Source organism: Triplophysa rosa, linkage group LG4 (assembly GCF_024868665.1).
Source record: "Triplophysa rosa linkage group LG4, Trosa_1v2, whole genome shotgun sequence".
Classification (NCBI taxonomy): domain Eukaryota; kingdom Metazoa; phylum Chordata; class Actinopteri; order Cypriniformes; family Nemacheilidae; genus Triplophysa; species Triplophysa rosa.
In genome coordinates, this window is record NC_079893.1 from 10,808,778 (window position 1) to 10,880,866 (window position 72,089).

The 72,089-nt window shown below is 37.7% G+C and overlaps 4 protein-coding genes across 9 annotated transcripts in view; all 4 read right to left on the bottom strand.

Moving 5' to 3' along the window:
- Window positions 1-8,273: 8,273 nt before the first annotated feature.
- On the bottom strand, window positions 8,274-30,039 carry cpe (carboxypeptidase E). Its single transcript, XM_057332390.1, has 9 exons — window positions 29,539-30,039; window positions 16,734-16,930; window positions 15,553-15,720; window positions 15,349-15,466; window positions 11,130-11,312; window positions 10,349-10,488; window positions 10,122-10,221; window positions 9,784-9,902; window positions 8,274-9,688 (listed from the first exon to the last, which is right to left on the bottom strand). The coding sequence occupies exons 1-9, from the start codon at window positions 29,783-29,785 to the stop codon at window positions 9,590-9,592; spliced, it is 1,371 nt and encodes a 456-aa protein (XP_057188373.1). The 5' UTR covers window positions 29,786-30,039; the 3' UTR covers window positions 8,274-9,589.
- An 11,386-nt stretch (window positions 30,040-41,425) lies between these two features.
- On the bottom strand, window positions 41,426-44,783 carry msmo1 (methylsterol monooxygenase 1). Its single transcript, XM_057332233.1, has 6 exons — window positions 44,705-44,783; window positions 43,276-43,558; window positions 42,963-43,111; window positions 42,762-42,888; window positions 42,489-42,643; window positions 41,426-42,062 (listed from the first exon to the last, which is right to left on the bottom strand). The coding sequence occupies exons 2-6, from the start codon at window positions 43,528-43,530 to the stop codon at window positions 41,873-41,875; spliced, it is 876 nt and encodes a 291-aa protein (XP_057188216.1). The 5' UTR covers window positions 43,531-43,558; window positions 44,705-44,783; the 3' UTR covers window positions 41,426-41,872.
- A 2,426-nt stretch (window positions 44,784-47,209) lies between these two features.
- On the bottom strand, window positions 47,210-62,701 carry klhl2 (kelch-like family member 2). The gene is made up of 15 exons (XM_057332634.1): window positions 62,373-62,701; window positions 61,981-62,106; window positions 61,607-61,713; window positions 59,683-59,804; window positions 59,162-59,324; window positions 58,942-59,051; window positions 57,750-57,866; window positions 57,520-57,669; window positions 57,111-57,228; window positions 50,972-51,169; window positions 50,712-50,813; window positions 50,456-50,584; window positions 50,244-50,384; window positions 50,012-50,155; window positions 47,210-48,545 (listed from the first exon to the last, which is right to left on the bottom strand). Exons 1-15 carry the CDS (start codon window positions 62,387-62,389, stop codon window positions 48,517-48,519), a joined length of 1,773 nt encoding a protein of 590 aa, XP_057188617.1. The 5' UTR covers window positions 62,390-62,701; the 3' UTR covers window positions 47,210-48,516.
- Window positions 62,702-63,575: 874 nt separating this feature from the next.
- Window positions 63,576-72,089, bottom strand: part of rapgef2a (Rap guanine nucleotide exchange factor 2a) — a 50,999-nt gene continuing 42,485 nt past the window's right edge. For 3 of the 6 annotated variants that reach the window (XM_057331067.1, XM_057331068.1, XM_057331072.1), the window contains 8 exons: window positions 71,489-71,612; window positions 71,226-71,249; window positions 69,971-70,188; window positions 67,502-67,630; window positions 65,606-65,710; window positions 65,378-65,531; window positions 64,752-65,278; window positions 63,576-64,658 (listed from right to left, as the gene is read on the bottom strand). In XM_057331067.1, the coding sequence (XP_057187050.1) occupies window positions 64,633-64,658; window positions 64,752-65,278; window positions 65,378-65,531; window positions 65,606-65,710; window positions 67,502-67,630; window positions 69,971-70,188; window positions 71,226-71,249; window positions 71,489-71,612 (1,307 nt within the window). In that variant the 3' untranslated portion in view covers window positions 63,576-64,632. The remainder of the gene's footprint in view (window positions 64,659-64,751; window positions 65,279-65,377; window positions 65,532-65,605; window positions 65,711-67,501; window positions 67,631-69,970; window positions 70,189-71,225; window positions 71,250-71,488; window positions 71,613-72,089) is intronic. The other 3 variants (XM_057331071.1, XM_057331070.1, XM_057331069.1) reach the window with 2 other exon arrangements.

Here is a 72,089-nt window from a genome sequence, read left to right on the forward strand (position 1 = left end):
AAAGTAATAACAATCAAAGACCGGGATAAAATTATCAATTATAAATTCAAATATTTTTTTTAATATCTCAGATACACTGTGGATTGTGTTTCTAAATATTTCAGAAGACAGTTTACTGTGGTGTAAATGAAACGCAAATAAAAGAAAAAATGTCAGGCAAACTCTGATGAACAGAAACATGCGTATCGTGCAATAGGACAGTGTGTGTGTGATTGTGTAAGTGGGTGTATGTGATCTGAGCATGTGTGAGTATAGGAAGACATAGACATAAGGAACACACTGTACGTGTAAGTGGGGAGTGAGGGACCGTGCCCTTTGACCCTGTGTATGACCCCAGTTCTGGAGTGTTACGGAGTCCTTCTGTGAGTAAACACACACTCAGCCAACGGGAAGAGAGGATTTCCTCTGTTTAAACACTCGGTGAGTGTGTGTTCCACGAGAGGAGACAGAAGAGCCGTTGGTGTAAGGGATGTGCTGAGATCTGGACGGTTCTCTGGTATTTTGTTAGCATCCTAAGCCTCTCACAGGCTGAATGAATAACATATCCTATAACATCCATCAGGGATATTTTGTAATAGGCCTTTGAGAGTTTGTGGGGGGTAGATCTGTAGACAATGGTAGAGAGTGAGAAAGAAAGAGATCTAAATTGTGTTTGCACTCAGCAAAGTTTTACACGTAAGGAAATGAATAGCATTTTTGAAAAATGTATTTTAAAACATTCCTTTGAATGCACTTGGAACAGCTTAAGACGACATTACTATTCAAATACCTCACTCTTTATCTCAGATAGCCACATTTGGGAACTCAGTGACAGATCAAATGAATCATGGGTCAATGTGATGTCATTTGATGACACTGATAACTGAAAACTCTTAAGTGATGCTACATCCATGCTGCTGGGTAGCCTGGGTAAGACACCTGTCATATTGGCGAGGGGCTCCAAAACAGTAGCCCCTGCATGCTCTGCACTGAACGTGTTGTGCATCTTTTCATATGGTATAGGGCCATGGCTGACTGAATTCAAGGAGGCTAGATAAAAAAACAGAAAGTACTGAGAACACTTTTAAAGGTCCAGTGTATGAAATTTAGCGGCATCTAGCGGTGAGGTTGCGAATTTCAACCAACGGCTCACTCCACCCCTCCCTTTCAAAGCACTACGGTGGCTGACAGTGCTAAGATGTCTTCACATTTTTGCTTCTTTGCAGAAGGAGATAACATATTTACGAAAGGTGCTCTGTAGAGCAGTTTGTACGTTTATGGCTACTGTAGAAACAACATGTCGAATTCCATGCAAGGGGTCCGCGATGTATAGAAATTGCTTATTCAATGCTTCTTTATGTAAGGTCTTTATACACCTCTGAAGATATATTTATGTGTATTACATTGCATTTCTGGCAATAGATCCTCCACAAAATTACACACTGGGCCTTTAAGGTAAGGGTTACTATAAAACAGAACTCAATTAAAGCAATGTAATAATATAAAGAGCATAAAGCAACAAATTTGAAAGAAACTAAACACCTGCAGAAGGAGAGATAGAAAATATTTACTTGCACAAAAATGTAATCTAGAAAATTATATAAGGCACATACTTGAGTAATTTCCGAAGGGAGCTGAGCTTTCAGCTCCGCTTTGACACGGAAATCACCATGCCGTGATTTTCCTTGAGTAAAGAGTGTAAGTGTGTGTCAGGAACTGGTGTCTCTTTGAGTCTGTGTCTCTGGCCGTGTGAGATATGTTTCCTCTCCAGAGTGGAAGTGCATTATGACCAGCTTTAGGGAGTGCAGGTGTGTGTGCGTGCGCGCATGTCTATGTGTGTGTGGACATTTCTGCAAGCAAGCTGGGACTGAATATGCTCTAAACCGAAGGATGAATTTAACATGAAAATGGGAACTCTACATTTTGTAAATAACTTGTATTAGACGTATACACACACTTGCATACATTTTGGCTTTTTTTGCTGCGAACATCCCAAAAAAGCGATCCTTTTGTCATTCATTTTAACCAATTTAGACACTAAATGATAAGATACTGTTTGTATTGTTGAATTGTTGTTTCTATTATTAATAGGGTTGGGTATCGTTTGAATTTGATCGAATCCGATTCCGATTTTGCTTATCGATTTCGATTCTTATCGATTCCCAGTTTCGATTCCACAGTTGAAGTAAAACATTTAGATATCAACCTGTATAGTCATTTAGTCTGCTTATCGAATGGTTTGCAAAAATATATAATTCCATTTATGAGCACTGTTTTGTGTATACTTTATATACACATAGCAACCATGTTTTGTCTGATTTATTACAATTAAATTACCTACATCATGGTTAAACTGTAGTTACTCTAATGAAACTATGGTAAATCTCTGGTTCCTGTGCTTTATCACAGTTAACACAGGCACATCATTTCAAATATTTTAAACCCCAATTATATATGGATATGGATATTTGGAATTTGCATTTCATATGGTGTGTGCATGTGTTTGGGTATAATTGTAAGGGCATAATTTAAAAAAAATGAAATATAGTTTCACAAATATATTGAAACACATAAAAAAAACACGTTTGAAGCAGTTTTCAATATTTGAATCTTACGAAATGCTAGAATATGCATCTTTTCTATATGTTGAAAACACAAATACAATATGTTTTCTACATATACTGTATAATCTTATAGTTGCTCAAGGTCTGTGTGTGTGTGTGCATTGCAACTCACAAGTTCATGTGCCGCCCCCTGCAACTTGCAACCCCTCCATCACCTCACTATCAAGGTGTGGACTGCTCCAGATAAGATAAGAGCTATGCGGACCAAACCACTCCGGCTTTGAGGAGAGGGGAAGATTGGACAGCTAAGGTGGCAGCGCCAACAGGAAACGGCCCCCTTTGAAACAGGAAGAGGATGTGAAGAGTGTTTGTCAAAGGATACTGCGAGGATTGTTACATCAACTAAAGGAGCTTCTGTGTGTTTGGGTGAGTGAGTGAGTGAGTGAGTGAGTGAGTGAGTGTGTATGTGTGCGTGTGTGTGGGAAGGGTAAACCCTACGGTATGGGGACAAAATGTCCCCACAAAGATGGCAATATCCAAAATCCTTGTCCTTGTGGGGACATTTTTTTGTCCCCATGAGGAAACAAGCTTATAAATCATACAGAATTAACTTTTTTGAAAAATCTAAAAGAGCAGGAAGTTTTTTGTGATTGTTAGGTTTAGGGGGTGGGTTAGGGGTAGGGAATATGATATACAGTTTGTACAGTATAAAAACCATTGCGTCTATGGAATGTCCCTGTAAAACATGGAAACCCAACATGTGTGTGTGTGTGTGTGTGTGTGTGTGTGTGTACGTGCGTGCATTACGCCTATGGACTGTCCCCACGGAGATAATAAACCAGACGTGTGCATGTGCGTGTGTGTGTGTGTGTGTGTGTGTGTGGTCTTGGTAAACCCTATAGTGTGGAGACCAAATGTCCCCAAGACTGTAATACTAGTCATTTTTGACCTTGTGGGGACAAGTGAGACGAAATGATGTTTATTTGAAAATGTAAAAATGCAGAAAGGATTATGTGAGGGTTAGTTTTAGGGGGTGAGGGTTAGGGGGTGAGTACACAGTTTGTACAGTATAAAATTCATTATGTCTATGGAAAATCCCCTTAAAACATGGAAATCCAGTATGTGTGTGTGAACATAATGTGTGTTACTAGTGAGGCAGCACGGCTGTAATTCAAGACCTGTTTCAAATCCTCCCTTTCTTTATGTTCTCTTCCTTGTTTCACTATTTCCCTTGTGCTCTTTTGTTCTTCTGGGTGGCCTAACCTTCTCTTCTTTCTCCAAATATCCTTTTATCAGTGGGCTGTGAACACCATCCTAATTTATGTGTGTGTGTGTGTCTGTGTCTACAGTATTTGTGTGTGGACATCAAAAATAGAAAGTCATGTCATGTTTGTGAGTTTGTGTCTGTCTGGATGAACAGGTTTCTTTATGTGTATGCTGTGAGTATGCACAGTTTCTCAAAAGAGAGAAAAAAGGGGGAGATGCTGGAACGGTCATTGAGTCCAGTTTGTGTATTGTTGATTTTTGATGGTAAAACCAATTTCTTTGACCCACGTACGTATTCTTGCAAGTAATTCAAGCACAACTGTATTTTTAAATTGCGTCTATTACCTATGATACCTGGTGTGTAAGTGTGTGTGTGCGAGAGAGAGATTTGCAGTACTTTACAGCCTAACTCCAAATGCTTTGCAAATGTACAGTTTTTCTTTGTCGTCACTTGTATCTCACCTTTTGTAACAGTATAACCTCTTGTTCATTGACTTTTATAACAAAAGTCACATATGAAACACAAAGATAACTCTGTGTGTGTGTTCTCCAGCACCGACCCTGCATTTCTCCGTTGGCTGCAGTGGTGTCTGACAAACACATGCTCTGGGGGGGATTAAGCGGGCTGTTGGAGTTTGAGTTTTATGTATTGGAACATTTGCTTTAGGGAATCATCCAATCACAGGGATGGGCAGTCACCTCCACAGACACCTCACACAGACCTCAGCAGAACCTGCCACAGCCAATCAGAGACAACTTGTGATAGGTCACTGCCCCAGGCGCATACACTACACACCATCATGTTCTCTTGTTTTATTTCACAATTACTTTTAAATTCAAGAATTCTGATAACTGACTATAGACGTTTCAGTGGCAGCAACACAAACAAACATTATGTGGCCCTAACTTAACTTCCGTAGACCTCTGAAAAGAATCTATAAATGTTGAGTAGTGTTAATGTAATTTAACAATCAATATACAATAAAATATTAAGATGAATAACATATAAAATAAATTGTTATATTATAAACGAAACAATTTTAATCTGCATTTATGTGTACACCACATTCTTTATGTTTGAAAAATTACAATAGATATGATTATTTTTGTATTTTAAAACTGCACTGTTGAAAATCCTTATACGTCAATGACCCAAGAACATCAACATTTTGGCCCTCACAACTTACAAGTATAGTACAACGATTTACACACACACACACACACACACACACACATGTCTGGTTTACTATCTCCGTGGGGACAGTCCATAGGCGTAATGTTTTTTATACTGTACAAACTGTATATTTTATCCCCTACCCCTAAACATCATAGAAAACTTTTTGCATTTTTAGATTTTTTTAAAAATATTGTTCTGTACAATTTATACGCTTTTTTGCCCACAGGGACCTCAGTTTTGGTCCGCACGGTGACAAGAGTCCCCATGTGTTGGTGTGCATTCAGTTTTAGGTCCCCACCGGGATATAAAAACATGTCCTTATATTCGGTTTTTTACTTGCTCATACACACATACCCTTGAGTGCATATGTGGCATGTGACCACCTCTGTCTCTTGGCTATGTCTTTTTCCGTGCTGATTTCTCTTTCATGGTTCCTCCCCTTCCAACATTTGTCTCCCTGTGGGTGTATGTGAGTGTGTGTGTCTGTTATGCATTTGGCACTTGTTCTGGACTTCAGCATAGAGACCCACAAGAGTGCTTTGTTAACATTCAGGAGATCCGAATACTTGTGCATTACATGAGCATCAGCCTTTATATATTTAAACCTATTTGTTGTTCTCCTCATTTTTGTAAGTCACTTAGGATAAAAATCATAATGGTAAATGCTACAGACACACTATTCAAGAGAACAGCAATATGCTGTGTTAGTTCATGTTGAGTCTCATTGACATATTGAATATTGAGTATGGAAAATCGATGGATTCTAATGAAACAGACACTGTTATGCAAAGTGACTTAAAGTGCATTAAAACTGTGTTTTATCAATAAGCCCATGCGTTCTTTGGGAATCAAATGCAAAACATTTGTACTACTACCACAATGCTCTGCCAACTGAGTTACATAAACACATGTGGTCATGCTTGTACCTGAGAGTCGAGTAAAGAAGTTGTACGTAGTTTTCCTCCAAACATCTTTCATTCATTAAACATGTTTCAACAGCGCCCTCTGTTGTTATCATGGGAAATGTTCAGCGATATAAAGTGACGCTTTTAAATGACTTGTACATGTACATCACTCCTTTATAGTATTTCATCTTTTTATGTTTTAAAAAGGTTTTTATAATGATAAACAACGGACGACCAGTAAATAAAGCGACCAACATATCCAGGCTACTTATAGAGCGTGTACTCGAGTGCAAAAGTAACCGGGCGTTTGTGAAACTTTCCGCTGCATTTCATTTCACATTGGTGTCAGCTCTCGCGGGAGAGCGCGTGTGTATTTTTAGCTCTAATTAAACACATATCAATGCAACTCTCGGCCCTCTCGAGGTGAAGTAATGAGAGAAGCTTACCTTAGAGAAATAGTATTGCTGTTTTAGGCATTCTGAGATCCCTCTGGGCCAACAGGAGCCCTGCCATATAGTACTTGTCTCCTCACTGATCAATACTATTGATTAGGTTTATGCTAATAGGTAAGGAATGAATAATGGGGAGACTGCTTGGATCTGCTATGCCAGCAACTATAGAGAATAGAGACGAATAACTTGTATACACAACTTTACATAACTGCAGAACTTTGCTAATAGCAATAACTTATAGCCTATGGAAACTTGAAACCACTAAACTTTTCTTTGCAAATCTGCTAAACAGGGAATGAAGATGATGTGATGGATAATGGGATCTCAGATGAGATAGCAAAAGGGTTCCAGTTAAAACCAAAAAGGCAGTCATGCGGTTGGAAATGGGCTGTTCTTTAAAGAACCGTGAAAACAAAATGCTGATCTGCAACTTGTAGAAATTCCAAAGAACTAAACAGCTTGTACTGTATACATACAGCAAAAAAATTCTTGAAAAAGTATTAAAAAAGAACCTTTGTTTTTTGTAAGGGTCAGACGAGTATGCTAGCCTGGTTATTTTCATATGCAAGACGGTTATCGGACGCACACCCCTTGAAAGAAGTTAACTTCCGGTCTGTGTTTGGTTATAATTAGTGCTGTCAATCGATTAAAAAAATTAATCGGATTAATCACACATTTTTTCTGTGATTAATCACGATTAATCGCACACAACAATTATATTTTAAAATATACTTTTACATTTTAATAATTTCACATTTAATCTTCAAATTGATGTAGAAACAACATATTTCTTTAACAGCATCATTTTATGAAAGCTAACATTTTGATATTAGTATTGTAACTGATGTCTCTATTAAATTGATTATTTTAACATTAATTATAGCCATTCAACAGTATAATTGAGAGCTCATGTAGGAAATTGAAGGACACTTTACAGTCTTTAATGCTAAATTATAAATTAAATGCAGAAGAATTCTCATTAAAGCTATAAAATCACATTGATTTCTTCTTTTATTTTGTTCTTTGATTAACATTAGTGACAGGAGTCACAGCAGCACGTTTAAGAACGTGGCCCCTTTAAGAGCTGTCTTAGTACGCAGATCTGACCGTCACCGCACTCCCATTTTCACAACTCTTTGCATTCATTTAAGATTTTATTTTACACTTTGAAGTCTGTGCTTAAGAAAATGCTAGACAAAATGGGCTTTCTGACATAATCTTGTGTGGTTTTATCCATTCAAGCACGAAAGAGAACTTAACACGGATGCGCTGTCTGACAGAGATTCACCGACGCAGCCGTTACTGTACACACCAGACTGGACCTCTCGTTGCGTTTTGCCGCGTCCCACAGTAGAAGCTATCTATCTTCATTGAACGCGTCAAAGCAACTGTTTCAAATCGCGCTTAAGTGGTTTAAAAGCCTGTACACGAATAAGAGCGTGATTACATAATGTAACGCTAGACAAAGGATGTCAAAACAAACGGATGCTGCGTTAATTGCGATAAATATTTTCTCACGCGTTAATTTGAAAAAATTAATCGCATGCGTTAACGCGTTAACGTTGACAGCCCTAGTTATAATATTACGATTTATTTTATATTAATATTTTATTGTGTATTAATTGTATTAAATTAAATTAAAACTACTCGACAGTTATTGATTCTTTGCAGGTCTACCGGAATTTAAGTTTGAGCCGCTGAAACCGTGTACAATTATTTAGCATATTAACCGAGAACATAAGCAAAATATGACTCGGCTGAAGAAGTAAATAAATGAATTGTTCTTATCTAATGCAAAATCTTTGGTGTCTTTTCTATTGCTATGGTTGTTATTTATTTATTCATTTTGATTCAAAATGAGCTTTACAGCCACAACAGGTACATGCATTCAGCGAGTGGCACAACTGAAAGATGAGACGAACCAAAAACATTGACAACAGAAAGGGAATTTTATTGTTTTTTGAATCGAGTCATTCAATTTAACCATCAACACACTCATATACAAGAATTTGCATTGACGTTTCAAATTGGAAATATTTAAGATGACTGAAATGCCATTTTATGACATTAATATTTAAGGTTTAAGCTTTGATTATGACATTGCATGGGCTTGACAGTCAATGAAAATGTCTTGATAGTGGATTATGATCCTAATAGTAATTATGTGTCATTTTATTTGACAGAAATACAATAATTATAAAGATAACGAAGGAATAATATTATATAGAATGTTCAATAAAGTACCGTACAATTGTGCATTTTGGTATAGATTACAAAACCTTCCGATTTATCTCTACATTCTGAATAAACATTTTTGTGCCATTAAATTCTGTTGTTTCGTGATCTAAAATGTAAATCTGCGTTACAAACAGATAATACAAGCTATTATCTATAATATGTTTAAAATTATTAAATTTCCTTTATAGTTTCGTATGACATAATGCAGGAGTTCAGTTGATAACCTTTTTAATTTTCATCTGGATATGATATTCAAAGTTGTAATTATGAAATAGGTTTATCAAAAGCACTCCCTTTAAAAACATCAAGCATAACTTTGTTTAAACTCACAAGACAGTGTTTGAACAGAAAGAGACTTCGTATGATGGGTGTCAGAAGAAATCAGTCACAATCAGAATAAATAGTAATAATCTTTGCTGAAACGTACATTCATCACAACACAGTGCTCTCTGATTGGTTGATGTGATTGGTGACCATAACTACAAAGTAATTGCACGATATCAATGTAAAACACAATGTTACAAAATAGAAACAAATCAGTCAAACAGCGTTCAAAATAATAAAACTCTCGGTGTATTCGTGTTTGTTTTATATGTATGTGTTTTTAACTTTGCATGCCTGAGTGGAACACCGGCAAATGATACACAATGCTTTAAAGTAATCATAACTAGGCTGATATTGTGAACTGCGATGTGCAAGATATCAACTTTACTGTAGGGGAACTTCATGTGGCATTTAATTTAGTGCCAATACTTGTATTCATCAATCTTAACAAGGAAAATCGTTGTTCTGTATATGCAGATAATTTACCAAACAATACATTTAATAGCACAGTTCTTTACCAACACGTATTAAGAGTATTATGGCTGTTTTATAAAGTCCAGATTCAGTGCCTCTAACGTAAAACAATCAAAACAAACAAATCATCAGAATGATGGCCTTTAAGTTGATGAACACATATAAAGACAATAAATATTTTACACCCAGAACGCTGGCAAGGGCCTCTGCTTAGAAGTTGAGGGTCTCTGACATCATCTTCCACCAGTCCATGAGCTCCTCTTTCTCCTCCTCTTTCCTCTCTTCCAGCGACTCCAGCTCAAAGTCCAGCTAGCCGTGAGAGAAATGGAGACATGAGAAGATGTTATGAGGAGAAAGAGAGAGAATAAAGGCTGTGTAGGTGATAAGTTGTTGAATGGGTTTACCCGTGTAGTAGGGCTGTGAGGAACAGCCACCTTCTTGACCACAGTGAGGTATCCAGGAGCAGACGCTGAAACCTTGTAGTTACCAGGAGCCAACAAGCGCCAATAATCGCCATCCTTAGCTGAAGAAACAAGAATGAGAGATATTTAGGTAGGAATTCTTTTTGTGTAATGCATAAAATAGCCACACGAGGGCAGTGCTGCAGATTAAATGTAGCTCATTTTTGAATACTCAAAGTAACTGTAGGAAAGCCACATGCTCTGTGTGTGTGTGTGTGTGTGTGTGTGCGTGCGTGCGTGCGTGCGTGCGTGCGTGCGCGCGCGCGTGCGTGTGTGTGTACCTGTGGTGATGTCATGGTCAATTCCTTCAACAGAGATAGAGGCATTGGAGATGGGGTTGCCTTGGAGATCCCTCACAAATCCAGACACTCCTCTGTGAACCTGTGAAGGACACGAGGGATCAAAAGGACTGAAAATACAGATTCTAATCACGATTCTCCCCAGATAACACACACTCTCTATCAACAATCTGTAACAAAATCTAGGCTTGTGAAAGAATAGGCTGTACCTCATCTATGTAGTTGACAAGTGAGTTGCGATTCTGGTCCCAGTACTGTTTGAGCGTGTCCTCAGGAGGAAACTTATCACAGCTCAGCTCCAGAGTGATCTCGAAGCAATTACTGCTCAAATAGTTGAAGTCCTGCATACCTGAGAGAGAAAGAAAGAGGGATGGGTATAGACTAGGGGTGTGCAACCTTTTTAACACAAAGTGCTATTTTAACAGTGAACTAGTAAAAATCTATTTAGTTTTTACATTTAACACAAATATTTGAAATATAATATTTGAATTATATCTTAATAAATATGTAGGTAAGGTAAATATATATACTAAATATAATGATAAAATACCATAATCTAATATAATTAAAATGTTATAATTAAATAAATAAATACAATTTTAATTAAATATATATTCATTTAATATATACATAATATATACAGACGGAAGCAGTGAAATATTGATACAGATATTCAATAAGAAAATTGCATACAGATATTGATATGTAAATTCTTTTATGTCACAATTCTTTGTCTAAAATGTTATTTTTTGTTACATTACATATTATCAGTGTGGTCTCAGACTGTTCTGCTGTAAATATATTATATATTACTACTATATTTTGATTGTACTGTATTAAAGTAGCATGCCCTCATTTACATGGATGAAGCAACAACAAAGACCAATGTGTGGGATGCTGTGGGGACCACAGCATCGCTGCTTCAAGTACGAATGAGATATTTGGTAGCTAACTGACAGAGGTATTATGATCAAAGTTGTGCATTTGTACCTCCAGGGACACTGTACCAGGCTCCTCCGTTGGTGATGCCCTCTTTGAAGCTAGAGTCATCATCATTCTTGCGGCATGGTGGCCGGTTTGGGTCGGACATCACAGGGTTATAGCTGGAGTAAGCCTTTGCCAAACTCTTAAACACCAGATCATCTGGACTGGCGCTGTACTCGTGAGTAGAGCCTTGTGATGAACGGAGAGATCAATATTATGGCTGACTGTATAGCTTTACTCATTACACAAAACGATATGACTGGACTCACTATACTAAGCTTAGCTATATAGGTATGCTCACTATATCTAACTATACTGTACTCACAATACTAAACTATATGATTATACTCACAATATTAAACCCTGTACTCACAATACTAAACTATGTGGCTATAATCACACCACTTAACTATATGACTCCACCCGCAATACTGAACTATATGACTGTATTCATAATACTAAACTATATGAATGTACTAACTATACACGAGTATGTGGGTACCATATACTCACAAAATACTAAACTTTTGAATGTACTCACAATACTGAACTACACAGGTACTGTATACTCACTATATTAAACTATATGATAGTACTACTCACTGTGCTAAACTACATGGTTTTATTCACAATACTAAGCTATATGACTGTACTTACTATAATAAACTATATGGCTGTACTCACTATACTAAACTATATGTCTGTAATCCAAAATACTATACTATATGACTGTACTAGCTATAGTAAACTATATGGCTCCAATCACTATACTAAACTATATGGCTGTACTAACTATAGTAAACTATATGACTGTACTTACTATAGTATACTATATGACTGTACTCACTACTGTATATTAAACAATATGGCTGTACTCACTATAGTAAACTATATGACTGTACTTACTATAGTATACTATATGACTGTACTCACTACTGTATATTAAACTATATGGCTGTACTCACTATAGTAAACTATATGACTGTACTTACTATAGTATACTATATGGCTGTACTCACTACTGTATGTTAAACTATATGGCTGTACTCACTATAGCAAACAATATGAATGTAGCCTGCTCACTATACGTGGGTTTGTGGGTACACTTACGATACTAATTTCAGTACTGTACTCGCAACACGAAACGATACTGGTATACTCCCTATATTAAACTATACAATTGTACATATTATACTAAAATAAATAAATCTGTATGCACTATATTAAACTATATGAAGAGTTTATTTCCAAAATGAGATAACTCTGTTTTAAAAAAAAATCAAAAATCATGTTTTTTATTGTTCATTCCAATTAGGCTTGTCACGATAGCAACTTTTTGTTTGGCGATTAATTGCATCAGAAATAATTGCGATAGTTGATATTATTGTAATTTTATAAATATTTTATGCCACTGATAAAGTAATGATAATATTATAATGCGAGTACACCCTTTTAAAGAACAAAGACCTTTTAATTGAATATTTGGGCATTGAAATTGGAATGTAAATAATAACTGGAGTGTAAATATTTAAAATAAATAAAACAGACACTTCCAGTCCTTAATTATAATTGGTTGATTTAAGTTACAAGCAGGCCCAGCTCCAGATATGAGATGAAAGGTGGGCCAAGTGATTTTCCAGGTGGGCGGAGGGGGGTAATTAAATATATATTTTTTGCCCCAAACTATTTACTATAAACAAACTATTTACAAAATAACTATTTAGCTTTTTTAAATTATTCTTATGTCTAGTATTTATATTGTATAACATTTTAATTTTTTACATACTTATGTATATATTTACATATTTTTATACATTTACATTTATTTTACATTTTACCATTTAGTAACTTTAGATTTGATGAAAACATAAAAAAGAGCTATGCATATCACTATAAAATTCACAGCATTAACTTTCTGCTCATTTTAGAGAAATCTGTCACAAACCCATCCATGTTCAGTCCATGTGTTATTGCTTTTTCATGAGCTAAAAGTACACGTTTTTTCCTCTCATGAAGCATTGTTTGGCGGAATGGTGTCAAACCCATCACCCATCGGGTAAACCACTAATATTGGATGTAACGGGTGGAATAATTATTCATGTGTCATTTTGGGCTCGGGTGCGGATCGGGAAATAATACGTGTGGGCGGACCGTGGATCCAGTAGCCAAGGCTATTTCGACTCACACCAGCTCATGCGAAGCTGCTTTTACACGGTCCTGTGCTTATTTGTGTTCAACCTCTGTCTGAAGAGCTGGTTTCAAATTGCAGCGTGCTTTGCAGCGTTGAGCATTGTAGCCAATCGCGTGCAACTGATGGACAGCTATAGTGAGGAGGACTCGATGCTCTTATCACTTTTTAAATAAACGTTTAACTCATCATGCTCCCTTTTCTGCATTAAGCTTTATTTAGCCTTGATGGGAGCTTAGCATTTAGCGGCTTTGGTGTAATTTTACAGAAAAAGGTAAGGGAAACAAGGGAAACTTTGTTAATATCACACGAACAATATAGGCTATTTTTAACAAATTTTGCATTTCATAAATCACTAATAAAATATAGAAGACAAGGACTTAATCTCCGCACCTGCGGACAGTGGGGATTGTTCATGAGTGCCGGTGTTGTACCGAAATTCGACTCCCCATGAGATTACGACTCCTCTACTTCTGATTGGTTCATTTACTTAGGATGCTGCTTTGTGATTGGTCCCTATCTCTAAATCCCGCCCCCACACCTGATCCTAACCTTCGTAGGGGAAAACAGGGGAGTCGTAATCTCACGGGGAGTAGGATTTTGATACAACACCGGTTTGGATTTTTCGCTTGCTCGGCCATTTCTCCTCTTCGCCCACTGCCGTGTGCATAATAAACTCTATTAGTATCTCTCCTGCACCTGAGTCCTATTGATTCCGTGACAATTAGCTAACAATATTGAAGTGAATTCACTCTTGGTTGTCTCTCCCAAAACTCTGCCATATTGAGTAACATGTTTAAAAATGCATTAACCAGGAATTCCTAATATTTTGTTACTTGTTGCGTGAGAAAATAAATGGTTTTGTCTACATCATGTAGATATAATGCAGGTGCGGTTCGGGTCGGGTACCGAATTAAATTAGTGCTGCTGTCAGATGTCGGTTCGGGTGTTCTTTTAATTACTGCGGGTGCGGGTTTATCAAACAGGACCCGTGCTGGACTCTGACGCAGAGTCGCTGAGAGAGAGAGTCCAAGTCCGTTCACTGCAATAGAACAGATTATTCACAGCAACGGCGGTTAACGGATCCTCTCTCTCAACGGCTCTGGGTGGAGGCAGGGTGGGCAAAGCTTCCGATAGGGTGGGCTTTGGCCCCCCGTGGAGCCGGGCCTGGTTACAAGCCATTGATATGTGAACTCTGGAGAGGGCAGCACGATTGTTTGTCATAATGTGGCCGTTTAGAATACACTTGCCCAATTGAGCAATGAAAAACAATGTCTCTTAATCTGGAACGACTTTTTGAGTGGTGTTCCATTCGTGAAGTGCCCTTCGAAAATGCTGTTTGCAATTTGTCTAAGGTGTATTCATACATGTGACGTGTCATATTTAACTTAACTGTCTGTAAAACCTCTCTCGAGCTCCAAATGCGACTTTTGTTTTAATCTGTGTTGCTGTTACCTCCGTAAAATAGTAGAGCGTCTTTGACCCCAAGCCGATTAGGCCTACTACAGTATTCCGAACTGGCTTTATTAATCAGGAAAACACAATATAACTCCTCGAGTCTTTTCACCTGCTGCTGTCCGCCCCGTGTGCGACTGTGTGTGCGTGACACACAGACACAGAGCAGCGCTAACAGAGACAGCGTGATCGGATAAAATGTTAATGTCATTAATCTTTATGTAAACAAACGCATATATAAACACAATGGCGATATATTGCATCACCAAAAACTACCGACGTCAAGTTTATATATCGCGCCATAAGTCGATAAATTGACTATCGAGACAGGCCTAATTCCAACAAATATCAATCAAACTGCAGTTGGTTTGTTTTGATTTAAGTCATAATAACTAAAAAACTACAGCTAACTAACACAATAAAACAATAAAAACATAATAAAAAACGAGATTTTTGAAAACAAACTCTTCATATACACAGTACTGACTATACTAAACGAATAATAGAAATCAAGGGGAGGCCCTCAGAAGTATATAGTACAAGTTTAAGTTTGTGTGTATGTGTTTATTGCATGTGTCTCACCACTGCGTGTCTCATCATATGGATAGTTGGCCACAACGTCACCTCCGTGTAGATTGGCTGAGAGGACGAATGGAATGTCCATGATCCAGTGAATGACGGCTTTAGTTTCTGGAGCCAGCTGTAACACATACAGAGGTCAGTTACATTTGCCATCATGCCTGTATTCTGCAGTATTTCAATACGATATTTAAAACACCCTCTCACCTTGGGGTTTTCATCAACAGCTTTTTTCATGTTTTTCAGGAGGTGGTTGTTGGATCCTCCCTCTCTTTCGTTCATGTAGACGATGCGATCAAGGTCTGGAAAGTTCCGGTTTAGATCGATGCCCTGAGCATTACTGCGGCCAACAAACCAGTCCTTCATCTCGCCAGACTGCAAACACATTATGATCATACCATTAGCAGAATAATCATTATTTAAAAAAAAAAAATTCAAGATTTGTTTTAAATTCTTAAAGAGGTAGTGCACCCAAGAATAAATATCCTCATAGTATCATGAGCATCATATTGAAATGCTGGATGTATTAACGATTTAGGTTATGAAATAAGAAGACTGCCCATGAATGTTTAACTAACATCAAAAACTATCAAGTTCCTTCAGCTCGAATGGCAACTCTTGGGCTGTAAAGAGAAGACAGAACACAATCATTGCTTTAACTTACAAATACAAATGAATACAGACAAGCTCAACTCTGACCTCCTGTTGACCTCTCTATCATGATGAAATCATTTTCTAAATCATTCTGTTATTTTGACGTCATAGCTAGGATCTTTAACTCTCTGATTGTATATTACTGTGGGCCGCCTGGTTCCCACTTTTCTCCCCAGTATATCTAACCCTGACTGTGCCCACAATAGCGTAAGCTCTGTTTAAAGTTCCCCAGAGAGAACTTAAAGAAAGGAGTCACTCTTGGAGAAGTGCATGTCACTTGTTACAGAGAGACCTTATGTAAAATATGACAAAAGTGTCTTGAAATGTCAAAGCCCATGCATGTCTGTTCTGCGAGTGCAGGAATCGGAAGGATGTGGTAAACCACAGTAAAGTGTTATAAAATCAGCACCCCTGAATGCATCTACACACGTGTTATTCTAAATGATGAGGAAGACTGCCTTAGCGAGCAAGTACTGTAGAACCATGTCAAGACATTATATTTTACTTGATACATTTTATTTTATAATTCAATTAAATATATTGTTTTGTCCTTTTTCTTATACACTATGAGCTTAGCAATTTTGGCAAACCTGTAAATAATAAAAACTGTAGCTATCAATAAAAGATAAATCGTTGTAATTCTTTCTTACAATAACTTTGGTAAATGGGTTGGCTACTGATTCTGTCTCAATGATTTCTATTGTCAATACTGCATTGGTGTATGTGTGCATTACCTGAGAAGCCGCCTTTTCAAACCCGTCAGGATTCATGGAGGGCATGATGTGAATGCGTGTGGAGTGGATCAGGTCCATGATGGTGTCATTGCCTGCCTGGTACTCATTACACAGATACTGAGCCAGATAGATAAGCAGCTCTCTGCCCACAGCCTCATTGCCATGCATGTTCCCAATGTACTTAAACTCCGGTTCACCTGTCACACAGAAAACAAACACAGTTAATGACAGAACGCTGCACACACGTGTGCGAAAGCTGACACAAACAACAATTTAAAAGATGTTTTGCTGGTTATTAGCCATTCATTTAAAAAGTGAACTGTACTGTTTTTTAGTGTTGTGATTAAAGGGATATTTCACTACCAAATCAAAATTTCCCCATGTTTTACTCACCCTCAAGGCATCCTAACTGAATATGGCTTTCTTCTGGAATAACAATCCAATCAGAGTTATAAAACCACTAATCATTTTGCTTCCAAGCGGTAGAATGGGAGGGAACGGGTGTTGATTTTTTATTTGGTAGTGAAATATCCCTTTAAATGGTTAAAGCCTAACAGAACCTTTTGACATAGACAAAGGAATGAAATGAAAACTCTGTCATCATTGACTCAAGCTCTTGCCATTTCAAACTGTATGCCTTTCTTTCTTCTAAAGAACAAAAAATAATACATTTTGAAGAATGTTGGAGATTTGCATTGGCTTTGTGTCTATACAATAGAAGTGAATGGGTTCCGCTATTGTTCGGTTACCAACATTCTTCAAAATATCTTCTTTTGTGTTCTGCACAAGAAATGCTAATACGTTCGCTGAACTGAAATTTGCAATCAACACTTTATTTTTGTTAAATGACCAAAAACTGTTGTGTGAATGTGCTTTAGGACTGACATTTTTACCCTGAGAACACCTAGCCCGATGTCAAGACCATAACACACACAGACGGGCGCGCACACACACACACACACGGATAATGTTTAATTAAAATTTTAAACATATGGAGGAGTAAACAAAGAGGTCATTTGCAAAAACACATTACTCTTTCATTGTGTTATCATGTTTTTACCGTGTTTTATTGTGTTAGTTAGCTATATTTGTTTTTTTGCTGTTTGATTGATATTATTTGGAATGTACCATAAAAATAATGATCTGTTTTTGCAAATTAACTCTTCAAACAAACACACATTTCAAATATTTTTAAAACACATCTGTAAATGTTCATATGAACAAGCATAGCTCCATAATGTATGTACGATCTCAGGTAACGCCCACAGAGAGTTCCAGAATCCTCTGTTTTTACATAATTCCCCGACCCACTTCAACCCTCCCAACAATTACATACACAATCCTTACTAACACAGGCACTAACATAGGCACATGCACGCACACACAATCCTGTTACATCCCTCAGGTAACAAAAGCACAAATCAACAGAGCTCAGGAAGGTACATTTGCATTTCTTCTTTTGTTAATCTCAGTGGAACAAGCCACAAAGAACAATTCTGCCAACTGTACACATTATTCCAGACTATGTACAAATACAATAGGCACTTAAAAAACAGTACATCCAAAACTGTCCTTATTTATTCAACATTTGAACAAATCAATTAGGAATTTTGTAAAAGAACAATTTGTACAAAAATCAGACTGATCTGGTTTTTAAGTTATTGTTTCAGTGATCACAAACACATCAGCATGGGTATATACAGCAGGATAACAGCTTCTTTTAAGGTAAGAAAAACATAACGCTTCATAGTTATGTGTATAACCTTTAATAGCTGAAGGGAATCTGAAAAGATGTTTACATTGGGCAGAGCGGTTTAGAAAAGCCACACGGCAGTTAAACAAGAACACAAAGGCATACGGCATTGTATACATGCACATTTATTCGCTGCACACAGATTAGAAGCAGATGGAAGCGCTGTTTAATTCAGCAGGGGTCCTTGCAGGCTCTGGCCTTTTTATAGTCGACGGCCGGCTATTTCATTGCCCCCCGAACATCTAAATATTCTACATCTCGCAATTAAAAAGCAAGCGGAGAACGTCCACACGTTGTGTGACTTTAAAAAGAATGTGCGGGACTGTCACATTCACAACCGGCCTTTGAAGCTCCAATTTCTTTCAAATGAAATTACAGCAAAACTCTTTCGCAGATGTTGAAGAAAAGTATTCCCAGGCCGGTCCACAGGAAATGTGCTTCTGAATGCGTTATGTGCGTGTGTGTATGAGTTTGTGGGTGGGTGAGAAAGTGAGGGGGAAACAGAAAATTAAGGTGTTTCATTTGGTTTTTTTAAAGGGATACTTACCCAAAAAGAAAAATTCTGTCATGATTTATTCACCCTCATGTCATTCAAAACCTACGACTCTTTTTTCTGTGGAACACAAAAGAAGATATTTTGAGAAATAACTCAGGGGGTTTGTGTTCATACAGTGGAAGTCAATTGGGGCCAATGTTGTTTGGTTACCAACGTTTTTCAAAATATCTTTTTTTGTGTGTTCTGAAGAAGAAAAATGTCATACAGATTTGAAATGAGGGTGATGATAGATTTTGCATTGTTGTGTAAACTTTCCCTTTTAACTGTTTACAGAAAGCAAAGATATTAAGATGTTATTATTCTTTCTTCAACAAAGATTTCTTTCTTCACCCAAAATATGCATCAAAGAGTATAATTAAGTCAAATTTTTTAATTTAATTAATTTACTTTAATTTGGCCTTTGATTAAAGAATAACCAGTTAACCCGTATTGTGTTCCTGTTTTTGGAATTCATTTTCAATGTTTACTGAAAAATTATTGTGCAATTTTTTTTTTAAGACATTCATATTTATAAGAAAAGATATTTTGTCCCAGCCATTTCATATATTTTCTTTAAAAAAAGTAAAGCACCTTTTTTATGAATGTCAGTTAACAGAGTAATGTTGCTTGTAATTTGGATACAGTTAACATATTTAAAATAGTATTTTTTCATACATTTTCAATTCTATTTAATTTAAAAACTGAATAACACTGTGTGTTCACTAGACCTGTGAACTTTGGGTTGTTTTTGTTATAAGTTACAAAAACAACATAAAAGGGTTAAGCATAAAGCATGTCCTGAACGTCTGTAAACAATATGAAGCATATAAAATACAGAATTAAAATATTTGTGCTATTTTGCACAAGAAATTAATATGACATAATAATATTACTGCAATAAATTTCATAATCAACTCAATGAAGTTTCATTGTCGTATCGAGGCATGCGCACAAATGAAAAATCTTATACAGACTGTGCGGAACAAATTATCCCTTTATCACGAAACACTGTATTTATTTCCACAGAGCAAAGTTGTTTTGTTACAAATGATGATGAGGAAATCATGTGTTGTAAAGATGAGGTGAGGAGTGGAGCGGAGGGAAGAAAAACTGCTAATCTATCAGTAAAAGAGACAAACAAAAACGGTAGATTACAAAATTTCAAAGCCACAATTTACATGACCCCTCACTCTCCAAACATTTTCACTAACATCAACATGGAAAAACATTTAGTCAATTCTCTCTCTCTCTCTCTCTCTCTCTCTCTGTTTCTCTTTCCCTTTCTTCTTTTTCTCAAAAAGAAAATAAACATAATTTAAACAAGCAGAACAACTTACACAGCATCTGTTAACCTCATTTAGAAAAGAATGCCTCAATAAGACAAACATTACAGGACTCTTTTTCTTGGACACAGTTTTGTAACTGCTGTTTGTGAGGGCTCAGAGGCAATTCCGCTGTATACTGCTCATAGTATATCAGGATTTATTCTTGGAGGTCTCATAAACTGCTGGTACACTTTTCATCCCTGCTCAACAAGCCTCAACAAAACCTTCTATGGCTATCACTATTTGTCACGAATCGGGGTGAGCAAGGCCAGAGGACCCAGGCGCAGACAGCGGGTAAGGGGTTAACACAAGACTTTAATAATTAAATAAAACAAAAACCCATGAGGGGGTAAAATAACAAAGAACAAGGGTATAAACATGACAGATTAACAGGAACACGGACTAACTACACTAGACAAGACCAAGACAACACTTGAATTAAATTACAAATAACTAAACTGAACAAGACACAGGAACTCAGCCACACAATCAAAATGAACCAGCACAAGACAGAAAACACAGGGGCATTAAATAAGGGATCAAATCAAGAGCGAACAAGTGCAGGGCATGAAACATTTAACAAGCAATAATGAGGAGACGAGAGGGCGGGGACAAAGACGAGACCTGAGAGAACGCATGGTACGTCATAACAACAATATCATGTCTCTCTCACATAGGGCTGCATCTATCCATTCTTTTACTAATGGAGTATTCTACTGATTTTTCCATCGATTAATCGGGTATTCTGATAATAAGTACTTTTTCTTTATTAAAAAGCAATACTAAATATACAAGAGAAAATAAGACAGGTCTCTTAAAATGAGTAAAACAACTAATTTGTTTCCTTTTCAGAACAATTAAAGTTTTTATTGCTGAAATTGCATACATTAATATCTGTGAAAACTAAACCCATTTAGTACATTCCATTGCCATATTACATTCAAAATGCAATATAATACAAATATATAAATAAGAAACATGAATAAAAATAGAAAGAATAATTTCAAAGGTAAACAACTTCATCTTATGCATGATGCATTTAGTTTATATAAATTAGTTTTAGTTTCTTTTTTTTACTATTAAATAGTAATATATGGCCTATGACTTTTATTTTGGCAGGTTGTCGGAAGACGCTTATTTTTTAGTATGTCTGTTTCTTCACTCAAACAATAACTTGTTCGTGAAATAAACTTTCAGAGCAACTCTGGAGGTGAAGTTCATATCCTCATTCAGCGCAGATGCAGACAAATTTATGAGCATCACGCGTGAAGCACGTTAAACTGTGCAGTTCATTCACGCAGAACAGACAGATGGCATGTGTAAATAACAGGATTCGGCGTCCACAAGTCCGCATCTAGTTTGATGGACTCAATGCAGCCGGAAAACAAGTTTCACTCGCAAAATAGACTAAAACAGTAAAATAGCAGTTCACCATTTCAATAAGCTATCACTTATTTATCAGCATGAGACACATGTGTGAGCATGTGAAGAGACTAAAATGCGTGTGTCTGACGGTGAGAGCCCTGTAACATGAACAGAGTTTAGCGGGCTGTGTGTCAGTAATAACGGTCCGTGGGGAAACGCAGCGCTCCGTGTGTACTGTAGTTAAATGGATTAAACAAAGCTTCGAGGCAACAAAATTTGCCTCGATGATTTTTTGTATTCGAATTACTCGAGTTACTCGAGGAATCGTTTCAGCCCTACTCTCACACTAAACATGAGGCTCTGTCATGATCCTGCCACTAGACCAAGAAAGACATGACATGATGAGGCAGAATCATGACACTATTATGTACACATTGTTTCTAAGTTTTTATTTGGCAGATAGTTTTATCCAAAGCAACTACGTATACTGTATGTGACATTCTAAAAACACTTTTGTTTCGCTTTTTATTTATGCGATATTTCAAGGTGAGTTAAAAACTTACTTAGGTAAATGTGCATGGTTTACGCTGTGTAAAAAGCGTTAAAATTAAAACCTTTAATAATATAAATAATAAAGAAGAAACAGCTCAATATTTTCCTTCAGCAAGCAAATATACGTTAGGGTGGTATTTTCTATGGATACATATGGGTTTCACTACATCTAAAACAGGCTCTTTGTGAAAAATTATATTATAACGGTTTATGATTGCACAATATACTACGAGCCATCAATTACGTTCTCACTCAAAATCAACAAAGTTTTCCGACATATGAACAACAAATCACACCCCTGCAGAACAATATATTTACTGGAACTGCTCCTGTTGCCCTTTCATGGTATTTCTCTCTTTCTGCCAGACACACAGAAGGGCTTTTCACACTTGAAATCGTTAAAACTGGGTTATTCTAAACCCCAGGTAAACAGAATCCTGGGTTATCTGTTTCATGTTTCACACTGCTTATAATTTACATGGGGTTAAGAGATAACCCTGGGTATTCATAACCTGATGTTTCAGTACATCACGAAACCCTGGGTTAACATTCTTATTTGCATATTTGCGATGTCAACAGTCATGATTGGATAAATACTGCTGCGTCAAACTGACTGAAGAAAAATAGTGTGTGGTCACTTTAAATAACCTCGTTGTTCCGCATCCGCTGCAGTTGTACGAGAGGCTTGTTTTTCCGCTAAATGATGGTGATGAAATCGCCCGCCCAGAGGAGGCGGTGTTTCTATTGGTTCGTCAAAAAATGCTATGTTCGTCACAGGAACTTACGACACACCTGCGTCATTTGCTGGAAAAACAAGCCTCTCGTTCGCCTGCAGCGGATGTTAGACAATATCGTTAATAGTGTTGTCAATATGGATATTTCTCTTAATTTCTCTTACAGGTTTAACCACAATAGGTTAAACCTGTAAATAACACATCTGTACACTCTTTAAAATATATATATATATATATATATATATGTTGACTTTTGTCTATTTTTTTAACTTTTTGTATATAGTGCATTATTGTTTTTATTTCATTTCTCATTTTTTCTATCTTAATGTATATTTGCACTATGTTTGCACCATGTGTACACTTTCTTCTGCACTAAGCTCCTGTCGCCAAGTCAAATTCCTTGTGTGTAAACATACTTGGCAATAAAGCTCCTTCTGATTCTGAGTCTGATTAAACAAATGCTCGATTCGCTTCAGAAGACCTTTGTTTAGACCACTGAGCCGCGTCGAGCCGTTCTATGATTGATGGATGAACTTTTTGGAGCTTCAAAAAATTGCCTCCCATTCACTCACATTCTACCGCTTGGAAGTAAAAGTATACGTGGTATTATAACTCTGACTGCATTATTCTTCAAGAAGAAAGTCACATTCACTTAGGATGCTTTGAGGGTGAGTTAAACATGGGAAAATGTTCTCTTTAAAAAGTATCCCTTTAAGCGCAGTGTGAAAAGCCTTAGAGAGAGAACAGAGATCTCAAAGAGAAAGAAATGAAGTTCTTTGGAGAGAAGAAAGTGTTGTCTCATCATGTCATCGTAAGAATGAATGATTCGAGCAAGAGAGAGCCTGGGGAAGAGATTTTATTCTAATCTTTCTGATCCAAATCACTCGCCACATGATAACAAATACACACTTCCTCTTTCAGACCATCAAGATTAAATCTTAGGTCTAAAACTGACTATTTATTCCGCTATATTATTCCTGATATCTTTACTGCATCATTTTAAAACCCTTTTCACCAAACCAATCTATCTTCACATCTATCAATTAGTCACATAAACTGTGTGATTTTGACACAAGCCTCCTAAAGACATACTGTATGTAAACACAGTCAGATACGTCACTGACGCCCGGGTTTCCATGACCATGTTGACCAAAGGAGACCATTAAGTTAATGTAATGGATTCAGCACACTACTCCTGTGGAAACACAGACGCTTCATAAAGACTTGTGTCAAACTAACATACATAGTACGATACAATACAAATGACAATTTCACTGCAGAAATTATGTGTGTTATGTTTGTTAGATTTAAAGACAGAATGTTTTACCATAAACAAAACTACATTATTGTTAAAAAACTATAAGAAATTGATAAAGATTATTTGTATTTATATTGTGTTAATCTTGTATTTATAAGTGAGGGCACTGGCTTAGTATTTTTATTTCAATTACTTGACTCATAGCACACAGAATGTTTCACAGACCCACACTAAAGGAAAGAGAGATCGGCACAGATGTGAAATCCCTCTAGAATGTATTTCTTAATGAACTTTCACCCACTGGAATATACCACTTTCTTCACACTCCTTTGTACAATAATATCCTATTCCTATTTACAAAAATGATTTATGATACACAGTGAGAAATATACATGTTAGGGCTGTCACAATATTAGATTTTGACTACATTATTGTCATGGCCAAAAATAATTCATGATAACAGTAGTATCATGATATCTATTGCAAACTTTGAAAAAAGTAAAAAATAATAATGTATAATATAAGGGCGTTTTCACACATAAGGGTTTGTTTCGGAACCTGGTGCGTTTTCTCTCTTGGTTCGATTCGTTTAGGCATATGTGAACACGGCAATCGCGCTAGGATCCGCCACAAAACAATCGCTCCGAGACCGCCTGAATAAGGTGGTCTCTACCCGATTGCAAACGAACTCTGGAGCGGTTTGGTAGACGTGTGAAAGCCATCCGACCCAACGGACCAACGAACCAGACTGTATCACAATGTATGATGTGTAATTATGTAAAGTTGCGTGACGCGAAAGGGATTGTTTTGCTAATGGCTCCCTGTAACAATCTTCAAAGTAAGGACGGAAGGAGGTGGGAACCGGCGAACGTTAAACCAAACTTTTAATAAAATAAACAAACAACAAAACGAAAGTAAAGTGCTGACAGCTCCCTCACAGTCGACTGCCGGCCACACAAACTCAATAAAACATAACATAAAATCCAGGCCTGGTTCTCTCTCGTCCTTCTCCTCCTTTTATGCTTCCCGAGCTCCGCCGTGAGATACGCGAGACAACGTGCAGCTGACGCTCATTATCACTCGTGTTACCGGCCGGAAAATAAACTGATGCACTCTGACCAATCGAATGAGAGTTTATTCGCACGTGACTTTTATTAACAAAGTTTGGTCCGTTTGGAAATATTGCCTTGTGAATGCGAACCGAACTAAAATAAATTTAAATATTGTAGCGATTTAACCCCCGGTTTTGGAACAAAGCAATCGATACACAGGTGTGAAAACGCCCTAACATAACTTTGTTTATTTTGTGATTTTATTTTGGCCTAAGAACCATATTCAAAATAGAAGTAGGGAGAGATTGTTTATAACCATTTCGGCACCTATACTGGCACTAAATTATTTCCAATATTGTCATGTGTAGTATTTTTGCGATATCAATTATCATTGTTGTTAATATCAGAATATCAATTATTGACAATATTAGTATATTGTTGTGACACCCCTAATTCATTTACATCACTATAAATATAAATATATATATATTTTTAGTTTTAGTTTACATTTTTTTGCTTTTCAGCAGATTTTGAGGGGAGAGTCTAAATATATTTAAAAAATTGTATATAAAAAAAACTGTATGTATGGGTTGCACCCAAAGTGTAAGACACACCCAAATTCTTTTTTTTCGTAATTATCATGGATTATTAATTATAAATTGTTGCATAGTACAATAATCAAAATTCTGTCTATGACATCATTGTATGAATTGAATTACTGCATACAGTCACCAAATGCACCTTTAGCTAGAGTTTATCAACCGCGTGCATTCACCAAGGTAATGAATACAAATAACGAATGTGTTGACTACCGATATAGGTGATCTCACATGCTCACTCAGCACAGCACCAGATGGCCTGTTCCTGAGCATTCCAGCCCCCGCGGCATACGGTGCTGCATGCTAATTCTTCCCCTCATCCTCCTCATCTGACTGAGCACACAGAGGTGCGTGGCTCATGGTGTTAAGCTGATCTGTCTCCAGGGCAACAGCTATTTCTGCCCAACCGTAACACCCGAAGCTGGCACTGACGACGGGGCCTCTCTTTGATATCCCGCTCTCTCCCTCGCATCTGTACACTGCTCCTGAGGTGCAGCTGGTTGCCCTTAACTACGGGGCGTGGGCAGCGCTGGAAACTCATCTGGTAGCAATAAAACACTTAATGCAATGAGTCATATCTACGCAAACACACATATGGAGAGCCAACCATTCTATTTAGGGAACAAGAGCTCTACCTTTAGGGTAAAACGCATTCCCCTCCTACTACTCTCAGTTTTAGACATATGCTGGCACGCTCAGCGTATCCATCTGTGTCACAAACACACAGAAAGTCACAACAACACGGACTGTACACGACTGTAAACTGTAAACAGAAAAACTCAATGTGTCAATAAAGAATTGCTTGCAGTGTAAACTTTATATTAATAAAAAATGTTCCTCTTCTTCTTTCACTCTGTTTCTTCTTACATGTGTGTCTTAAACAATTGTTAAAATATTGTAATGTAGCACTTCTCATGTTAGGATGAATCGCTTTGTTGTTTTTCTCACTTTGGATAACAGTGTCTGCTGTGTAAATGTAAATTGATGAAACAAATGTCATTTGACATTAACACAAAAAATCAAACCGGAATTCAATTTGTTTGAATGGGTCTTACTTGTTTATGTAAGTACGTAACTGTTTAAACAACCCAGCCCGCAATGTGAATGATGACACATTAACATGTCTATATAATCAGGCCTATGTAATCGCAAATGAAAGTTTTTAATGGATAAAGATACAAGCTATGTGTGCAATAGACAATGAAAGCAGGACACAAATCGAATTAATACCTAAAAAACTGTTGCATTTCTGGGTATCTTTCGGTATGAGACGTTAAGCAATTAACTTAATCTGTTGTCTAATTCTAGGCTGTAAAAGGAGTAGATCCAAATGAAGAACACTGTCTACATGGGTCAAAAGGTGCCTATATAACACATACAGTGTCAGGGGCATCATGCACCCATTTTTTAAGGGGGAACAGTGTGCACAACACACAGCAATATTATAGAGAATATCTCTTAAGCGTATTCAAAACATCGCAGAAGTCATTGCGTGAATTAAATAACAACACTGTTGATATATGAATCTTCTTCCCCGTAAAAAAAATTATGTACATTTTTAAGGTACAGTAAATGCATCAGTCTGGTGTATTTTAAGAACAAATATCTTGTATTCAATTTTGTGCTAGTAGTAAAAGAGTCATTGTGTGCATACAAATGAACATAGAGCACAAAAGTAAAAGCAAATAAAAAAGGTTACCCTTTGTTAAACTGTGTTTAATACAGATTTATTATCCATTATAAAATTCCTTCCATTATGAAACAAAAATATATAATGCAATGTAATACATGATATAATAATTTAAGTGCATCTATTTCTTAATATATGAAAAGTGTCAATTCTTTATGTATTATTTAATATATTGTATTAAATATCTGTGTATTTCCAAATCTATATTAAATGATTTAATTGATGGTTAATTTAGAGGAAAACATATTTTCTTTAAGAGTATTGTCAGTCTTTGCACCCTGAAACTGAACTGTAGCATAAAAGTTATTCACTTTAAAGATGCTCCCTGTATGCCAACTGGCAAGAGGTGTGTTCGACTGCGCTGACTACACCAACGTAGGCTATCGCAAGAGCCATTTGAAAGCATATGGAGCAGTCTGTTCTCACAGTAGTTTGTGACATACACGGATCGGTCTGGGCAGCAGCGCTTTTAAGTCAAAAACCCAGTTCATGGGTCCAGTTCTCGCACCCGCGTTTGGTCGCGAAAGTGGGTGACAAATGCTTTGCCTAAACGACGGCCCATACTAACGAGTCTGAAAGTCTTGTTTCGGGGACGCGGGTGTTTCCGTGAGCCGAGCTCCCGACCGCGCGCAGACGCTGATTACGTCATTAGCAACCGCTGTTGCTTCTGTCGCCGGATTGATAAATGTTAAACTCCTGTACGTGATGAAAACGGCGAAAATCTCCAAAAGAGGACGAGGGTGCAGCTCATAACTGATATAGGCCTAGAGGTTGCATGCAAAACTGACTGTTCAAAAATCATGCCCATTCTGTTTGAATGGGCGTGACGCCTCTGTACAGTGCCATTATCCTATATTATTACACGGCTCGTTGGAATGCTTGATTCTGATTGGCTAGTCGCGACATTTGCAGGTTCGTTATTTCCAGATAACAACCTCTCAAAACTAAAAACACGGTATAACCCGGATGCAGCAAATCATTGTGACCGGTTTTTTGACCAATTAAATGTAAATTTATCTTTTAATAACATTACAATATGACATCATATTTACAAATTATTAAACCAAATTGCCAGTTCGTGATATTTGAAGTTCGTACAAACAGATTAATGACATAACCAATACAATAGGCTGCTAGAAAACGTGTATGTGGTATTATCTTGTAAAAAGTATGTAAGTACATTGTAATAAAGCGTGACCTATTTCATTCAGCAGTGTAGTTGTTTTGACTATTGCAATGAATGACTGCGTATCAGGCGTGATCTTCAATTACAGACTCATCCTCGCAAAATGGCGTCCACGCGCACAGTGAGCTGCTGTCGAGAACGCAGACACACGGACGCGCACCTGCGCATCCCAGTCACAGAGGATAGACATCCATGCAATGATAAATCAAATCCATATAATTTTAGAAGAACGCAAACGTATATTTTATATAATTAAATACCAGCATTAAGGGTAATTTTGCATAGTCACAACTGTATACATTGAAAATGGTTAATTTGCCTCAAAATAACCTTTCCGTGAATGGCTCTGTTCGGCAAGAGAGCACCGGTTATTTTTACACCAATCACTGCATGAATTTCGTCACTGTATACGATAAACACCATTTTATTCCGTCAGATGCTCTCATTTAAAGACCCAATTCCTTCGGCTGGAGAAAAACGAGGGATATAAACATGAAATAGGCTACGTGTTTAAACATAAAGACAAAGGCTTTTCGATTGCGGAAGGCTGTCATATGAGAACACCAGTTATTGATCTGTGGCTTTCATTTATGGCCTCATCAAATTCCATGTAGGCTGGATAATAACGATAAACAATGGTGAAAACAGCTTGCTTGGCAACGGTTATGTTATGTAGGCCTAGTCTATGGACACAGTTTAAATGGTTTATGATGTAATGGCTTTCTTTATTATAAGCGTCACTTGATCATCTCTCACCAGGCTCGTGGATCCCGGGGTTGTCGCTCATTTCCAGCACCAGCAACTCTCGGCGCTCATTACTCTCCCCCACTGTGTAGATGCGGGTGATGGAGGGGCACTGCAGCCACACGGACACCAGCGCTTTACGCATCTCCTCGTATCGGTGGTACTCGAACGAGATGCCTCCATCCCCTGCAGCATCCCCGCCAGAGGCCAGGGCCAGCAGAAGCCAAGCCCCGCAAAACACCGCCGCTCGCACCTTCATCTCTCGGGGTAACACCTAGCTTTCTCTCTCTCCGTGTACTACCTCTCTTCTGTCCGTCTCAGCACTGCTTTCTTTCCTGTCTTGTTTCTCTCTCGTTTTCAGCGTCGTGCCCAAGTAGAAGCCTGCAGAATTGATGCTGGGGTGAGAGCCTGACTACCTGTTTAGACGCGAGGACGCGCTTGAGACGACGGATGTGCGGCGCAAAGCTTCTGAGGGTTGAGATTACACACGCACAATGGGTGAACGCGCACGGTGCTACCCCTGCATGGGCGTGGCTTATGTAATGACACAAGAGTGAAATGGACATATGTAAATCGAGGATATGTACACACCCACCCATCCCATTTAACATTTTTATATTTATTTCTATTTTGAAGCTGTTTGTTTACTTTTTAATGTTCTGTAATATGTTTATTATGTTATTGCATGTATATTATGTACTGTTCGTTACTGTATCTGATTTAAATATCTTAAAGCCACAAAGCTAACTTTTGCTTATTTTTATTAGTTACAGTATAAACTTGTATTCAAGTTAACATGAAAACATTTTCAATACAGTTATATATAAATGTGCACTACCTTTCAAACGTTTAGTCACTTGAGTGAAATGTTTTTCTTCATAAATCTTTTGATTTTTATACATTTTAATTTTGTAGACAAAAACACAATTGTTGAAACATATTAGTTTCTTTCATTACAAAACTAAAATTTTATTTAGTCAGTGTATTTGAAATGTATGACTTTGACTGTAATGAAGAAAAAAAATGTCTAAATGAGTCTATAGCACAGGTACACCTTTGATGTTGTTTTAAAAGTAAAGTGAGACCTCAAGAAGTTGGCTGAAAAAAATGCAGGTGGGGTATTTTTACAAATTTTAGGCAAACAGTGACTACACCAAATATAATAAAAAAACAAGTTTAGATTTGTTATGGAATTTCACTCACTACATAATTTCCCTATAATAATTGTAACTCTCTGGTTCGAAAAAGAAAAATGGATTCTTCAACTGATGGTTCACACGCCTTTATTTATACACCCGTCTCCATCACATTGCGATTAAAATCGTTATGAAGTGTGAAAATCCACCGTAAGAAACGACATGTGTCGGCAAAAACAGAAAAACAAACAAAACAATGAATGGGTAATAAGAGAAAATCATCAAATACAAACAAACCCATAATACCCGACACATAAACAAAAAATCAGTGTTGGGTGTAACTAGTTACTAAGTAATTAGTTACTGTAATTTAATTACTTTTCCCTTGAAAAAGTAAAGTAAGGGATTACTCTTATTTTTTCTGTAATTTAATTATAGTTACTTCTGATGTAATTAAACTAAATACTTTGTGTAATATGTGTGTGCTAGGGCTGTCAAAATGGCTGAAAAGCTAAATTCGAAATTCTTTCTGAAATATGAGCAAAATTCGAATTATATTCGAATTCTAAAGGCAACACAATTTTAGAAGAAAAAATGTACTGTATTGTCTGCTATGCTCACAAGAGGGCGCAAGCGAGCGCAATAAGCAAATATAAACCAAATCAAGCACCGCATCTTTTATTGAAATTAAATGACATTGACTTTTTAAAGTGCATAATTTTTCAAACAAAAGTGCATAAAACTGTGTAAGTGCATCAGTAACCTGAGAAAACACGCTTCAACAGAATGTTTGTACTACATGAACACAAAATAGCAAAGCAAACTGCCATTCAGAAACAATCCGTTACCCTGGACTGCTTTAATGCTGGCCCCTCGTCATGACACTCTCGACAAAACTCCTCGGGATGACACGATTGCATGTGCGTTCTCAAGTTAGATGTTGTGGAGTGATAAAGCAGCGGTTTCTTACACAACTTACAAATGACATTTGTTTTGTCAATGATATTACCTTTGACACTCCAGAAACCAAAGAAACGCCACACAGCACTTTTAAGATGTTTTGGCGTAAGCAAGATTCTCTCCGACTCGGAGTCCTCGCTTTCTTTTTCCGCCATTTTATCACATTAATGCACCCCGCACCGAGCTGAACTGGATAACCTAACAATAAACAAGCCGCGTCAGGTCATCATCATGACTTGGGCTCCTCTTGACAGAGCAAAAATTCGAATGCACGGATTTTGCATTCGAATATGCCCTTTTTTTATTCGACGAATATTCGAAATTCGATTTTTTTTGACAGCCCTACTGTGTGCAATAGTGTAATTGACATCAAAATTCAAAGTCTAACTTTAAAATCCCTGCTTTAATGTATAATTCTCACATTTGTAATACTTTGGTCAGTTGATAAGAGTACTTTATGTAGTTTAATATTATTTGATTGAATGAATTAAATAAGCCCTTTCATGTCTATCCTTAAATCACTTAACTAATCAAGGTTGATGTAGGATATAGAAAGTAATTAGTAATAAGTAACTAAATACTTTTTGGAGAGAGTAATTTGTACAGTAATCTAATTACACTATTGAATATGTAATTAGTAACTAGTAATTAAATACTTTTTCAGAGTAACTTACCCAACACTGCAAAAAATATACAATAAACAAATAACATTTACCTTGGTCTCCATTCAAAACCAGGAGCTAGAAAACCTTTAAGGCGCTAGCCTTGGCGCGAACTATGTATTATATGATGTATTTTGTTCCATAGCTTTTAGAGTGCTAATATTCTAATATGTGAGAAAAAAATAAATGAGTAAGTGACCCTAAACTTTTGAAAGGTATTTTTTTTCCAAGGTTTGTCTGAACAATGGGTATGGAAGTATTTTAATGCCATTAGTCTTGAATAAAAAAAGCATGTGGAATTACCACTAATGTCACGACAGAGCGTGGAAGAACCCAAGCGCAGGCAGAGATGAAGAGGTAACACTGAAGACTTTAATAAAACAAACCAAAAACCCACGAGGGGGTGTAACACACAAACACTATAACAAAAGACTTTTCAAAGGTCAAAGAAAAACTTCCCGATTTGGGGCAAAACAGAAATTAAGGCAAAACTAACATAACTCACTTTAAGATACAAACATAACGTAGAGACAAGGCAAAGACACGAGAACAAGCGGCAACACGAGCACAGGACCATGAGCACGACCACACACATGCAATCCACGAACACGAGACAATGAAACAAGAGGGTATTTAAAGGGAAGACAAACGAAGGATAATTAACAGGGCAGGTGTGGGTAATAAAACACTCAGGGAAAGATAACAAGGAAACGAGAGGGGCGGCCAATGACGAGACACTGGAGAGAACGTATATTATTGTCAAAAGGACAATAATATGTTTCTCTCCACACATAACCAAAGGCTCTGCCATGGCTCTGCTACAGGACCAAGAAAAACATGACTAAATGAAGCAGAGCCATGACAACTAATCCAAAATAAATCTGTTGCATTACCAGTAGGGATGCACCGAAACAAAAATTCTTGGCCGAAGCCGAACATGATGTGAAACACTTGGCCGAAGGCCGAATAATACCAAACACCGAACATGGTTTTTTGCATTTCTTCTATTTATTAAGCTATTTTTTTCACTATTGCACAAACTGAATAGTCAAAATGTGCTTTTTATAATTTGTCTTGCTTTTCAATAAAATACAATACAACTTAATATAAAATTGAGCAAAACAAAGTAAATTCAAACAAAAAATTGAGCCCTCTCCCTTCTATATTAATTAGGCCTATAACTGACTGCTAAAAGAATGTAATGTAAGTTACTCTGTACCCCTACAACAAAACAGTTAATTAAAAAGTGTCATTCCACATTAGGCCTATAAGATAAAATCACGAATAAACTAAAACTGTTGGATTATTATAGGCTACATTGCAAAATGATTTGAGAAAAAAAAAACATCCAATGCAAGCAATTCTGACTGATGCTGACTGACAACCATTTCAGTTCACGTCTCTCCTCCAAACTCCGCCCACAAAAGCTGACTGTTCTCTCAGAAGGTTCACAGAACATACTTTAACAAGTTGTTTAATACAGGGAACTGTGTGCACGCGACCACTGTATGATGTCAAAGGATGTCGCGAGCGGCGGGGCTACTGTCAGACAGCCCGCTTCCGTCTGAAGTAAAGTTACCGACCGGTAAAGACGCTTTCATTCGGAAATTTACTTCCGTGCGGCAAGTCTCGTGCTGTGTCTTTCTCTGACACTTTAAAATGCTCCACACACATGTCTGGTTTATTATCTCTGTGGGGACAGTCCCATAGGCGTAATGAGTTGTATACTGTACAAAATATTTTATCCCCTAGCCCTAACCCAACCCCTAAACCTAAAGATCATAGAAAACTTTTTGCATTTTTAGATTATTAAAAATGATTGTTCTGTACAATTTATAAGCTTTTGTGCTCACGAGGACCTCAATTTTGGTCCCCACAGTGACACGAGTCCCCATGAGTTGGTGTGCATTCAAGTTTAGGTCCCCACCGGGATATACAAACATGAACACCTAGACACACACACACGCACACACGCACGCACGCACGCACGCACACACACACACGCACACACACACACACACGCACTGCCAAAATGTTTGCAGCAGTAATAAAGCGCAAGCGCACGTCTCTCTCTCTCTCTCTCTCTCTCTCAAGGTACTTTATTGGCATGATTGCGTGTTCTTACAATATTGCCAAAGCATTGAACATATAACAAAACACATACATTAAGTACAAACATGAGATTAAAAAAAATTAAACTAAGGTGCTGAGTAAGGCATAAATATAGAATGAAATATAAAATAGAGTACATGTAAGTAAACAAATTAAATATGGAAATAAAATCGTTCTTCCTTTGGAAGCCATGTTTGTCTGTGTCTGCCTCTCTCTACGGCCAGACTGTGATCACTGAGTCTGTATTTGGTCAGGTCTCTGTTTCACATCTCCAACAGTGTAGAGATAATCTGCCAGATTGTATTTTCTGTTTAGGGTCCGATAGCATTCTAGTTTACTTTGGTTTTTACTTTCCTTTTCCCAATGATCTAAATATGACTTTTTACTTTCTTTGATCATTTGGGTTATTCTGATTTGGTTCTGTTCGGTTGTGTCGGTGTGAAGTTTCAGAGCCAGCTGGCAGAAGGGACTGGCTTTAGGTCTCAGCTCTTGGGTTTTAAGTGCTTCATATTGAAGTGTGTTAGGAGGACTTGAGTTAAGGTGTGTCCAGAATTTGAGAGAACGTTTTTGGATGTGTATTATCAGGGGGTATCTGCAGGGGCGCAACTGCACATTTTCTGAGGGGTATGCGAGATCAGTATTGGCGCCCCCATCGGCCACCCCAATATAGAAAACACACAACAAATAAAAAATCTGCAGACAAGTTGTATATTACCTTTGGAGTCATTCTATTTTACATCATGTGAAGGTGACAATCAGATTTGCATCTATAACAGAAGCATAAAGGTTTCCTTTTACAGAAACACTTTTCCAACTGCTTCACAATGTAACAGATACACAATTCTGAAAAGATAAATAACAATCTGAAAAATAATGAAACAAAGGAGCAAAAAGTACTAAAAGTACATAAAGTCAGACATACACAATAAATTAGGGCAGAAACTAACGATTATTTTAATAACCGTATAATTGGACGATTGTTTTTTTGATTAATCAGGCTAAACAGTTTTTAAATTGATCTTTTGCTTATAATAACCAAATAAGGGGCTGTGTCCACCGAGCATTTACGCGGCTGAAAACGGCAGGAGCTCGGCTGAAAACGCCCGCTGCAGGCGCAGCGTTCTGCCCAAAGTTGAGCATTTTTCAACTCAGGGCGATCGGTCGAACGCCGGCGCTGAGCGTGAAAAAAACGCATAGCACCAGCGCAGAGCGCGGAAAAAAACCGTCAGCTGATGGCTTTTTTTTTAAAGCGCGGCGTTTCCATAGGAAACAATTGAAAAAACGCCGGCCGCAGGCGTAAACGCCTCGGTGGACACAGCCTCTAAGACTTCAAATAAGGCTATTTATTGTATTCTTTGAAAAGTGAGTTTCACTTATGTAGTCTAGAATTTTGACATTTAAAACCTTTAACAAAAAAACTTGTCAAGTTTTAAATAATAAAACTTCTTTAAATATCCCAAATATAAGTAACAATCGAGTTGTAGCCCATTAGAGATGTGCTGATGAGGAAATAAACTTATTTTGATCTTTAAAGTTATATATAGATTATTCCCTTTCCTTCAACAAAAAGTATTATTAACATTATTTATTATTATCAGAATAAGACGAATAAGACGTATCACATGATATAGGCCTACACGCGTTGTATTTTTTTGTTCTTTTCCCACTTAGGCCTATAACGAATGCTTAGTTTGTGGTTCATTAATATTTAATAAAAACACAACAATAAAATTTGCCTATGTTAAACATACCTTTACTGTGCATTTATAATTCAAATATTATTGAAAAAACGAAATAAGATGGATAACAGATATTATAAGGCAAATAAATAAAAAATCTTTTGGATTTTCCCCTTTGTTAGTGGTTCACATTTTATGAAAACATCATTAAAGTAAAACAAAGACAAACTCACTTACATTGAAAGCTCAAATTATTTTTTATTAACTAACGTTCTTTTGCGCTCTTGTCTCTGTCATCCTGTCAATCATTGCGCTGTTTCAGTGTCCACACGCAATATCTCCGGTGCTCTGTGCTGCGCGCTGTTTGCAGAAGACGCAACTGCTCGTGTTATGTGAAGGACACGGACCTGACGTTCAAACTGCACAGCTCGCGTCGTCATATGGGGAAAACGCGTCCGACGATTAATGAAGAACCCGATAATGCGTGATAGTGGGAGACTTAACAGCTTTAACAACCGTCTCAGACTCTCCCGAATGTAATTATAAAGCTCCTTCACAAACATAGATTTATTTTATAAGCGCCAAAGATGTAGGCCTAGAGGTGACCTGATATTGTATTATAATATGAACTACCTCTCAGGCAACGTTAAATAACTTGTTTTTTACTTGTCAATTTACTTTTCATTTTCATGTTCTGTTCTGCGCTTTGGGAAGTTTCTTTGCTCGATCCATTTGGTCATTTGACTGTGAAAGAGTGATTGGTTGACATAATAACTTGATTAAATAAATTATATATTTATTGAACTCTTTAAAATGCTAGACAAAAGTGAAACTAAAACGTTTTAGATAATGACTTTTTCGTTATATTTTTTATAACGTTTTATTTAAAAAAATGTTAAATAATATTTTGGCACAATGGCGCCCCCACTTGTGCGGGCGCCCCTATGCACCGCATATACTGCATACCCCATTTTTGCGCCCCTGGGTATCTGCCTAATTCAGCCCTGCATGCATTATTTGGTGTTCTTCTCTGAACTCTTAAAATGTTTTTACAGAATTCAGCATGCAGGGATTCTATGGGGTGTTTATCCCATTTGGAGTAATCTGTCAGACACTGTGGACCCCAAACCTCGCAGCCATAGAGCTATAGGCATAATCACACTATCAAAGATTTGACACCAGACTGGAACTGGAATATCTGTTTGGGTGAATCTGCCTTTGATGGCGTTAAACGCACGTCTAGCTTTCTCTTTCAGTGCATTCACTGCCAGACCAAAACCACCTGACGCACTGATTTTTAGGCCGAGATAATCGTAGTGTAAAGTGTGTTCTATTGTAGTGTTTCCCAGAGTGAATGTGTATCTGTTATCCTGCAATCTGGCTTTTTTCTGGAAAATCATAATTTGAGTTTTTTTCAGATTTACTGTCAGGGCCCAGTTTTGACAGTATTTCTCCAGCAGGGGTAGGTGTTGCTGTAGACCTTCGGCGGTGTCTGGCAGCAGCACCAGATCATCAGCATAAGACATTTCACCTCGGAGTTGTTTAACGTGAGACCGGCTGTTGCAGATTGTTCCAGTAACACGGCTAACTCATTGATATATAAGTTAAACAGAGTTGGACTCAAGTTGCATCCCTGTCTTACTCCGCGCCTCTGAGAGAAAAATTCTGTTCTTTTATCGCCAATTTTAACTCCTCATTTGTTTTCTGTGTACATAGATTTAATGATGTCATAAGCTTTTCCACCTATGCCTGATTGTAGAATTTTATAATATAGGCCGTCATGCCATATTGAATCAAATGCTTTTTTTAAATCAACAAAACATGCATATATTTTTCCTTTGTTTTTATAATGGACGTGCTCATTGACTAATGCCTGTAGTGTGTAGATGTGGTCGGTGGTGCGGTGGTTGGGTAGAAATCCGATCTGACTTTTACTGAAGACATTGTGTTTGGTAAGGAAAGCTTGAATTGGAGTATTCAGGATACTACAGAAAGTCTTCCCCAGCTTACTGTTCACACAAATGCCTCGGTAGTTATTGGGGTAAAATTTATCTCCGCTTTTGTACAGTGGCTGTATTAAGCCTCTCTCTCTCTCTCTCTCTCTCTCTCTCTCTCTCTCTCTCTCTCTCTCTCTCTCTGAGCTGGTTGCTGCTTGATCGCATCACGAGTCATGTTCGGTAAAATTTATTCGGCCATTTTACACATTCTTGCGTTTTTACACATTTACACAACTTGCGTTTTTTTGCTATTTTCGGCCGAACATTTTCGGTGGCCGAACATTCGGTGCATCCCTAATTACCAGTGCTTGCATTTTTAGAGTCTGTAATTCAATATGGTTGTATAGTTAAGGTGTGAATATTTCAAATTGAAACATTTCACGCACAATTTCACCTTTAAAAAATTCTATAATCAAAATTCACCTTTTGAATTTCATTTAAAATAAAAATATTCAACTTGTTTTAAAATACAACCTTTAATTTTCGAAAGACAATTTTCAGTCCATATTTTTTCAGTTTAAAAATTTGCTTCCACAAATTCAGTGGTTCAAATTCGGCTTGAAATTCAAAGTTTCACATCCGGGAATCCCAGGAGAAGCAATAAAGCGCCGAATCCACCGATGCATGACCTCTACCTGCTGCCTGACCACTTCACCAGCAGGAATGCAGAAATGCAGATACTTTTATATGATGGCCGAACAGTCCACTCATCCGCTCAATTAAGTGAAATGATTTGTTCTCATTGATATCTTCTTATGCATCATCAACATTTTCAGAAATGTTACTGACGCTTGCACTGCCAGTCCGCACAGACAGACACTATAGGCCCTCGTGCTCTGGCTTGAAGGAATTAAATTATTTTTTCATTCAGCACATCATGTTCACATAAATCTTATGCATCATCAGCATTTACAGGACATTTATTTGTATTTATAGTAGTCAAATAGCTGTGATCTCAACTAGCAGCTTATTGACAGCCGCTCTGAGTTTAACGCGGACTCTCCCACTATGTGCATCTGTTTATATTGTATATTCGGACCAAGTGAAATTTAAGGCGAATTTTGATTATTGAACTTTTTAACGGTGAAATTGTGCGTGAAATGTTTCAATTTGAAATATTCACATCTTAAATATACAACCATATTGAATTGCAGACTCTAAAAATGCAAGCACTGGTAATGCAACAGATTTATTTTTGATTAGTGGTAATTCCACATGCTTTTTTGCTTCAAAGACTAATGGCATTAAAATACTTCCATAAATGGGTTGTTGTGGAAAGTTTTAAATTGTTTACTTATTCTCTATGGAGGACTAAACCTGCAAAAATTATAAATAAATAAATGTATAAATAAATAAATATATAAACGAATAAATGTAATAATATGAAAATAAATAAAGGAATGAATGGTTTGATAAAACAAAATAATTCGTTTTAGCTATTATTGATCTTAGCTTTAACTTTTCTTTAAATTTTTTTAATTGATTTATTATTTTTTGTGTCCATTTTTTAATTATTTTTAATTATTTATTTTTAGATTATTTTATTTATCATTTCCTTTTATTTTTACATTTATTTATTTATACGTTTATTTATTTTTATATTTATTTATTATCGCATGTATTTATTTCCACTTTTATTTATTTATTCTTGAATTTATTCTTACTTTTCTGTGTCTTGTATAATTAGATGGGTTGGTCTTGCCTACTATTGGTTCAGCGTAGATTGAAGCGTTTGATCGATTACTCTTGACTTGTTTTGGACTAACGTCACGTCACTCACTGATCGTTTGCTTCGTGTACAACGTTAAGTAACTATGGCGGGCGCACAATTAGCTAGAGAGTTACAGCATTTAGCCAATGAAGTCGATAACCATGCATCAAATGACTGTGTGTCATTCAGATTAGATGCACTTATTGATGATTTATTACAGATTGAGGGCGAGATAAATGACAAAGTTCTCCCTCGGTTGTTAGCCTCTTTGCAGCACATTCAAAGTCTGTGCGAGTCTGAGGGTGCTATGGTGGCGTTACAGTTCAACTGGTGAAAATCATAAAGCACAAAATGTAATAAGGTTTAACTACACAGATGATCTTGTAAACCGAAGTCGCAAGCTAACGCTTTGTCAAAGTGATAGTTGTAAGCAGCCTTTCGGTTAGAAAAAGCGTAAAGATTTAATGTAACATGATGTAACATAATGTAAATGAATTGAGACATAGTGAACTTAAGTCACAAGTTAACACGGTAGTAATGAGCATCGTTCTTTCACTACAGGGGCCATCAAATGGAAACCATTCCTTCTAAAAAGACGTGGTTACTAAACGGTACTCGTAAACTACATTCCATAAGAGATAAATAACACAGAGGTCACAAGTTAAGACGGGTACCCTTGATTCATCCAGCTGCATATTGGTGTGTGACATCTTGATATTATTGCAAAGATCCGCAGCAGCTAGCATTGCGAAATAGCTTAGTGTGATTGTTACCGTAGTGACACGCTGCCTCGCTTTATTGTATGGGTACGAATCCTGTGTCAAATCGCTTTATTTATTTTTTTCACCTCGCTTCAGCCGTTACGGGCGATCATACCAATAATTTGCAATCTTAACAAGAATGTCAAAATCATGTAACAAGTAAGTCTGTGTTTATTAGACATCTTAATATCAAGTCGTCTTGTGCTTTCAGAATCGACGAATCTGCTGAGGTCGTTCATGCACCTCTTTGGCAGAGGACCTGTAACCGGAACTTGGTCACCACTTTAGCACCCCCTGACTCGCACAGATTTTGAAGAACTTTGTCATTTATCTCTCCGTCAATCTGTAATAAATCATCAATAAGTGCATCTAATCTAAATGACACAGTCATTTGATGCATGGTTATCGACTTCATTGGCTAAATGCTGTAACTCTCTAGCTAATTGTGCGCCCGCCATAGTTACTTAACGTTATACACGAAGCAAACGATCAGTGAGTGACGTGACGTTAGTCCAAAACAAGTCAAGAGTAATCGATCAAACGCTTCAATCTACGCTGAACCAATAGTAGGCAAGACCAACCCATCTGATTATCATACAAGACACAGAAAAGTAAGAATAAATTCAAGAATAAATAAATAAAAGTGGAAATAAATACATGCGATAATAAATAAATATAAAAATAAATAAACGTATAAATAAATAAATGTAAAAATAAAAGGAAATGATAAATAAAATAATCTAAAACTAAAAAATAATAATAATAAAAAATAATTAAAAATGGACACAAAAAATAATAAATCAATTTAAAAAATGAAAAGAAAAGTTAAAGCTAAGATCAATAATAGCTAAAACGAATTATTTTTTTTTATTAAACCCTTCATTCCTTTATTTATTTTCATATTATTACATTTATTCGTTTATATATTTATTTATTTATACATTTATTTATTTATAATTTTTGCAGGTTTAGTCCTCCATAATTCTCAGCAACGCAACAAGAAAGTCATTACAAAAATAGCATTAAGACAGTGTGTCTTTGTTTAGGTGAAAGTAAAGTGCTTTTGAGGAACCACTGAAAAATGATAATGAGCTGAATGTGAGAGCACAACACAAGTGTTCCTCTCTGGACCACTGTTAGTGGGGTTGTGTTTTCCCTTTTGAAAGGCACATTGATGAGAGAAGATGGCATAGATTGATCTGAATTCATTAAGTCCCATTTGAAATTCTTGTGTGTGGGGGGAACAAGCCAACACAGGAGTCCATGAGAAACAGATCCTTCTGCGTGATGGTAAACAGCAGCATACGTTGAGTGAGTACTTCTGTCAATCAGTCAGTCTTCACGGCTTTATTATTGGCGTAATGTTTGTTAAACTGGGAATCGGTGTTGAAGAGTCTGTCCCACCAGGTAAATGTAGAACCGTAGTTACCCACAAAATTCATGTGGTGGAAGTCATGGAAACGAGCTCCAGCGTAGAATGGAATCAGATGTAGGGGGTTCAGTGGAATGTCATAGCCACTAAAAAGAGAAAGACTTATTTGAGAAAAAAAGTATTAAAATATTACAATATTGTAAAATCTTTACTCAGACGATATTCTGTGGCCAAAAAAATGACATACAATTATTTATGCTGTCACACATACAGTACACATTATCAACACCCCCTAGTGCCCCCTAGTGTTTCAATAAATGACTAGGCACTTTCCATATAAAACAACAAAGTAACTAAATAAATGTATTCCAGAATGAGTAACATGGTTGTGCAAGGTTTTTAAACCAAAAACTTGGGATTTGGGCCCATAATGCTTTGCAGATAAGTAATGGGAAGCAAATGTGAACTCTAATTGTGGAAAGTTCCATTATCAGATGGACTGTGTTAACAACATGGCAATACTACACCACATCATTTTATTGTAAAAACTTGAGTGTGTGTATCAAGCTCACCTGTGAACATCAATAGTTTCCATCAGGCGAAATGTGACCCAGGCCCAGAGCAGAATAACATGATTGCAGAAGATTATGATGCCAATGAAGAATCCTGCACCCAGAATGAGGGTCTCAGCAGGGTGAGCATACTCGGCTTGCATGCCAAAAGGCGCCTAATATACACAGACAATAGTTAAAGATGGCAGTGTTAATCAAAAATTAAGAGTTTTAAGAGAATAATAATCATAAAGATCTGTGTGAGTGTTCCTTCGCTCCTTGCATATTACTTACAGTAAAGTCATGATGGACTTTATGAATGTGTTTGTAGATTCTACGGTGATGAAGGGCTCGGTGGAGGAAGTAATGCCATGTGTCCTCAATTACTGCGCATCCAAAACACTGGGCCAAAACATAAGGCCTGAGACAGTAAAAGACACTATTAAAATGACATCATTGGCCACAGAAATATAAAAATATAAGAGCTGTGCTCACCAGCGAGGAATGGAGTCCCAATCATAAGGAATGCTAAAAAACTCAGTAAAGTAAAACGTCCCACAGATGAGAGGTAGCTGGATACAGAAGTGATTAAACAGCAGCATTTTAAAGCACTTCCACTGTTTCTCCCATGTCTCTGGTTTATCCTACAAGCACAAATGCAGAAACATTGGAGGAATGAGAACAGATGGGCGCATCAATCCATTGAGCGAACTTATAACAGAAAACACCACAAAAAAGTCAGCTCTAAAAGTGATTTTAACTACGTAAAATGAAATAATGAATAATAAATAAATACAAATCCATATACCGATTGGATTTTATACTTCTGCATGAAGGGGAGGAACTGAAAGATAAAGCCAGGCAGACAGAACAGGAAATATATCAGCTCATGGACGATGAGGGAGCCCCAGGTGGCGATCTGGAATTTGCTATAGTTCTGCAGCATGTGGTTCCAGGCGTGCTTTAGGAGTTCCTGCAGTGGATTGTCAGGCAGAACCGAATCCACAAATTCCACGGCTAGGTATGCCGAAGAGAGAATGGTGGCTGTGCCGTTAACCTCCATGGCAGACAATGGCCTTCTGTAACTGTAACTATATAAACAAACAGAGATGAGATTTACTTTTCAAAGCAGAACAAAGGTAAAGCATCTGAAGAACTGCTTAAAGCCAGGTAGGTAAAGCAAGATGGTAACTGCCTAAAAAGTTACATCATTGGATGTGCACCTTACTGATCTATATCAGGACAGTGTTATTATTTCATACAGAAATAGGAATGGGTTTAACAGATGGGTAGTGCTTATCATAAATACATTTAAAGTGTGTGGGATTTCCAACTTTAACTTTTTTAGAAGTTAATACGTCACTAAAGCATTCTAATAGAATGAAATTAAAGTGTATTCTTTAGGCAACATTTAGGCACTGAAAAGACATATACAGTATAATCATTATTATATAACTTATATAACACACAGAGCCCAACTTACAGAGCACTGCAAGTTTCAGCAACTAAAAAAAAAGAAAAACACTAACCCTCTCTCTTTCTCTCAACAGGTATTGGTCTAGCTTTTGCTGAAACTAGTAACTTTGTATTAGCACCTATTGTATTATTGCTCCTGTATGACATATCGCTTATTGCTCCCTGAACTCTCTGTACATCGCTTTGTATAAAAGCGCTGCTAAATGACTAAATGTAAATGTAACTAGGCCTTTGAATAATTGCTTTCTGTGACAACACATTTTATTTACTCTATTCTATGCAAAGAAAGTAAAATACTAACCTTTCCCTTCACAAAACCGTCTGATATTTACATTATAATTGTGATGTTATTTTGGCAACCACATACCAGAACTAAGAACTATTTATAGAATATATACACTAGTATTTATTTAAAGCTATACTGAATGTATTAGTCAGTCTACAATAATCACAATTATCACTCATTTACAACTCGACAAAATTACATCCAGCAACAACGTTGGTTTTTACCTTTTACGGTTGTTTATCAACATTGTTTATAAACCTAATCCTATTAAATAACGTTAAATGTATTAAAATAATCGCTTACACAACTCAAATGCACAGCAGTACAACATTAATATTTAACTGTTTGCGTGTTTACATTACTTTGCAGCTGTAACTTAATTCAGGACACGTAAAATAGCGCACAGATGTATTTCAACATTAAAAAGGTACCATAATGAAACAATACGCATTTCTGCATTAACATGTTGACTTACCTATGAGAATCTCTCCCTCTACCTGTGCTGAAGTATGGACGCTTTTAATGTATTATACATTCACATAGGACCATTGGCTGAGTCAAGAGGGGACTGACGAGTGCGCGGAAACACGGAGCTCTGATTGGCTGAGACAAGAAGGAGACTGACGTATTCGGGCATAAGCCCTGGGCTGATTGGCTGAGGGAATGAACTGACGATAGTGTGAGCCCTCGAGTTCCGAAAGCCGTGGCCAATAGGAAACGCATTTGTTATATAAAACTGAGAGGAGTGGATGCCCGACATCCGTCATTTATAAACGTTGTGCAAGCACAAAACATGCCCTGAAATAGGCGTACGCCACTTCCCACGCAAAAGATGGGATTTATAAAAACAAACTTGACGGAAAAATGTGCGCACCTGCACGCAAACTCTGACCCATGCGTACGCGACATTTTGGAGAAAGAGCAGTTTGGCGACACCGATGGTGAGTTGAGGGACTGATGGCAGATGAAGGAAATTACATATTTTACTTGAGAAGTTGCTCACGGTTACTTATTACCATAAACGTACAAATCACTTTAATCCTCATTATGCGTCCTAATCAGAAATACGTGCATGTTCACAATACCAATTTAAATAAATATAAGGCAATAAGTTATACAACAAAAGTACGGTTGTGTTATTTTTTGTCTTGAGTTGTCCCTTTCATTTATTTAACACAAAATGACACACACTGTGTTGACACAATGAGTTAAATAGCACAACACAAACAATGTGTTAATAATTAAAACATCCTTTTTTAGAGTGTACATCAACTGAATTACCTTAACTTTCATTTTCTAATGATCTCAGGGTGGGCGTATTGGTTTACCACTTATTGTCTGATTGGTGTGACAAGGTGTAAAGGATTTAATATGATGTAAATACTGCAGTGAGACTTCAGCACATAGTATTGAATGATGGATGCCCTGGCAGTGTTGGAGGACTATGCCAATGGCAGACTTAGGAGGGAAAGAGTGTTTAGAGACCATGAAGATTTCCTGGCACATGATGATGACTGGCTAATATACGTCGATTTAGGTTCCCTAGAGCCGTGCTCTTGGATCTGTGTGCTGAAATGGGCCCAACATTACAAAGGGCAACTAGAAGAAACCGTGCCATCCCGGTACCAACCCAAGTCCATTCAGTTTTAGGACTTTTGGCAACCTGGAGTTACCAGCGAGAGTTAGCCGATAGTTAAGTTTACAACTTTCATGATGCGATTTGTTTCTGCGCAACGCTTCTTTAGGAAATTTAGATTCTATTACTTTGTCATAGGTCTGGGATTTCACAGCCATCCCTGAGCTCCTTAATGCCTGCTGTTTTGAAAGGGATTATTAAAATGACAAGTCGACACATAAAGTTTCCTTACACTGTTGGACAACAGGTCAACGTTGGCTCCTCACCTCATTCCCAAACCCTCAGAGTGTGGAAGAAATTCGCTACAATGATGCCCACGCTCGTGCGCACTCTGTAGTGGAGAGAGTGATTGGCCTTCTCAAGTGTAGATGGTGTTGCCTTGATTCTTCATGTGGCAGACTTTTATATCACCCAAAAAAATTCTACCAGATCATCATGGCATGTGCCATTCTACACAACTAGGCACAGAGGAATGGTCTCCCTCTTCCTCCCGACCTCCCTTACCACTAGCATTACGAGCCTGACCCACACCCCCTTCCAACATGAAGGCCATCATCAGGGAGCAAGACTCCGTGAGGAAGTAATGCGACATTTGTTAAGGGACAACAACGCAAAGGTTTATTTTTTAGCAATATCTTTTAATGTAGATGCAATGTCACACAAAACCACCCTTATCTGTTTAAGTTCATCTGCTACGATGGTGATTGTATCAATTGTGTCCCTCTGTGTCTGAAGGCACTGGCCGACACCAGTCGCAGACACACTCTGACGGTGAGAGGCAAGCCTTTTTTTTGCCCCCACCTTGAGATCGGACCATTTCTTTTTTTATGTCTGGAACCGTTCTGTTGGCCAAACCAACTGCATTCACTGATGCTGTGACATGTTGCCACTCAACATTTTTTTTTGTTAGGAATGCCACCGCTGTGGCCACCAAACAAATACCTTTTCTCTCCTCCACCTCACTCACAAGAACCTCAATTTCTGTGTTGGAGAAATTGTGCTTCTTTGCCTTGCTTTCCATTGCTGCCATTATTAATTTGCTGGCTCATTTAAATATGCACGGACTTGCATGAGGTAATTTGCATTGGCTATATATGCATGAAATTGGGCGTGTAAAGGGTGGTATGTGAGACATTTTCACGTGACATATTCACACGTCTGTTTTTTTGCCCACCTTGTTTAGTATCAAGCACATGCATTACTCAGCAGAATATATTTGAGGATCATAAATAATCCAGAATATTTTAGTAATAGCCTACCTATCATTTAAAGGTATATTTAATATAAGGAATATTTTTATATTGTCTTCTAGTCACTCACACATACAGCCACACTTGCGTTGTGTATTTACAAGGAGCATGTTTATTATTAATATTACAAAAGCGAGATATGAAACAATCCAAGAATACAACATTCCTCTTTACGGACATTTGATAATACACTAGAATACACAATATATAATATATATTGTGCATATATATAATTTAATTAACAGGCTTGGTGACAGCAGTTAAAGACAGTTAAATACCAAACAGCAAGAGCAGAATAGAGCAAGCTATTTAAGTTACAGAAATCAAAGAAACTAAGGAGGATGAAAGAAGGGCGAGGAAGAAGAGATCAAAAAGGAGAGAGAAAAAAAATGAAGATAGAAAGAACCTTTATACTTCTTCAGTGTTCAATACCGCTAGTACACAGAGCAAGTCACACTGGTTACTGAATACAGCAGTAGTTTAAGGATGGCACACGATTATCAGTATTTAGACCCATGCAAAGCGGTTTAATACCCAAGCAACCAGCTCAGTCCACAGTGTCGTGCATGTCGAAGCGTTCATGTTCACGGGCAGATCGCAGTTCTCCAACAACCGGACCACAAGAAAAAATCCAGAGGATATTAAAAGAAAAACACTAACAGACTTTAAGACTTCAAATGTGATTTGGCAAACAAATCGCAAAAAATGTTTTGTTTTCATCGGAGACCCATCACCTTGGCAAGCAAAATTTCAGCTCGAAATGTGACGTTAGATTCATATCATCATCATTCATCCTTCATAAGAAGATGGTCTAAAGTCCTCATAACAAGCGTCCAAGAGGCAACAAAGTTCTGGTCCTAAACTAGACACACTTTTACTCTAACTTTACTTGAATGAGCAAAGATCATCAAATTCCTTCAGATCGAATGATCAAGCAGCAAAACCACCGGCTCAAACTCCGAAACGCGTTCCATACGCGCTGGCTAAATGTCTGCACCAGTCATTTCTTAGAGGTTAACAACACTGTTATGTTTTGATCCTTCTTCATAAGTGCTCCTCAAAGTGCATTAATCTTCATCTTTGACTACTCTCAAACAAGAGAAACAGAAAGAATACAGAGCTCAAGAGTGTGTAGTGTATACTGTATGCTAGAGACTAAATGAGAAGTACAGTAGTGTGAGAATTGCGTGTATTTATGTGTCTGAATGAATGTGTCTGTGTGTGTGTGTGTGTGAGAGAGAGAGAGAGAGAGAGAGAGAGAGAGAGAGCAGTATTCTTCAGGCCATGTTCATGGTGAAGCAGTTCCAGGATGAAGTCTCAGCCGTTGTAAGAGCTTCGGTGTGAGCGAATCCTCTGCTGTACCTCAGTGTCAGGTCAAGTCTTCAACAACTCCTCAGCTGATCAGAGAGGTTTATCAATGATGGTCACACCTACCAAACATACACAACATGTGTCAACATTTTATTCTGTATACTGTTCGCTAAAACGTAATTAGGCTAAGAAATTAGGCTTCAGTAAATTATAGATGGTTTCATCAGACGCTCGCGCTAGCCCAAAGTTAACTTCCGGTTGGTTAACAATTTATTTTATATGAATATTAATTTATTTTTAATATGTATTAAATTAAATTAAAGCTACTCAACAGTTATTGATTCTTTGCAGAGGTCTACCGGAAGTTAATAAATGTATAACTTGTAAACCAAATACTACTTGACAATAATAAACCTTTTTATTGGATAAGTCATAGAATCCATTTAAAAATTCTGTTCAACTATATTTTACAATTATTTTAATATAGTGAAGAATGATTTCTCTATGATTCTTGTATCATAGTTTCTATTGTGCTTTTAGTTATGGTCTTTTTACTTATTTTAATATGTGGTTAAAACACATTGGTCAACATGTGTTATGTATTTATAAAGCACCATTACATACATGAATATATAAATATGTATATATATATATATATATATATATGTATAAGTGCCAATGGTATATCAAACAACCACCAAATGGGGCTCTGTATCATTTAGGATTTGAACGCTTTCATTTATTACAAGCGTGCATTCAGCTGTGTATTTTATGAGTATGAATATTCTCTTGAATCCATGATTTTATGAATACTTAAGCGTTTCATCAGGAGCCTCCAGAAGGTTCTAAGGGGTCCTCAGAAAATCTCAAGAGAAATAAAAAGAAAAAACAAAAAATTCTAAAAGTCTAATACACATTATTACCGTGTTCATATTTAAAGTGTTTATGGCTTCTTTCTTGCTACATACCTACTTTTTAGAATTGTTTATTTTTTATCTTTATAGTGAGTTTTTCTCACTACAGTTCCCTTTATTTCACTTGCTTTGGTTTGTAAAGTAGCCTTTGCCCTTGACAGTAAAAATACATTTGAAATGAAAATGTTTCTTTACATTTTATACACCCAACATTACTCTTATTGCAGCTAATTATTTAATATGTTGTCTTTTTAATATCACACTTTTTATTAATCTAACATATCTTAAATGTTTCTTTATACAAAATATATACATACAAGTATAGATATAGATGCATATGTATTTTAGAAAGGGTTCCTCACAAAAGGTTAATCATACTTGGGGGTCCTTAGCATTGAAACATGTGAAAACCCCTGGTCTAACAAATCAAAATGATACTAATTTTAAACAGTTATTACTGCCAAATGAACTCACTACGTAGATTTTAAACTTGTCTGGCCCAAACAAATGGTAAAACATTGAGTTAAAAATACTTGTACATGTACTGTATATGAATGAGTGTATTGCTCTGCGTTAAACAGTATTTCAAACAGTGTGCGATGATGTATACCGCACACTATACATACTGTAGTGCAAAACTACTGTAGCATGGTAGTATGAAATGTTCTGACCTGCGTAACTGCGTCCTGTGCTCATGCAGGTGGGAAGTAAGGTCCATTTGTCAGTGTTCGAATTGTAAAACTCCACTGAAGCCAGGTTGCAGGAACCGTCATCTCCACCAATCACATATATCAGGTTATTCACGGCACACACACCTGGAACAAAGGTACATCTAACTTCTAAAACACAGCCATCAAAACAATACACTGTCAATCCAAAAACATCATAGCTGGAAGACATTACCTGCGTTCCTGCGGCACATGTTCATATCAGCCACCTGTTTCCATGTGTTGGTGGCGGGATCATAAACCTCACAGCTCTTTCTAACCAATGGACCGTCGTGCCCACCCACCGCATATAGCATACCTTTTAACACACCTACACCTGTAACAGCGCATGTGTGGTTAACACAGATATGTAGATCATATGAGATTAGAGTGTGTCTGTTTGTTTACCTGCACCACTACGGCGAGTTCCCATCTCTGAAGTGTAAGACCATTCATTAGTGTTGGGGTTATATGCCTCAACAGTACTTAAACATTGACGCGTTGCTCCGTCATACCCTCCCACCGCATAAAGCAGACCTAAAAACAGTGTTTGAAATTGGTGCAAGTGAGTATTTATGTTTCGGGCCTTTTAAAGAATGTACGATTCTTATTGGATGTGGCAGCACATATACGGACTGTGATTGGCTGCCTTGTAATCACTCACTTCCAACAACTCCGACTCCAACGCTGCTGCGCCGTGTGCTCATGGGACTGACATGGAACCACTCATTTGCTTTTGCGTTATATGCCTCTACAGTGGCTAATCCTGCAAACCATCGTCACCAGTTTTATCGCAATTATGATGCAAAACAAGTTAAGCATAGCTTTTTGTAAATAATGAACAAATTCTGCTGCGTCGTTTTTGTGTATATGTGCAAGTGCATGCAAAGCATATTTAATATAAATACATTGTGCATGTGTTACCCGTGCTGCCATCGAAGCCCCCTACAGCGTACAGTAGCCCGTTGAGCACAGCGGCCCCTAGTGTTGACCTTCGGTCCTGCATGCTGCTGACACAGCACCACTCGTCTTTCACCGGGTCATAGGCGTCCACCGTCCTCACCCGCAGTGACCCGTTAAACCCGCCAACGGCATATACAATACCGCCCATGTAAACCACACCTACATACACACATGAACAATACAAAGCAAAAATTCATTAATTCACACAATAATGACATAAACGATTTGTGGTGTCACATAGTGTTGCTTTCGTCAACGAATATCGTTGTCAATGAACCTTTACCACGTGACGAAAACGAGACGAGACGCAACTTAAATGCTGGTCGTGTGACTATAATTAAATGTATAATGCAATTTTGTTGATGAATAAAAACGAGACTAAATGTGGTTTACAAAATAAAAACTACGCTAAAATGTCTCTTCAGTTTCGTTGACCAAAACAAGACGAGATGAAATGTTATAACGTTATTTCATCTCGTTTAGTCGCGTTATTATTATTATTTTGCAGTATTTCTGTTTCCTGTGTCTCACTTCAGGGGCTGCATCAGGTCGCACTGCGCAGACACAGGCGACGTCACTTCCTCAAGCCCCACTCGCGGCATTATTTAGAAGATGCAGCTGCGGTGAGTTAGCGTAAACGACAACAAACAAAGTTAAGTCTGACACAGAGAAAGCCGGGACCGATGGTTAGGGGTGCGAGATGAATTCGATTCTAAGGGCGTTTTAACACATAAGGGTTTGTTTCGGAACCTGGTGCGTTTTCTTTCTTGGTTCGATTGGTTTAGGCATCTGTGAACACGGCAATCGCGCTAGGATCCGCCCCAAAACAATCGCTCCGAGACCGCCTGAATAAGGTGGTCTCTACCCGATTGCAAACGAACTCTGGAGCAGTTTGGTAGACGTGTGAAAGCCATCCGACCCAACGGACCAACGAACCAGACTGTATCACAATGTATGATGGGTAATTATGTAAAGTTGCGTGACGCAAAAGGGATTGTTTTGCTAATGGCTCCCTGTAACAATGTTTAAAGTAAGGAAGGAAGGATGCGGGAACCGGCGAACGTTAAACCAAACTTTTAATAAAATAAACAAACAACAAAACAAAAGTAAAGTGCTGACAGCTCCCTCACAGTCGACTGCCGGCCACACAAACACAATAAAACATAACATAAAATCCAGGCCTGGTTCTCTCTCGTCCTTCTCCTCCTTTTATGCTTCCCGAGCTCCGCCGTGAGAGACGCGAGACCGATGCAACGCGCAGCTGACGCTCATTATCATTCGCGTTACCGGCTGTAAAATAAACAGATGCACTCTGACCAATCGAAGGAGAGTTTACTCGCACGTGACTTTTATTAACAAAGTTTGGTCCGTTTGGAAATATTGCCTTGTGAATAAAATAAATTTCAATATTGTAGCGATTTAACCCCCGGTTTCGGAACAAAGCAATCGATACACAGGTGTGAAAACGCCCTTAGATGCATCGCGATGCGGACGATTCTGAATCGATTCACGAATGTCAAAAATCGATTTTCTAAATGTTAAATATTTGACGGCGTGCAAATAAGAGACAACGAAGATGGCGGAGAAAGAAATCCGACCGGCTCAGTTTACATTAAAAGCTCATGTATGGAAGCATTTTGGTTTCAATGAAGCTGAAGGTAAAATGGCCTCGACAAGACCCACATATGCAAGTTATGTCAAGCTAAACTAACATATTTTGGAAACACGACAAACTATATTAAAGTCACAACAGGGCTCGACATTAACGCTTATTCGGGACAAGTGAATGTTTTGTATGGGCGAGTGAGAGAGAATTTTATGTGCCCGACCGGACAAGTAACTTGAAAAAAAAACAGTACGACATATATGTAGAAATATGTGCATTAGACCAGTGTTTCCCAACCCTGGTCCTCGGGGCACACCTTCCAGAATGTTTTAGATCTCTCCCTATATAAAACACCTGAATCAACTAATCAATCAGGTGTTTCATATAGGGAGAGAACTAAAACATTCTGGAAGGTGTGCCCCGAGGACCAGGGTTGGGAAACACTGCATTAGACAGAGCTGCATGTTTGTCATGGTTGTGCTTGTTTGTGTGTAACAATAATCAATGCGCTTTATTTATGCGTTATTTAAATAACAGGACTCCGCTCCGCATCTAGTTACGTGGGCTCAGTGCGAGTCCATGTAACTAGATGCGGAGCGAAATCCTGTTATTTAAATGTCATCTGGCTGTTCTGCGTGTCTGAGTGAATTATGTGCACAGTTTAACATTCAACACGGGTGATGGTCGAGGATTTATCTGCGTCTGCACTGTATGAGGATATGAACACATGAACTTCATCTCCAGAGTTGCTCTGAGAGTTTATTTTACGAGCGTTTACTGTTTGAGTGAAGCTATCGTCAAACACAAAAACTCAAGCGTCTTCCCCATGGTCTTCCCAAAGACCCGTCAAAATAAAAGTCCCATTAAATTGAACACTCAGACAAAAAATACTTTAGTGAACTATAGTATTTGCTATTGAAAATTGTAGTGCCCTTGTAGTAAATTGATTAGTGGTGCAACGGATCATCATTGATCCGTGATCCGTTCGGATCAATATCTTCGGTTCGGCACACACGTGATCCGCGGATTGATTTATGAAAAAAAAAGTTGTTGTGCGCATGTTCAGTCCACACACAGCGTGGTCATGGCGAGCGGAGGAACGGAGGAGCTTGAACGCCCCGCGTCATTTAAATCCCCTGTATGGGAGCATTTTGGCTTCCCTGTCAAATATAATGATGAAGGAAAGAGGTTAGTGGATAAAACCGTGACGGTGTGTAGGCACTGTGGCACAAGAAAGACATATGACAGTGGAAACACATCAAGCATGGCCACGCATTTGAAGCGACATCACCCGGTGTTTCACTGACAGGAGTGAAAACGAAGGCTGCTCAACAACCGCTTATCACCGCGGCATTTAAGCAGCCCCTTGTTGCACAATCAGACCGGGCTAAAGCCATCACAAACGCTATCGGTGTGTTTATAGGTGCCGACATGAGGCCATATTCGGTTGTGCAAAACGAGGGCTTTAAACACATGCTTAAAGTGCTTGAGCCACGTTACGACATCCCGTCGCGCACCCACTTCAGCGAAAAGATTGCGAAGTTGATTTTATATATTTTAATTTAATAATTTAAAAGTGTTAATAAACAAAAAGACAAAACTTATGTTTATTTGTCTTGTCTTTTTTTTTGCTGATCCGAAAAATGATCCGATCCGTGACTCTGATCCGAGAAACGATCCGAACCGTGAGTTTTTTGATCCGTTGCACCCCTAAAATTGATAAACACTGTATACTAAAGTAAAGTTCAAAAACATGATAGTATCTTAAGAATTTTACTGCAGTTTACTATAGTATACTACAGTAATTTATGTGGACAAATATACCACTATTGTATAGTAAAAAAGGAAAAACTTTCAAAAAATTAAAACAAATTTAGGTAGTCAAAACATTATATGGCCCTAATTTATCCATCTGTATGTAACATGAATGGAATGGATATCCAGCGTCCTGGATATCTTTATTGACAGGAGTTTCATCCAATCAGCAGTAGCTATCCCATGTCAACAAAATACCTACCTTTTCCGGTTTGACTGATTTGTCGTTGTGTTTTCTGACTTGTCGTTTTGCTTTCTGACTTGTCATTTTGTTTCCCGAATTGTTGTTGTGTTTTAAGATTTGCTATTCTGTTTTTAGATTTAATATTGCGTTTTCAGATTTGTCATTTTGATTTTGGATTTTGTTTTAGATTTGTTTTTAGTTTTGCAACTTGTTGTTTTGTTTTGCACTTCTCGGCCATGGTAGTATTGACAAACATAATGTGTCTAAAAATAAAAAATTCTGATCTTTCATGTCTTTATTGAGCACACTCATTCAGCATTCAAAATGGCAGTGGAAAAAGTGAACCCTTAGAATTAATAACTGGTTGACCCCCCTTGGCAGCAATAACGTCAACCAGGCACTTCCTGTAGCTGTGGATCAGACCTGCACATCGTTGAGGAATTTTAGCCCATTCTTCCTGTCAGAACTGCATTAGCTCTGTCATATTCTTTGGACGTCTCATGTGTATGGCCCTCTTCAAGTCAATCCATAGCATCTCTACTGGGTTGAGGTCTGGGCTCTGACTTGGCCACTCCAAAAGGCGGATTTTGTTTTTCTGAAGCCATTCTGTTGTGGACTTGCTCCGGTGTTTTGGGTCGTTGTCCTGTTGCATCACCCACCTTCTACACAGTTTCAGCTGACGTACAGACATTCTCACATTATCCTGAAGAATTGTCTGATATACTTGGGAATTCATCTTCCCCTCAATTATTCCAAGCTGGCCAGGCCCTGATGCAGCAAAGCAGGCCCAAATCATGATGTTTCCTCCACCATACTTTACAGTTGGGATGATGTTTTCATGATGATATGCCGTGCCCTTTCTACGCCAGATGTAATGCTGTGTGTTTTTTCCAAATAGTTCAATCTTAGCTTCATCAGTCCACAAAACATTTTGCCAATACCGCTGTGGAGTGTCAATGTGCTCTTTTGCAAACTTCAGGCGTGCAGCAATGTTCTTTTTAGTAAGCAGTGGCTTCCTTCATGGTGTCCTGCCGTGGATACCCTGCTTGTTCAGTGTTTTACATATTGTAGACTCATGAACAGAGATGTTAGCAAGTTCCAATGGTGCCTTCAAATCTTTGGCTGTCATTCGGGGTTGTTTCTTTACCTCATTGAGGAGTCTTCGTTGTGCTCCTGGTGTCATTTTGACTGGGCACCCACTTCTTGGTAGAGTAGCAACAGTCCCAAAGTGTCTCCATTTGTAGATTGTTTGCCTAACTGTAGACTGGTGAATTTCTAAAGTCTTTGAAATAACTTGCAACCCTTGCCAGCTTTATGTAAATCAACAATTCTTGATCGTCGATTCTCTGAAAGCTCTTTTTGGCGATGTATGGCTCACATAAGCGTGTTCTTGTGCAGAGCAAACTCCAAAAGTTTGAGGGATTTTTATCAGTCAAAGTAGCTGTAGTCCACACCTCCAAACTTATTATCTTCACGAGACTCCAGGTGTGCTAAAACCTGACTCCAATTAGCTTTTTTGAGGTCATTAACTCAAGGGTTCACATACTTTTTCCACAAGCACTACAAGGTTTTTTTGGTTGTTCTAAATAAAGACATGAAAGATCAAAAAAATGTTGTGTTATTATTTTAGACACATTTTATTTGTCAATACCCTTGACTTAGATGAAGATCAGATCACATTTTACGACAAATTTATTCAGAAAACCATGAAATTCCAAAAGGTTCGCAAACTTTTTCTTGCCACTGTATTCTTGAGTCTATAAGGTAACAATAATATAATAAGATAATCTTGTTTGAAATGGATTTGGCTAAAAGAAAATTTTGGTTTCGTCTATACTACTAGGTACTTATACTATATTGACTGGGTTAAATAGAATTGCATTACTAAAAAGAGACTAAAATACAATTTTCATTGACTAAAACTATAGTAAATGTCATCAATTTTTGCCGACTAAGGCTAGACGAAAATAGTCATGGATAATTCTGACTAAAATAAGACTAAAATGACTTTTAGTCGACTGAAACTTGACCAGACTAAAAAGCGTATGAACGTGACTAAAACTAATAAAAACTAGGACACAAAGACTAGACTAAAACTAAAATTAAAACAGACCGCTAAAAACAACACTAGTGTCACAGAAATACAGACACATTTAGTATAGAAGTGTCATGTAAATCTGTGAGGAACACCAGAAAAATGTGACAGAACTTCATACACAAGCAGTGATCGTTTTTGGGCAAAGACCAAGAGCACATCAGCAGTCAGGCAAGGATTAAACACAGACCACTTCAAAAGATGTGATTTGCCAAGGTCATGGGTTAGATTTGCAAGGAATGTACATATTCATAATGTAAAGCCTGACGGTACAGTGAGCCACTTTGAATAAAAGCAACTGGCAACTGCATCAATGTAAATGTTTTAACATACGAGCTCTATAGACAGAAATCAGTTCGAGTCTTTCTGCACAGAATGACATTCATTTCCATTTTCTCACCTGCTCGACATCGTCTGGAGGGTAATTCCGCCACTTGAAACCATCTCTCTTCCTCAAAATCAAAGCACTCCACACTGCGGATGGCTTTAGGGGCCTGCCCCCCCACCACCACCATCACCTGAAAGACACACATTACAATGAAAACACACAAGAAATGCAAATATCTAAATATTTTGCAAATATCTAACCAATAAAAGTATCTTCTTGTCTTTCGTTATTTCATTAACACAAATTCAGACAGCAGCTGGTTTATTGGGCTACTCTCATTTTAATGCACAGCTCCAGATACACATCTGACTTTTTGTTCTGACACAGACGACACCACAGTCAGCTTAGTTCTTTGGCATTGGTTTGGAATATATCCAATACTTACGACAAAAGTAACCCTACCAAGACTCTTCAGACAAACCTTCGGGTAGCTGATAGGAGTTCTCACTCTGGTACGGATGGTTTTCATCATTGTGCGCTGCTCAGCAGGCAGAAGGTGGTACTTCATGGCTTCAATTAGGTAGTCTTTACAGGCGCTGCTGTTCTTCACTAGAGTTTCCTCCTCCACCCTCTACACACAAACACACATTTATGTCTAATGATATTAAATTGATTTCCTTATCAAAGCCTCATGAATATGCGCACACACACCTGTACCAGGTACTCTCTGGAAAGGAGGGGTAAGCGAACCTGTTCCATCAGATGAGCCATATGTTCTTGACGCACATCTTTATCATGCGTGACCCATGCGATGACTGCTTCAAACACCTGCAAACACATGTTTCATGTAGGGATTGATTATAGACGGTTTCATCAGAATATTTATATTTTAATCAATTTATATTAATATTTTATTGTATAACAATTTAATTAAATAAACAATATTATTTATACGAATAAACAATTTGTTGAATGGGTCGTGTAACTTTGACGCATTTAAGTTTTGCCAAGTAACGGTTCTTCTACTGGTAACCCAAAATAATACTGGCTAGACAATGGAATTATTTTTGTTCCAAAAAGAATGAACGCAAACGTTTAAAAAACAAGCAAAAATATATAATGAGAAAGCAAAAAACTCTGATAATGAAAACAATAAACTCAACTGCAAGAATGTAACATGGTTTCCAAATAATCAGCATTTTTCTTAATCGTTTTCTAAGTTTCATTGTTTGCAAACCATTGTTTCGCTGCTAGAGTTTTCATTTGCACTTTCCGAGTTTTCGTTCACGCTTCTCAAGTTTACATTTGCCTTTCTAGCTTTTACCTTTCTTATTGGCACAAAAATAATTCCATACTAGACATACTTTTAACTTGCTAGCTAATGCAATTTACTTATTATTTATTTAGCTTGTTATCAGAAATAATCTACAGAAACTCTATTCTTTGCGTGTACCAGAACTTAAGTTTGGGTCACAAAAGCATGCATGCGCAGGAACGTTTCTTTATGTTGTTGCTTTGAAACTCTCTCATATACTTATAAACAGCGTGTCAAATTCAATGATTACATTTTTAGTGAGTATATAGTCAGAAAATCAGAGATCATCCTCTTGATGAAATCTAGTCACAAATAGCCACACGAGACACATGCAAAATATGATATCTTTAGATGCTGCTGTTGCCATGGCAAAAAAACGGTGCCTACACCTTGCCCCTTCCAACTCCTGTTTCCATGACGACGAACAAGCGCTCACTAGCAGCTACAGCTATTCCCATATTGTTATTGTACCAGCAGTCGGTTACCATGGCAACAGGGCTGCCAAAGTCTGCATGGTAAAATCACCTGTGTGCTGCTTTGGTTACTAACAGCGGACTGACACGTATGGTGGTTCTCACATCATGTTACCTTTTCCTCTGACGGAATGGTGATCTTGTCACTTGCTATGAGGCTGCACACTTGTTCCATGCCCAGATTGAGAAACTCCTCGCTCTGCACGACCTCGGAAAAGTGTTGCTCTGTGAGTGTCAACGAGTGGGAGAAAGCAAAAGAGGCACAGTCTGTCAAACAGTGTTCCTGACACCAATGGATGAACAAACTACAGTATGCACGAAATTCTCGCTTTTACCTGCATACGTGTTGGCGAGATTGAGAAGCTCGGCGCAGGCGTGCAGGTCGGCGAAAGCGCGGATGCCAAGGCAGTTGGTTGGGTGAAGCTGAGTTATGAGAAACTCACAGCAGGCCTTTTTCACCTCCTGCAGTTGGAGCAGACCAGCGGCGGGCAGTAGCACCTAAACACACAAACACATAAACTTCAGAAGCCCTCCAATGTTTTTACTTTACAAATTTAAAACAAAGTTAGAGTGGATTTGAGTGGATACGGCCTCATTTTAACACCCTCTGTCTAGTCAGCTGCACAGACACATAAGCTACTGACACCCACCCACACAACGCACACGCACTTCCTGATTTCTGTCCTCTTTGTGTAATACAACACAAAATAAAGGCAAACTCAATGAACAATGAAGAACCTTTTTGACTTTACATGACTATTTCAGACATTTGTGATTCTTGGATTACAATTAAAAGCATTAAAAAATGAATAATTTCTAAGTAGTATTTTAGCCATTCGTCCAAAGATCCACACACCTGCACGTTCTCTTCCGTGACTTGGATCTCAGCAGTGTAAACATAGTCGATAAGCATTCCCAGAGTCCAGCCGTCAATCTCTTTGATTCGAACCTTCTTCTGACGGCTCTCTGTCATCTCTCCTAAAAACAGAAATAAAGTATGTCACTTTGTATATAAGGGTCGGGGCCATGGTGGATGGTCCTTGTCCAAACAGGGTCCAAATAAAAATGTTAAAGTGAATTTTATGTGTCTAGGCATGTGGCCGTGTCAAGATGTCATATTACAATAATTCCTTATCCTTTTATCATGGTATTGTTTTGCAGTGAATCATTTTAATGTTGTACTCAATACTGTAATGTGTAACTTTTTGAACTGATATTGGAAAACATTGAAAATACATAAAGTTATCGTGAACATTTATGAAGAAAAAAAATTATTTCACAAAAAAATGATGACTAAATTACCGCTGAATATTGTTGCGGTCCTTCTGAAACATCGTATCTCCATATTTCGATTAGACTGCCATAAATCATTATTATAAGCCACCCTTTATGTTTGTCACGGGGTTTTGCAAATATCCAACCACTACAAAGTACTAAAAAGGCCTTTTCAACTTTGACAACATAGTATTTAATCATTTAAAAAGTGCTGTTTTTCCATTTCCTGAAAAACAGTGAATTTGGACATTCAATGTTTTGGAAAGACAGCAATGAAATGTAAGTATTCTGCTTACAACCGTGCAAGCTTTTGCGATTTTATAGAATACATGATCTAGAATTATTTAAGGTCTTATAAATTGCTGATGGTAAAAATATTGCCAATTAATTATAATGGTAAACAGTATTATTGAATACTGACACAAGTCTGAAGTGTTCCCTCTTTCTTTAGCCTTTATGAGACAATATTTACTTATTATACACACTAATGCATAGCACCACCCTTAACTATAACAATAATGGCACTAAAGTTGCAAAGGTATACGTAGGTAGTAGTTATATCTGTGGTGCCAGAAGTAGGACTAAAGTTCCCAGCATGCACTGCAGAAAGAATAAATCATGCAAAGTACTGTTTACAGTGTCATTTGTGGTGGTGTTGTTATGTTTGCTTTCTCTTTTAATTCTGTTTGCTGACAACCGCATTGTGCAGTTGTGGATGTTTAAACATCAGTAGTAGTGCTTTGCATTTATTTGTTGCATTATCTTTACATTTTGTAGACTACATGTCTAGAGTTCTTAAAATAATTCTTAACAGGGAAAATATGATTAAATATATAAATGAAAGAAAAATTAAGAGACCATTCCAAATTTTCATTTAATCAGCATTTCTAGAAGTATTGTGGCCATTTCAGTCCAGTGTCAACAAAATGAATTTCAACAAAATTAAACCTCAGGGGTGACATAGTCACCCAACAGCACTGTGAGAGACTGACAGCATGACAAGACACATGGAAACTGTGATAAAAAGGTTTTCATATAACATTTTCCTAAATACATATATTACTGTTGTATTTCTTAAAAGTAAATATGATTTTTTTTTCTTTGCAATATTTGAGGTCTGAAAAAATACAGAGCATCTTTTTTGTTGATTTGACATTTTCTGCAAATAAACGCAAATAGAAACAATATATTTTTTTAATTTGGGAGAAATATTGTTAGTAGTTCACAGAATGAAACGCAAATGATCCTTTTACCTAAACACTTGCCTTTAAATAGTAAATTCAGAAAAACAGAAAATAACTTTGAAATGGTCTCTTATTTTTTCCATGGCTGCATATAAATATAAGCAGAATGTAACTCAATAACCCTGCTGTTCAGGTTTGTATTTTCGAGAACCTTTTAGACCTATATAAATAGGATGAAATGCATGCATGTGAGCAACGATTGTGTGATAAAATCCAGTGTGATAATAATAGCAGTATCATGTGACCCCACATGTGTTTTACCTGTAAACATAGCATGGAAGTATGGACTCCCAGCAGCTAAGACGACTCGATGAGCAGCTATCTCCACATCCTCTGCAATAATGGTGACATCACACAACACACTCTGACTGCAAAGAGACAAAAAAACATATTAAATTACACATAAAAGAGACCTATCACAACAAACATGTAAACAGTGTTTGAAGGAAAAGTGCAAAAAAGGTGTCACATTAGACAAAAAGTGTCATGAGACAAAAAGTCAGGTGTTAGATTTTGAAGAATGAGTGGGAAATTACTAATATAAAACATATACAATTGTTTTCATATGACTATTATATATTATGTACATTCAATATTATAGTTATGGATAGCCTTGGCCTGTAACACACACACACCTGCGGAGCTCGTTCATGATCCTGAAGGCTTTCCTCATGTGACGTGGATTGATAGTGACCGCACTCTGTTTCTCACACACATCATCCTTCAGCTCCACAGCTTTATGATGACAAAGCTTAGTGCATCTGAAACACACACGCAAATCATCACCCACCACAATACCATCTACACAACCCACCCTTAAAGTATACAACCAACGTGTGTATGTCTCATTTGCCATATGGCAGTCAGTATTTATGACATACGGCAGCTGACATGTGATGAAGTGTAAGGAAAAAGATGTCACGTGACCTTCGTGTTACACTTATTTACTCTGTATTGACATTGTTACAGTAGTGTGAACACATGTCACTCATTCATATTTACACACACACACGCGCGCTGTTCTTACAATGGATGTATCTCCATAGCGCTGGCTCTATTCAAATCAGTCTGCGTCTCTCCATCTCGAATCGAGCTCTGTCGTTCAAATTCCCAATGTGTCCCGTTCACCGAACCGAGCCGAACCGGGCTTGACTGAGTCTCCGTGTGCGGGTCCAGCTCCGCTGATGACGATCGGCCTCGGAAACGCTGTCAGTGTGACCGCTGTGTCCGGATAATAAGCAACAGTCAGGTCCGATGTGTGGGTGAAGACAGGGTACATTCGGAGACTGAGACGACTGTTATTTTTCTACATCTCATATACAAAAACAAGAGTGAAGGAAAGACAGACGCTCTCCTTCGATGAAATCTAGAGAACGTGGACGCACCCACAGCGCCACCTACTGGTGGAAGACTTCGTGACATCTTCACATTTACACGCGGAGAGACAACGAAAATGTTTTTGATTTATATCTCTCTTTTGCAAAGTATGAAGTATTTTATAAAACCATATCAAATTGGAGTTGAAATGTCCATTAGGTCAACATTAATAGTCTTTACTTAACATTTTTTAACAGTTCAGTATCCCATCCTTAAATACAAATATTTAAAGAATTAGAGTTCAACCCAAAGTTACATTTTCATTATCACGTGAGTTATGTTGCATGTTTTAGGGGCCCAGCCGAAGTACATAACTCATGCAGTAAACACAATAGGGGCATGTTGTCACAAAAAGTCCATTTGTTCAACACACTGTTGTTTTTGCCCAAGGCAACAGTAGAGGTTATATAAAAAAACTACGCAAATACATATTCATGACTACACAAAACCAACCCAGTATAATTACAGTTCCTAGATTATTTTACTATTTTTTTTATTTTATTATATATAGCTATTAAACTATACAGTAAATGTATCAGACACACATTTGTGATTTTAGCTAATACACAGATGTTAAGAAATCTGTATACTAATGAAGTAAATGTGGGGTGGGACTTCTCGTCTTTAAATGCAAATGTTCTTTATCCTAACCCAGTTTAATATGCAGATCGGGCTATTGTTACAGAAATTCTGTGGCCCTTTCAAAACAATGCGTTGTTTGTTTGAATGCTGGATTATTGGTTTAACCAGTTTAACACCTCCATGATAAGCCATGTGGACCTGCAATATTAAAGATTGTAAAAGCATCAAAGACCAGCAAACCCTGTGATACAAGACATGAGACTTCACGAACTCCAAGTCATTGCTACAATGTTTATTTTCCATCAGTCATTTGTAGCCGAATTGTGTCCAATAAACAGAATAGGTCTCTGAAATCTTTAACAAAATATAACCACTATTTACAATACTTTTAAAAAATACAAAAGTATACAGACTTCGCAAGTTGTCTTTGTAAAAGACGTAGAAATACATGTGGTACTTATAGATTTGGCTGGGTAGAAACACAAGGAGCTATAAGCGATACATTTGAACTATCACACATTTGATAACATTCTGAGTAAAATATACTGTTGTAAATATTTACTGACCATATCATGACCGACTATCGTCTACGTAACAACTTTAACTCATATCATCTACCAAAAATATCTCTTGCTTCTGAAAACTTGTGCAACAATTCATGATTTGTGCCATATAACATTTGAATAGCCAGGAATAATAGAACTCGATAAAATTCAATAAAAATAAGAAACATAAAATTCTGTGGCGACATTTGGAAAGTTCAGAAACACAATGAAATGAGAAAACGCGTTGAAAATGACCATATAATAAACACTGATGTTTGCATACAGAGATGTTTGAGACTATTGAGGTCTGCGAGGGACAGTTTCTCAGTCTTTGTCTTCAAGTGTTTGAAGAGGGCTACATCTCTCTCCGTGGTAGGTTTAACACTCTCTCTCTGAAGCACGCACACACTCACACACACTTCAACACCAAATAAAGTAACATGGCAGACTAAAACTTCAAAAGAAATGAAACAACACTGTTTGCATGATACTGTAACACTGATACATTACATCACATGTGCAACATCTCTCACCATTCCTTACTTAAATGAGACAATGATCTTCATTTTATAATGCATTGTTTGGTTTTGTTCCTTCTTTGTTTTGTACATTTTCTGTTATTAAAAGTGCCAAAACCTTCTCTGCTCTTCTCTTTCACAATAACCTCCACGAAAGCCAGAAATGCTTTGCTGCAGTTCATTTTCTGGCCCTGTTTCCACATTTTCATTCATGTCCATGGATTGTCATAAAACTTTGGTGCAGAGATAAACAAAGCGTCCACCTTCAAACAGCAGATATTTGCTCATTCTCTGTAGAAGAACAAAAAACAAGAGCATGAGCATTTTCTTGACAAAAACCTGATATACACATATATCCAGTGTGCATTTTTCAGTCAAACGTACCATCCTGTTGTGGTCGTCGTGGCGACTGGCAATGGCCATATGCTGGTAATCTACTTGATGGGCGTATCGGTGAGGGATGTTCACACGATCTTTTAACAAATCGAGACCTCTGCAGCGCTGCTGTGTAGTCTGGTGGGCGTCTGCCATGAGCATGACTAGGGCTGTTTGCATCAGCAATTGAAAGAGCAGTATAACCCGGTGGTGTGGGCGGAGGCTCTCTAAAACGCCCCTCTCTTTGATTTGCAATACTTGACGTATTTGGAGTCTCGTCCTTCCCACCTCTACGTTTTATCGTTCCTGTGTCGCCTTCCAAGTCTTCGCCCCAGTATCCGGTAGGAGTGCTCACGTGACTAGGGCCAATGCCTTCGGACAGTGTCTCCCAGCTCCGGTTGTCATAACCGACACGATGTGGAATACTTTGTATGTTGTCATGGGAACCACTGGAGCAGGACGTCCAGCTGCCACGCCCACTGTCTACCGCATCCAATGATGCACGGTCACACTGATCCTGAGTCAGAGAGTAGGACCTGAGAGAAAGAAATATAAAATCAGCTTTATAGTATTGACAATGAGAAAACAGACACAAACAAATGGAATTTTTAGATGGTTGTGTATAAATCTCCTACCCCAAGCTTATTTGGTCAGGCTCCGTCCTACACGTGTTGTGTGGATGTGTAAGTGCACGAGTTTGAGCGTGCTCATCAGTTATGATGAAATCAGAGGAGGAGGAGCTTAACAGACTCAACTGATCTGATGAATCACTCACGACCAACTGCGGGCCTATGAGACAGAGAATTACTCATTACACTCCTGCTACAATTCACTATAAAACAAACTGATTTTAATCGACATACCTTTTCTAGGTGTACTGCGAGGTGATGTGCGCGGAGAAGAAAGCAAAGACGAGGCGTTTGATTGGCTGTCCTCCGTCAGCTTTCGTTGTCTGTCCCGCCCCTCTTCTGAGAGAGAAACACACTTAGAATGACTGATGACTTCTCAATACAACCAAGACTTTAAGTCACCAGCAGAGGGCGCTCTAATGCCACTCGAACTCTGTGTGATCAATAGGCCCTTTTCACAATGAGGTCACTTAGCTTCCGCCTTTTCGCAAAGCAGTGTATCACAACATCCGTCTTGCAACAAACAAGAAGAACTTCCGTTTTGCAGTCACGCTGGAATTTAACAACTGTGAAAAAAACTGACAGAACACGTATTCAAGTACTTATCCAACACCTTCGCTAACACAAAAAGAAAACAAAACACTTACCTTCATAATCAAACAGGTACTGTTCAATGAAGAATTTGTATCCTTTCTCTAGCTTTGATCTTGTCGTTAGCGAAAATTTGTCTACAAGACGTTGTGCATCATCTAGCCGTATTTGTGGCAGTGTTAATTTCGTTGACGAAAACTATGACGAAAAGTATTCGTTAACGACATGTTTTCACTGACGAAAACGAGACGATAACTAAATAAAAATGAATGCATGATAACGAAAACTGTAATAAAATATACTGACATTTTCGTCAACTAATAAAAACGAGACGAAAATATTCTTGTCCCACCTGGCGGACATCAATTTGCGCGCATGTGCTGCTTATCTCATATAAACGGTAGAGAGAAGTCTCTGGGAGAAGGGGAAGCACACACATGTATTCTGTGTCTCCACGCGGGTTACAAAGCGTCTTATTTTCCTTCACGATCGCCGGTAAAACGCCGCAAACTTGAAGCGCGACTGCAGGTGAGTCACCCCGAAACACATTATGAAGGAAGCTCAAAGGTTTTTATATGCCTATGTTAACTTATCTGCTAACACGAGCTGCTGCATAACGTGAAATGCAACATAAAGTCAGCAAAAAGAAACCAGCGCTGTCCTCTACTGATTATAGAAGTGATGAAGTGAGTCAAACTGTATATTCGAACCAAGTATGTAACATGTTTGCATGATTAAAGAAATGTAATACAATTTATATAATATGTCTCTTTGAAAGCTATTTCTCATTCATTGCTGTATCAAGCAAAGACTCTTTCTTCAAAGAGGCATGCCATGAGCCAATAGCCTTTGAGTTTGAGCCGTGTCAGAGCGTTTCATTGGTTGAATGAACTGAATGAATATGCCCTACTTAACGAGTCAATTGAGTCAAATGGGATTGAATGAACTGGAACATGTCCTTCATGGTCTAATGTTCCAACAATGCAAATCTAGTTACTGAACTTTTCTGAAAAATAAAGGTAATGACCTGGTTTAATTTCATTTTAAGGTGAAGTAAATTATGTCAAAACTGTTGAATCTTTGTATGGAACATTTAATTACTCCAAGTAAATGATTTAAACCATTTAGATTTTAGTAGATTTAATATAATGTATATTTATTCGACTAAAATGTTTTTCATATTTCGTCGACTAAAACTAGACTAAAACTAAAATGATGGGGTTGACTAAAATGTGACTAAAACTAAATTGCATTTTCGTCAAAAGACTATGACTAAAACTAAATCAAAATTTGCTGTCAAAATTAACACTGATTTGTGGCAGATGTGCAAGGGACTTGGTAAACTCCATTCTGAGGCGCTAGCGGAAGTAACTTCTTCTTGAGTTTTACTGGCGGTTGGCAAACCAGCTTATAGGTGCATTACCGCCACCTTATGAACTGGAGTGCTAGCGGAAGTAACGATACACTGCTTCACGGCAGATGCGTGACGTCATGTGAAAAGGGCGTATTGTGTGTTTATAAAAGAGAAAACATTCTAACCAAATGGTGGCAGCTCTTTGCCAGCTGCTTTCTTGTGACCAGCATTTCCATTTGGGTGCTGAGGAGTGGAGCTTCTCTGACTGACGGGAGATGCATCTGTTCGTCTCCTCTCACCTGAGCTCTTCAGTGCTGAAAAACAAACACATGAACGTTAAAAATTACATGAACAAAATTGTTTGTGGAAGCAAAAGACCATTTTGCTTTATTTTGACCTGATACAGAGAACAGTTGATAATGGATACCAACTACACAAATCAAAGTGAATTTGCTAAAAATGGTCGTGGCCTACAAGCTATTAACACACAGTTTTTTAAAGGATTGACTCTGAACTAATGGTTTAAGAAATATTTAAAGGTTAAAGATGAATATCTCTATATCTAGATCAATCATAAGTGCTGCATTTTACCCTTGAGAAAATTTCAGGATCACAGAAAAAAACAGCACAAAAATATTAATGCAAGGCCTCTGCTGGTTTCTGTATCATCCTTTTTTCCTATTCCTTTTAGTACTGCTGTGAACTTGAAATCTCAAACAAATTAAACAAAATTGCTTTTCTTTCAGCACAAGCTTCTGCTTTACACTTTAAATAAATCTGTACTTTACATTTTATGACACGTGAATGAACTCCACTTGAAACTATTCATAGAACTAATTTATATAACAATTCATGACATTTTCCCTCGTTCCCCATTTTTTTGCATCTATTCTTTGTGAATTTCCTTTGACCAATGTAAGAAGTGCACAACTTCAACATAGCCTTATAAACATTAATCTAAAAAAAACTGGGTTGATCGATGCACAAACACAACATACTGTAGGGACAGACAAGGGTATCCATTACCATGAACAAAGAACTATAGAAACTATCAAGGTAACTATATTAGAATTATGATGGCCCACCACAGAGCCACACATCTGTGAAAGGTAATCTTGCTTCACATTTTCACTCTCTCATACTTCAGTAATACACATTTATTTCCTTTAAATAATCTTTTAGATTTATTCTATTATCTAACAAATACCTTTTCATATTTATTTAAAATAAGACTCCTTTTTATTTAATAGTTTATTAAAGATCAATATGCTTACTGGTTGGGTGCACACAATTTAATACGCTTTATTGATATGTGTGTTTTCTGAGTTTAAGTTACCGTGTTGTGGAGCAGCGGAGCCGAGGTCCAGCACTTCCTGGGGTGGTTCATCCAAATAAAGGACTGGCGTGCCACCGGCCCCGCATATTAGTTCGCAGGTCGCAACTAACTGGCTGATTGACTGCGACGGGTGTAGGGAGAAGTGATTGTTTGCTGGGACTTCTAGTTTCTTATGCTGGCTTCTTATTTGCTTTAATGTTTACTTGTCATAGTTTACCTTTTCTTATATTAGTAGTTTAAATGATTGTTTTGTTATTTGTACTGAATGTCTTACTTAGTCGGTTTATGGTTCTCCCCATGTGTGTTTAGTTGGACTAGTCCATTTGTATAAACGTGTTCCTTTGTGTCATTTGAGGAAGGTCAGTTTTGTTAGCTGCTCAGTTCAGTTTGCTCTGGGCTAGCTTTTGTTAATTGAGCTCAGTTTATTTTTGTTGACCTCGTTTCTTAAGTTAACTCGTATGTGGATTTCTTCTTTAATTTTGAAAATGTTAATTTGAAGATTTTTTGGAATAAAATCTTTTATGCTTGGGAACTTTTTTGCTATGCCACTTATTTTGACTGCTTGGTCCCTGACAAGGATAAACACCAACAGATGGAAAAGAAATCACTCTGAAAATGATTTAACAATGTTGTTTCCCTGTAACAGATGGTGTATGGTGTAGACCAGCGGTTCTCAATCCTGGTCCTCGCGGACCCCCGCTCTGCATATGTTGTATGCTTCTCCTACCGCTTCGGAGGTTTGTTCAATATGCCCGTAAGAGCCCTGCGAAGTAAACATCACTAGATATTCTGCCATAATTCCAGTTCTAAATGGGCGTATATGTTCCATCCAAAGGGCACTAAGCGTGACTACGCAAATAACCCTTCAAACTTCCGTAGTAGGTTTTGTCTGTGTGAGGACGCTGTGTTCGTGTTCTTAAATTAACTTCAGCCGATTCCCTGTGTGCAGTGAGTAGAGAGCAATGAACACTGGTCAGGGAGCACGTCAATTGGAACGATTCATTCATTGAGCTCTCTTCTAACGAGCTGGCGATTTAAATCAGGTGTGTTAAACAAGAGAGAAACACAAAATATGCAGAGCGGGGGTCCGCGAGGACCAGGATTGAGAACCGCTGGTGTAGACTACACCATTCTCAAAACTTCAAAACAATTAAAAGTTACCGTCAGATATGTGAACATGCCTTTATAATTTTAAACTTACCAATAGGCCAACTAGCGATTACCAATTACTTTTACAGGCGTTAACCATTTCTGACATACTTAGCTTTCACCACAGTAAAGAAGGAAAGGAAGCCGTATAGATATTAGTCAGACTCACATGTGCTACTGGGAGGTTCACACTGTATAGAGAGGTCTTGAAGTGTGTCCTCGTCGCTCTCGTAAGTGTGCGTGTCCAGATACTGCCGCACGCATCTGCTCATCATCTCCACCTCGTAGAGTTTCTTAGCACTGAGGAAAGAGCTCCGCCTACCTTTCCTTTTCCCACCCATTGTTCCGATGTCTGAGAAAGAAGAGCTGCTCACTTGACTCAGAGATCTACACACACACACACACACACACACACACGCACACACACACACACACACACACACACACATGTTAATGACAACATCGAACTACTTAACACATCAAACCAACGGAACAGAAGTTATCAAGGGGGAAACAGTCCTTCCTGTCAGTTTAGACATCAGGACAAATCGGTTGCTGTAGCTGTAAGAAATGTTTAACATGCACAACAGAGAGCAGAGTAACTATATTAGAAAACTACAGGTTAGCGAAATATGTCTAAAACAGTATCAAAATAGTACATTTATAAAGCTTTATGGTATACAGAAAAAGTTCATGCTTTTCTAGAGGGTAAAATGAGCATTTGGTGGAATGAAGAAAATATTTTTAAGACACAGTGCAACTAAAACAGACTAGACACAAAGTGTATGTGGAGTGAGTTATGTACACAACACAGCAAAACATGACAGTTAAAGGGAAAGTGTGCATTTTTTTTCTAAATAAAAACGATTCTACAATAACAGCTTAAAGTGATAGTTTACCCAAAAATGAAAATTCTGTCATTTAGTTGTTCTAAACCTGTATAAGTTTAGTTATTCTGCACCTGTATACATTTTGTTGTTCTACTGAACACTAAGAAAGATATTTGGAAGAATGTTTGTAACCAAACAATTCTGGGGCACTACTGACAACCATACTAGGACAAAAAATACTATGGCAGTCAATGTTGCCCCAGAAATGTTTCCCACATTTTGTTTTTAACAGAAAGAAATGTATACAGGTTTGGAACAAAACGAGGGTTAGACAATAACCGAATTTTCATTTTTGGGTGAACCGTCTGTTGCTCTGTTTGAGTATGCACATCGGCTCAACCGATAACATTGGATTTGAGGTCCAATGCTATCTATTTGTCTGTCTGGCCAATGATAGAAAAGTGTTCTGGAAAACCTGTTAGAAAACTATCAATAATTCCTTTCGGTGATGCTAGTGGTGCAGAAATGACACAATTCACCTTTAACAGAGAAAGTGAAAGAGAGAAAACCAGAGACAGTAGCGGTCCCACTTACCCTAAACTCCTCCACTTTTTCTTCCTACAACAGAGCCAAAGAACAGAAAAATGGAGAGAACGAGGACACAAAAAGACACTAGTGCTTAGACAGTGAAGCCCACAGAGCAAAAGCCCATATAAAGCAAGTCCATTAAAGACACCAAGCACACAATGACCGACAGCAGAAACTATCAGCAATGGATATACGTCACACTGTGTGTAAGTGCGTGTCTGTGTCATTTTATTATCTATGCTGAATAATTGTATGAGTTGTGAGCGTACCTGGTTTTAAAGAGCAATGCAGGATCCATGGTGTTGGAAGCCATTCGAAACACATGCCTGATCTCTCGTGCAATCATTCTCAACTTTTCGAAATTCACCAGACCATCCACTTTTGAGTTGTTGCCTATAAAACAGATTTACCAGCGTTTAACAAAAAGTTTAAAAGTAGCATCCAAAATATTAGCATGACCCACAATGACCACGTTTACATGGACAACAATAATCTGATATTAACACGATTAAGACAATACTCTGATTAAGAATGGACCATGTAAACAGAGCTTTTTGATTAGCTTAATCCGTCTAAACTCATAACCGTAGTAAACACAAATCGAATCAAGACGGGTGGAGCACTCCTATTTTAGTCGCATTATTGAAGTGCGGTATAGACATGTACACAGCTTAATCGCACTATTACCGGCGCGTAGGAACTTTCGCAGCAGGTTACGCACACGCACGGCAGTGGACAGCCGTTTCGTTTTACGGCAAACAACATGGCTTCAAGCAAGAAAGCACATTTTTGGTCCGAGCGGGAAACAAGAAAGATGCCAACAATTCTAGAAAATAAATGAAACACCAAAAACTGTATGTGGTACCATGG

Excerpts from the sequence above, each read along its gene's own strand:
- cpe (XM_057332390.1), bottom strand. The coding sequence starts at position 29,785 with ATGAAGGTGCGAGCGGCGGTGTTTTGCGGGGCTTGGCTTCTGCTGGCC. Across the intron at positions 15,467-15,552 it reads CTGTTGATGAAAACCCCAAG|CTGGCTCCAGAAACTAAAGC; the intron begins GTGAGAGGGTGT and ends TATGTGTTACAG. Across the intron at positions 9,689-9,783 it reads CTCACAGCCCTACTACACGG|CTGGACTTTGAGCTGGAGTC; the intron begins GTAAACCCATTC and ends TCTCACGGCTAG.
- msmo1 (XM_057332233.1), bottom strand. The coding sequence starts at position 43,530 with ATGGAGGTTAACGGCACAGCCACCATTCTCTCTTCGGCATACCTAGCC. Across the intron at positions 43,112-43,275 it reads AGAAGTATAAAATCCAATCG|GATAAACCAGAGACATGGGA; the intron begins GTATATGGATTT and ends TTGTGCTTGTAG. Across the intron at positions 42,889-42,962 it reads TGGGACTCCATTCCTCGCTG|GCCTTATGTTTTGGCCCAGT; the intron begins GTGAGCACAGCT and ends TTACTGTCTCAG.
- klhl2 (XM_057332634.1), bottom strand. Across the intron at positions 59,805-61,606 it reads CTTCCATGCTATGTTTACAG|GAGAGATGACAGAGAGCCGT; the intron begins GTAAAACACATG and ends TTCTGTTTTTAG. Across the intron at positions 48,546-50,011 it reads CACAGGACGCAGTTACGCAG|GTGTGACCATCATTGATAAA; the intron begins GTCAGAACATTT and ends TATGTTTGGTAG.